Source organism: Homalodisca vitripennis, chromosome 4 (genome assembly GCF_021130785.1).
Source record: "Homalodisca vitripennis isolate AUS2020 chromosome 4, UT_GWSS_2.1, whole genome shotgun sequence".
Classification (NCBI taxonomy): domain Eukaryota; kingdom Metazoa; phylum Arthropoda; class Insecta; order Hemiptera; family Cicadellidae; genus Homalodisca; species Homalodisca vitripennis.
Window position 1 is genome coordinate 170,070,303 of NC_060210.1, and position 50,499 is coordinate 170,120,801.

The 50,499-nt window shown below is 35.0% G+C and overlaps 2 protein-coding genes across 2 annotated transcripts; both read left to right on the plus strand.

Moving 5' to 3' along the window:
* The first annotated feature begins 991 nt into the window (after positions 1–991).
* On the plus strand, positions 992–45,324 carry LOC124360595 (spectrin beta chain-like). The gene is made up of 16 exons (XM_046814341.1): positions 992–1,195; positions 13,878–14,045; positions 23,950–24,066; positions 24,319–24,427; positions 24,699–24,863; positions 25,932–26,044; positions 28,851–29,038; positions 30,409–30,634; positions 32,369–32,500; positions 32,608–32,829; positions 34,626–34,843; positions 38,860–39,037; positions 41,889–42,089; positions 44,243–44,455; positions 44,569–44,772; positions 45,119–45,324. The coding sequence occupies exons 1-16, from the start codon at positions 1,007–1,009 to the stop codon at positions 45,173–45,175; spliced, it is 2,700 nt and encodes an 899-aa protein (XP_046670297.1). The 5' UTR covers positions 992–1,006; the 3' UTR covers positions 45,176–45,324.
* Positions 45,294–49,449, plus strand: LOC124361292 (spectrin beta chain-like). The gene is given in 6 exon segments (XM_046815339.1): positions 45,294–45,338; positions 47,159–47,263; positions 48,337–48,396; positions 48,398–48,412; positions 48,414–48,491; positions 49,378–49,449. Coding segments are annotated over 6 exon segments (375 nt in total).
* Positions 49,450–50,499: the final 1,050 nt, after the last annotated feature.

Sequence of the window (50,499 nt, forward strand, 5' to 3'; positions counted from 1 at the left end):
TGTGCATATGTGCATTTAAACAAAATCAGAACTCTGAGGAAACTGGATTTTAAACAGTTGGACTGTAAGTTCGTTGTGTCCTGCTCAATCGGCCTTCGCCATATTTAGACATTTTCAGCAATGTTTATCAGGATTTTAGACATTTTCCATCGTTATAATATCTATAACACAACAGTATTATATATGTTATACATTTCTTGTACATTTTGTAATATATACCGATGGCAAATTACCTAATTCCTATTATCCTTTCAAACCTTCCATAATAAATAATAAACTTTGAACAGAGGAATGTTTCTTAATTGAAGTACGTCTCGTATATTCACGTAAAACAGGTTTAAAGCTCACCGTTATCTTTGCCTACGACCGATCATTGTATTTGTCAGTAACTCTATTAGCAGAAAGTCTTATCTCTTCTCATAATATAGTCTTCGCGTGACTTTGACGTCTGTTTTTTCTTTTGCCAAGGTTAAAAATGCTTTTAATGGTTTAAAATAATTAAAATGTTGCCCTGTTTGGAAATGTTCACTGACGCAAAAAATTAAAAACTAAGAGTACAATAAGTTACTTATAATAAAATCAGTTTCATTCTGCAGGAGACATTTTCCTTTTCTCGCGTAAAGGGTTCCTAACTTAGGTGCTTTGAACACGTACGTGCAGCAATTTTCTAACGTGCGATTTCCCGCGTTTATAGATTTCACGTATGACAGTACAGTTTTTGTAACACGTGTTTTACATACATAGGTTTATATGGAGATTATTTATATTATAATATTATAGGAGACAGTTGTTCAAACTAAACACATAATATTTTCAAAACATTTCTCATTAAAAAAACCCACAAATAACAAAAAAGTATCGATCTCTCACGCCCAAAAGGTGGATGTGATCCCTCATGTGTTAACACATGACACCCATGATGTACTGTACTTATATTTACAATATACACATACACAACTCTGTGGTTTTGGATTCATTGATCAATGATAAGCCTTATTTCTGTATAATGAGTGGTGCCAATCTGTTGTCGATGGTTTCAGAAACGCAGTATGAGCTACGCGGCTCCAGTGACGACATGACCCAGCGTGAAGATGTCCTCAAGTTCGAGCAAGGTCGTATTAAGGCGCTCCAGGAGGAGCGTCTTCACATACAGAAGAAGACTTTTACCAAATGGATGAATTCATTTTTACAAAAGGTAACAAAAAATACTCTTTAAATATTTTCTTAACTTTTACTATTTTAAAAGTGATAGTAATGAGTGGTTTGTGTAGTAGTTTTTCTTCTAGGCACATAAAACTTTGTATTTGAATTAAATGTTTTCTTCTATATCATATTTTCTATTCCAACAAAGGTCACTGCTATGGGATAAAATTTTAAGTAACTTTAGTATGAAAAGCTTTGGTTCAGGTGTTATTAAAATAAATTATGTGAAATCTTAGAAAATGCGTATGAACAGTTTTTAAGGAGAATTCATTCATTGATGATGAGGAGATAATTGCGGTGCAAATACTCGTACAGTAAAATTATATTTTTGCCATTTGTTTATTTACTCAAATAAGCAAAAACATCAATGTTGTTATTGGTTTACACATTCTTGAAATGTCTAATATTCTTTTTGTCAGTTTTTGCAGAAAATTATATAGCTTATTTAATTACGTTTAATTGTTTACTTACTTTTAATATAGAGATTTTCTTTCCTTTTTTTATTCCATATTAGGTTTTTAATAAGACAAAGTTCAAAGTAACAACCTTTGTAACTTAACTCTAAAAATGTATACATATGGAGGTTTTTTAATCGCCTTGTATAAGTTACATTGAAATAAAATAACTACAAACATGTTTAACCTATTACAACTAAACTTGATACGTAGGTTGTGCTTGTGTACTGTCTGATAAAGAGTACGCTGCACTATACAGTTTGATAAAATATTATTGACTCTTACGAGTATTGTACAGGAAGAGTGTTTACGAACTCTTCTTTCAAATTTAGGACTGCTCTTCAGTGAAAAAGAAAGTGAAACCAGAGCACATGTCAGTTTGTGGGTTTATCTTAAAGCGTCAGATTGTATAAGTAGTCTACGTTACAGCATCGGCACTTTGTTGAATGTTTGTCTGGTTAAGTCTTATAGTTATTGAATAAAGCATGCTTCCGTTTAAAAAATGGTAACCATTTTTATAATTAGTAATTTCGGTTTTGAAAAAAGAGCAAAAATAGTAAATTAATATGCTGGTACAAAAAAAGTTCACATTTATAATGATTATAATCATATTATTTAAGTAAATTTACATTGTTTGTCTATCTCAACAGGCAAAATGCATTAACGGTTAATTTTTTTCCGATTTTATGGGATAGATTGTATAATGTTTCCCTGGTTTTTGGAATTGTTATGTTTCGACATATGTTGTTGTTATGTTATTTATTGCATGTCATTTTATGTTAACACTTCACAGAGTTGATATTTTAAAACTATAATATATACTTGTATTTATTAATTTTTACCTTATTATTGTGCTCTAAGGAGACAAACTTTTAAGCAAAACCTCATGTTCCAGTTAATAATGTTTTAAGTGTACAGTGAATTGCTTCTGAATGAAGTGCCGAGGATCGACAGGAGCTAGCTGTGCTCTATTGTGAGCAAATGAATGGTATTTGTTTGTCGTGACTGTGGAATTTTCTTTCATAACTTCAGCTGGAAGTTTTGCTGCTAAGCCCACAGATAGTAGAACAAGCACGGTCGATAATAGAGAGGATTGAAGATAGTTTATCATAAGCCAACATAACTATCTTATCATGAGTGACTGGTGACTGTGATGGCAGGGCAGCTGACTGCTCAGTTTCAGTTATATTCACGTGGGAACCGGCATGCTGTGTTACAACGTACTTAACCCTTTGTCCAGTTACCCAGAGTTCGCTGGGGTCGTGGTCTCGAGTCCGAAGTAAATAAGTACTTAAAGACGTTGTATAGTTGTAACTGTGATGGCAGGGCAGCTGACTGCTCAGTTTCAGTTATATTCACGTGGGAACCGACATGTTGTGTTACAACGTACTTAACCCTTTGTCCAGTTACCCAGAGTTCGCTGGGGTCGTGGTCTCGAGTCCGAAGTAAATAAGTACTTAAAGACGTTGTATAGTTGTAACTGTGATGGCAGGGCAGCTGACTGCTCAGTTTCAGTTATATTCACGTGGGAACCGGCATGCTGTGTTACAACGTACTTAACCCTTTGTCCAGTTACCCAGAGTTCGCTGGGGTCGTGGTCTCGAGTCCGAAGTAAATAAGTACTTAAAGACGTTGTATAGTTGTAACTGGTTGTACATACAGTTGACAGTTTAAGAAACACTAAATAACGGTTATAATCGTTTTATGACCTGGTAAAAAAACTTCATAGACGGACATAATACAGCCGACATATAAATCATTCTTGCTCTAAGAAAAGTTCTTTGAAATGATTTTTATGTAGTTTTAAATGTGTCGTTTCAAATGAGGGAATTTTTAAAGGCTGCTAATTATTATTCAATCCTCGTAATATTTACACAAAACTGTAAAATAAAATAAACAACGGAATTGTTCTTATCTGCAAAACATGGAAACACGTGGCCTCTTTTTTATACCTCAATTTCAAGATTGAGCTGGTGTATAATCTTGCATTGTAGGTTTGGCGTAATTCACTACGGCTCGACTGTAAAGTTTTACATCGAAAGTAATATTTTATCCCCTTTATCGTTTTTACATAATTATGTTAAACTTTGAACAGTAATAGTAAGACGATCCGTTTGCAATATACCCATTTTTAATGGGTACGTGTGTAAGTGAATTAATTGTAGTTAACTGATCATTATAGGTAAATATATAATACATATGTATCCCTCTTAACGAACATTGGTATGGATATAGGCTACTATAGATGAGTGAAAAACTATAAAGTCAAGGTCACCGAGTATATCAACAGTACATCGTTTTATTGTACTAGACGTCTTGTGATTGTATGGATTACAGCTATGGAATATGTGTCAAATGTTAAACCAAAGCAGGCAGTGTTCTGGTAAAGTAAAGTAGACCCATTTATATTTAGAACTAGGGGTTGTATGTTGTGTAGGCTATTGAGCTAGCAGAGCAAGGGGAATTTTGACAATCAGAGCTTTCAAAAACACGTGAATGCAGATTCAAGGGGATCTTACATGGTTCAGAGATAGTTGTCAAGCGACTAGATGGTCGATCGCAAAGACGCCATGTAACGATCAGGGTCTCCAGAGACAAGGTGGTACTAGCGTGTGGAGACGTTTGTAAATACGATTAACACAGCTGGCAGTTGTTACCGTGGAAAATCCCAAAGCCCAGCTTGCTTCGTATGATGAATGGCCCTATAGATCTAATAGAATCGGATGTGGTTATTAAAGGCCATTTTGTCTTATAATCAAGTACAGGGTATAACTGGGTTGCATCTAGGAGCGGCTTCTAGACGTTACGTTGTCCTAGGCATGTGGAGGGGAGAGGAGGCTTTTAGGGTCGAAGTGGTTAGTTCTTCTGAACTTTTAACAACTTACTTAACCTAATAGTATTTTATGGATATTTCAATTGAGCATCGTCTTTAGCTTATTTGAAACTTTTGTTTGCTACACTAGCACTGTGTACATTTTTACTCATGTTTGAGTATTCATCTGCAGTTCTACTGCAAATGTTTGATAATCGTTCTCACACTAGTTCTACTAGTCCAACAGAATAACTCACCTGTAACCCTCCTAAAAATCTCAAAATATTCAGCTGTTATAACGTAAACTCATTAACTTTTACATCAGAAGGTGTAGGGAGGATGACTGAACCATCACATGAACCGGCGCCTCGTGTAACAGAGCGCGTCTGCAGGCGCCCAACACAGCACACTCATTATTCAGCGGTTGAATGTGTTATTTATTGTCCTTTTTAATTCTTTATATTGTTAGCTTCTTTTCTTTATCTTTCATTAAAACTTATATATTTAAGTTTATAAGTCATTTGAAGTGAAGCAACTTTGTTTACATTTTATTATAAAGTATAGGTATATAAATAGTTTTCATGTTTCTGTATTTAATTATTATAAAATTTACTGCATATGACACGAGGTTGAGTGGTAGAGAGGGCTTACAGCTCTAATTCCGCCTCTTTTGACATTTTTCATTTTATTTTATTTCATTACAAAAAGGGTTTATAAAAACTTATTTACTCCTTTAATTATTAACTCTCGATGTTTGGTTTGTCGTTCTTCAAGAGACATACAAAAAATGCTGTATAAGAATATTTTTGACTGTCATTAATTTTTAAATAATAATGAATTGGAGAAAACTTAAATATTAAAAAAAAAACTTTCTCCATATTTATGCTTATCACAATCTACAATAACAAACAAAATATCTTTTTACTCGAAAACATGGGTGAATACTACTCAATCAGTAAATTACTACTTCCGAGGTAATATAGGTATATGTGGTAGACATTTGAAGTGACATGTTTAGCATGTGAGAGGGTCGCCGGGACCCAGCTCCACCAGTGAAAAACAACTATCCAACCATCTTCTTTATAAAAACAAACTGTACACACTGCACAGTCACTAACCATTGCACGACATCCGACTGGTCCTTGACATCGAAAATAACCGCAAAAACCGACAAGCAAATGCCATAAGTCGTAGTCAACTTGTTACCTCATTAGCCTCATTACCTTGCGTGATATACAGTATACAAAATGATTACTGATAATGTTATGCGTCGTTCCCCTGCGGCCCAGGCCTAGTAGGCATATTTGTAAATCAATAACTTGTTACGTTATGCTTGTTCAATGCGTCCTTAGTACTTGGACACCAGAAAACGCGAATGACTGAATATATGATGGTTTAATAATAGTTTGGGGCTTTGACAATTGCTCGTCAACCACTGTGACTTTTGTGTAGTGTGGGTATGTTTTGTAATAGGACACAAAGAGCGAAAGACTATAGGAGGTGTGGGACGGGAACGTAAATGGTTCATTAATGAGGAGAGAAAGTTTTGGTTCCTATACTTGGATACTGTATAAGTACAGTTTATTTAACTCCTATATTGGTATTATGAATACACTTATTGCGTTCTTGGAGCATGAAGATCTGGAGGTTATCTCTTCATGTAGCTTTTTGTAAAGCGCTACCCATCATTTAATTCTTGATTAACTGAAGCAGCAGGAAATGAGTCACAGACCTTTCCAAAATGTCTATAAAGACTTCTTTAAATTCATATTGGGCTTTTCCCCATGTAGGTGAGTGGGACGCTTGCAATAAGTGCACTAGGGACGTACAAGGAGATAACCCGTAATGTACAGATAAGTTTTACTCGAGTGGGCAGTGGGTCTATTAGTCTTAGACTGATTCTATCAAATTATAACTCAAATCAAATTTCTTTTCAAGCAAGTGTAAGTGACTGTGGTAATCTCCGCTTTTGCCAAGAAAAATATTAGTTTTCCGTTTGTCATTTGGAAGAGAAAGGATGGTTCGCAATAAGTATCCTTGACATTTGCACTTTGGACATAATTGGTAGTTAGGTTACTGGTACATGTTTTTGTGAATGAAGTTGGAATGTTATATACTAACAAGACTGCCGTTTTGTATTTTTTTACTTAATTGTTTTTAGAATTTTATGATAATTATCATACATATGAAGTTCTATAGGCTCATGATGAGATTGTGGGTATCACTAGGTTTTCAACATCGAAGATCGATGATGTGCAGAAGTAGGCGGCTTGTAACATCTTGCTGGCCAATTGTCATACATATGAAGTTCTATAGGCTCATGATGAGATTGTGGGTATCACTAGGTTTTCAACATCGAAGATCGATGTGCAGACATAGGCGGCTTGTAATATCTCGCTGGCCAATTGCCATACATATGAAGTTCTATAGGCTCATGATGAGATTGTGGGTATCACTAGGTTTTCAACATCGAAGATCGATGTGCAGACATAGGCGGCTTGTAACATCTCGCTGGCCAATTGCCATACATATGAAGTTCTATAGGCTCATGATGAGATTGTGGGTATCACTAGGTTTTCAACATCGAAGATCGTTGATGTGCAGAAGTAGGCGGCTTGTAACATCTTGCTGGCCAATTGCCATACATATGAAGTTCTATAGGCTCATGATGAGATTGTGGGTAACACTAGGTTTTCAACATCAAAGATCGATGATGTGCAGAAGTAGGCGGCTTGTAACATCTTGCTGGCCAATTGTCATACATATGAAGTTCTATAGGCTCATGATGAGATTGTGGGTATCACTAGGTTTTCAACATTGAAGATCGATTATGTGCAGAAGTAGGCGGCTTGTAACATCTTTCTGGCCAATTGCTATACATATGAAGTTCTATAGGCTCATGTTGAGATTGTGGGTATCACTAGGTTTTCAACATCGAAGATCGATTATGTGCAGAAGTAGGCGGCTTGTAACATCTTGCTGGCCAATTGCCATACATATGAAGTTCTATAGGCTCATGATGAGATTGTGGGTATCACTAGGTTTTCAACATTGAAGATCGATTATGTGCAGAAGTAGGCGGCTTGTAACATCTCGTTGGCCCGCAGAGGAGCGGTTGTCCCCGCGAGTGGGAGAGTTGTTGATGTCATCCCATAGAATAACTTGGCTTGGCCTCGCTCTTCCAGCTGTTGGCCCACTATCTTATCTGTCTTCATTCACTCCCTTTCAAATAGTGTCCCAACCGATTTACTCCCAGTTTTACTCTGAGAACTATTCTGTTCAATAATATTCTACTCCAGCTAATATATAAGCTTGATTATAATTCTTAGTTGTTCATTTTACCGTGAATCCGTTCAATTTACGTTGTAATCATGAGTTTGTTCAACTATATCAAAAATCGTAGCAGCAATTAGTGCTTCTTTCATACTGTTCCTAAATACTTTACAGGAACTCGTGGTCCATACATTTCATTTAAACACAACACTAATATCAATTAAACATAATATGCGTAATGTTTATATCATCATCTCCTGTTCACACCAGCTGGTAATTTGAAATATATTACTGGTAAAAACCACTTTAGTAATGAAAGTTTATTTTGAAAATGTGACTAAATTCGGAATATTTATTTACCATTGCATTTCTTATGGAGATTTCTTCGACTTTACAGGCCACTGGGTTGGAGTCTTTTAAAATTAATTTTGTAAAGCACTCAAAAGCAACATAAAGCACTGTTATTTTCTTTGCAGCTATAGAAATTTTCTGTGGACCGATTCGCATACAAATAAATAATTCGAATATATTCGCATTAAATATATATACTCGAAATTCGACCCAGGAGCACTTAAAAATTTAAGAACGCGTTTTGAGCGTTGCTCTATAGGTGTTTTAGATTTGGTCAGTGTTCCATTGTATAGTTAGATTAACAACATAACTTATTCGTTAATAATGCATTACTACTCTAGAGCAGACCACACCAAAATACAGTGGTCCGATAGCGATTGTTGCTTTTTAACCCCCCCCCCCCACCACTACAACTCGCGCCCAACATTGAAGCCAGTTGTACGTGTCCGGTATAACAGTAGGTAACAACTTATTGTCAGCAGCGATATGGCAATAACGTCTCAAATGTCATAGGGCTATTTTTGTGCGGACTGCTTTAGTTGACCTTCATAATTATAAGTTGCTGGAATAATTACGTAGAAGACTAAACCATGTAGTAACTGTAAGCTGGAAGTCGAGAAGTCCTGGGTACGGGTCTGGCGCAGGGCGGCCTAACGTAAACACTGGGGACCCGACTGAGCCAGTTTTAATCACCTGTTTATTTATGCTCTTTTAACCGGCTGTTGACATTCTCAAGAAGCTCGCCTCCCGTGATATACGACAATAAAGAGGCTTGCCTTCTACTTCAGCGTTCAGCTCTCATTTAGCTATGTAATATTCCCACACCCAGCCCTTATATGCACCGATTAAAAATCCTTATAATCTTCTGAAACCTATAGAATCATTAAAATACCTTATACAGAAACTTTTTGGTCGTATGATGTTCAAGTGATAAATAATTGAATACAATTTACGAATTTTTTCATCTTAAAGTACTTGGTTCTTAATGTAATTTATATACAAGGTTGTCGTTTATCCGACGCTACTAAATCACAAAGTAAACAGAGCTTTACTTGCTCAAACATTACTTTCAAGCCTTTTGAATTTAAGAACGACTGACAAATGTATTGAGAAATACAGTTTTGTGCGTAGGCGCTCTGCCACAAAAGAGACGCAAAAAATTGTAAATTTTAAAAGATTGTTGTTGGATTGACCTTGCCGATCCAACAACATCCGGTGTTTAAGAGCATGTCGTTAAGTGATGCATTTGGTGTGTGTTCGGTTGGTTACATATGTAAAAATCACTTTTAGTCACAGACCTTTAAGATTACAGCCATTTTCTCCCATATATTTTGAAGGCGAGGGAAATAGAATAAAATATTTGGTCATACCTTAAGGAGTTTTAGGCATTTAAAGTAGTATTTTAGGACATCATGTAACCAGTCCAGAAGAAAAACAGTTGGATATAAGGATATGGAACGTTTAAACTATGAATGTAGAATATGAATGCATTAAATAACGTGTTATTATTTATAACAAAAACATCCTTGAGTAACGTAAACATTTTCATCAGCCTATATTATATTAACATGTTATTTTGCCTTCCGTCACAAACTGTTACAAAAACACGTCGCTTCCTAAAACTATATATAACTCATATACAAAAAAAACTAAAACTCACATATTTATTTCCAGCCGTTTTATTTAAGCCTAACCATAAAATTACACGAATTGTCTGATTTGTAGACCTTACAGAGTAATTTTGCAAAATGTATTTACATTTTTCTGTCTTAGGGGCGCCCAAGGAATGATATTGAAATATTTAAAAAAACCCAAACAAAAAACTACTTCACCACTTTAAATATAACATTTGATTGGTTGGTGCGAATGAAAGAAATCTCATGCAAACCAATTGAAAAACTGTATACGTTCATCAACGTGTGGATTAAAAGACGTAATAATGAAAATTGAAAACTTAAGTTAGCTATATCTTTAAAGTTCCCTTGGCTACGGCAATGTTAAGATCTGAAACATTCGCCAGCGGACGCTAGACGTACAGGATGGGATGGGACGGACATATGCCGGAAGGAGTTTCTCTAGAGGCTAATTAATTGACACGACTGGGTGCACGCGTCCTGTTGCCATTGTCTCCTGACTGTTCCGACAAGACAGCGGAACTTTACCGGCGACATCCCGAGCACTCTGCAATATCCACCAGACTGGGTGCACGCGTCCTGTTGCCATTGTCTCCTGACTGTTCCGACAAGACAGCGGAACTTTACCGGCGACATCCCGAGCACTCTGCAATATCCACCAGACTGGGTGCACGCGTCCTGTTGCCATTGTCTCCTGACTGTTCCGACAAGACAGCGGAACTTTACCGGCGACATCCCGAGCACTCTGCAATATCCACCAGACTGGGTGCACGCGTCCTGTTGCCATTGTCTCCTGACTGTTCCGACAAGACAGCGGAACTTTACCGGCGACATCCCGAGCACTCTGCAATATCCACCAGACTGGGTGCACGCGTCCTGTTGCCATTGTCTCCTGACTGTTCCGACAAGACAGCGGAACTTTACCGGCGACATCCCGAGCACTCTGCAATATCCACCAGACTGGGTGCACGCGTCCTGTTGCCATTGTCTCCTGACTGTTCCGACAAGACAGCGGAACTTTACCGGCGACATCCCGAGCACTCTGCAATATCCACCAGACTGGGTGCACGCGTCCTGTTGCCATTGTCTCCTGACTGTTCCGACAAGACAGCGGAACTTTACCGGCGACATCCCGAGCACTCTGCAATATCCACCAGACTGGGTGCACGCGTCCTGTTGCCATTGTCTCCTGACTGTTCCGACAAGACAGCGGAACTTTACCGGCGACATCCCGAGCACTCTGCAATATCCACCAGACTGGGTGCACGCGTCCTGTTGCCATTGTCTCCTGACTGTTCCGACAAGACAGCGGAACTTTACCGGCGACATCCCGAGCACTCTGCAATATCCACCAGACTGGGTGCACGCGTCCTGTTGCCATTGTCTCCTGACTGTTCCGACAAGACAGCGGAACTTTACCGGCGACATCCCGAGCACTCTGCAATATCCACCAGACTGGGTGCACGCGTCCTGTTGCCATTGTCTCCTGACTGTTCCGACAAGACAGCGGAACTTTACCGGCGACATCCCGAGCACTCTGCAATATCCACCAGACTGGGTGCACGCGTCCTGTTGCCATTGTCTCCTGACTGTTCCGACAAGACAGCGGAACTTTACCGGCGACTTCCCGAGCACTCTGCAATATCCACCAGACTGGGTGCACGCGTCCTGTTTCGATTGTCTCCTGAATGTCGCAACAACATAGCGGATCTTTATCGGTGTTAACCCGCGCACTCTGTAATGTCCACCAGACTTTGTGCACGGGTCCTGTTTCGATTGTCTTCTGAAAGTCCCAACAACATAGCGGATCTTTACATGTGTTAACTCGAGCACGGGAGCAACAGCTACTGTAAAACAATCAACCACTGGTTGGTTTAAATCACTGTTTAATGGCGAAAGAAGTGAATATTTTTATTTATCTTGTCACCAAGGAGAATGCAATACCACTCTGCTGAATTCCGAATTATAATGTTATATTTTGTAACCTATAACAAGGACAAATATCTGATATAATGTTTACTGTCCTTTCTTTAGTGATGTAATGATGCATGTGCAGAAGGTTATATTAATTGTCAATGTTTAGTAGTGAGTTAGCCCGTGTTGTAGCATTTTTAGCGAATTTGTAACGGCAACCAACGGATCAATAGCTGCTTCAGAATTGTAATTGTTTTATATGTTATGCAGAGCGGGTAAGATTGATACCTATTGTCACATAATAAAATAATAAAGATGAACTCCTTCTGTCAGGCAACTTATTTAATTAGGAAACATGTAGTCAAGCCAGCTTCGTTTATTCTGTGTTTTAAGATTGTACTGAATATTTTTTAAAAATTAAATAGAAGTACATAAAAGGGAATAAAGCTAAAAGAGTATTTCTCCACAATGGAACATGCTCCATGCTCTCATGAAAGAAAAGTGGTAACCCCTCGTAACTTTATACATAATAATTACATAAAAATAACTTATAAGTCTCACTGGAACACTATACATAGCGCGACCCGGCGGCCAGACCTAGGAACTGTTTGAGTTCTGAATCGAAACTAACGTTTGGTATTAAATTATATTTGATCAAAATACTGAAATTCTTTTCACCATTACATAAATTGGTAATTACAAACTTTTTATACTTCGTTAAACATTAATATTTCATAACAATTGTTGGAGTTTTAAAATATAATAAATTTTAATTACGTCATATACAATTAACAATTCAAAAGTGTATTTTGAAGTATGCGGATGTTACTTGAACAGTTCGAGTGTAAAGAAGCTGGAGAGGTTCTTCACACTGCATAGCTTTTAGCGTGCAGTACTGCTAGTGGGCAGTGGTGCAGCACGAGCTAAGAGCGCGATAATTAGCAGCTAAGGATATGTACAGTACAGCACAGAGGATCTGGGACGTGCTGTGATCACTGACCGCGAGTGTTAACTGCGGCTCTCCTCGCTTTTACTTCCGGCCTGATTCATCAAAACACAATAGCGATCGTTAACAGCTGCTGTGCTGCTGATAGATGCAAAACTCGACATATTATTTGACCAACGGCATTCCTTGGTGAAATTTAAAATTGCAGTCTTATTACCATTAACGCATGACTATGAACGAGTAAAGAATAAAAATAATCATAGAATTTCGAATGTTTACTTATATAATTGCAACTGCTGGCCAGCTTGGAGATGATTTCCAAGAATTCTCCTTCACATTATATTTCGGATGTAGGTAACCCGCATTGTTGGAGAAATCTCGGACGAGAAACTCGCAAACCCGACTGCAAGTAGTAGGCTAGTATTCGTCAATCGTGAGTGATGGTTGATGTTGACTGTTACAGGCCAAGCAGTGGAAGATCTTTTCGCCGACCTTGCTGACGACCGAAAACTCCTCAAAAACGATCGGAGATCATATACAGCGAGAAACCGGACAAGTCTAAAAAATTAAAATAGTGGTTTATTGGTACTGGTAGATGGCGGGGATGTTGACTGTTACAGATCAGGATGGAGTTGGAAGAGCTCTTCACTGACCTTGCTGACGGCTGAAACCTCCTCAACATGTTCGAAGATAATCTCAGGCGAGGAACTGAGCAGTCCAATAGAAGTAAGCTGTTGTTTAATTTGTACTTGTGAATCGTGAGTGACGGCGATGTTGACTTTTACAGGCCAGGATGGAGGTGGAAGATCTCTTCACTGGCCTTGCTGACGGCTGAAATCTCCACAAGATGTTAGGAGATAATCTCAGGCGAGGAACTGAGCAGTCCAATAGAAGTAAGCTGTGGTTTAATTTGTACTTGTGAATCGTGAGTGACGGCGATGTTGACTTTTACAGGCCAGGATGGAGGTGGAAGATCTCTTTCACTGGCCTTGCTGACGGCTGAAATCTCCACAAGATGTTAGGAGATAATCTCAGGCGAGGAACTGAGCAGTCCAATAGAAGTAAGCTGTGGTTTAATGTGTACTTGTGAATCGTGAGTGACGGCGATGTTGACTTTTACAGGCCAGGATGGAGGTGGAAGATCTCTTCACTGGCCTTGCTGACGGCTGAAATCTCCACAAGATGTTAGGAGATAATCTCAGGCGAGGAACTGAGCAGTCCAATAGAAGTAAGCTGTGGTTTAATGTGTACTTGTGAATCGTGAGTGACGGCGATGTTGACTTTTACAGGCCAGGATGGAGGTGGAAGATCTCTTCACTGACCTTGCTGACGGCCGAAAGCTTCTCAAATTGTTGGAAATAATCTCAGGCGAGAAACTTGGCAAGCCCAACAACGGCAAGATGCGGGTTCACAAAGTGGAGAACGTCAACAAGAGCCTGGCCTTTCTGCACACCAAGGTTAGTGGCATTCCGCTCTCACCACTGCCACCAGCAGTCCTGCCTCAGCATTCTTAAGCAAGACGTGTTAAAATACGTACAGTATATTTGGAATACGTAAAGAATCACGAGTTATTTGTCTTCTCAGATCTCAGAGATGAATTAAATTAAATCTTGGTGAAAATTAATTTTAGTTAAAAATTAGATAATGATTAAGTTAGTTAAAACAGATACCTTACACGACTTTATTGTACTGGCGTCTATATTAGCCATAATGTTACGAAGTAAATTTTGTCAGATATTGCACCTTGAAACCAGTCATTTTAAGCTACTACGTTGATATCATGGAATTCTGTGTTTGTTTGCATGGTATCTTTAATAAGCATGTGTGTGTGTGTTTTTTTTAATACAATTATGATATATTTGTATCGAAAGTGATAAAAATTTACACCACCAGGTAATCACGTAATGAGTGACAAACAAAATGTAGTATGAGAAAGGTGTGAATGGTACAGCATGTATTGTCTTGTACTTGGCAATAATTATATAAACACACGCCTCCAATTTGATCATAGTGAAATCTGTCAGAGTTTATTGGTTGCTTTGCTCTAGACTAGACTGAAGGATGTTTCCGAGTTCAAGTGGCATGATTCCGTGACCACTTCTTATCGATCGTGCTCGTTGAGCGATCGTTGGATGGCTAGATGTTATCTGCACCCTTGACTCTATTTTTTCTTGTGTTTTATAACAAAGTTGTTTACGATTTAAATCCTTATCTGGATAGTTTACTAATCCTGGACAACCTATTTACGTTTTACAGCAACATGAATCCTTCTTGGATTGGCTCAAAATCTACAAAAATATTCTAGTTTTCCTTTTAATCATTGATGCCTTTTTATTTAGATAATCCGATATCTCAGTTGGTGTATGATGTTGGACATGTTTCAATTACAGAATTTAGAATCTTACCTGTCTTGCTAAGGCTCTGTCAACTGTGTGCTCTTTTTGGCAGCTTCAATTCCCCAAATTTATTACTGTTTAAGGAGCGGTGGTTTGGGAAGGGGATAGGTGGAGACTGAAATGTGTACAGAAGAAAGACGTGTTGCAATTTCTTTGATTAAAAATGCCAAAATAAAATAAGAAATAAAAGATAGTAAAAGAATAATTTTTAACTTGAGGTCATTGAACCGATTGAAATGATACATTCATAATATGGAGGTATAGTATTATTATCTTCAATATAGAATATTAAACTGTTATGCTAACCCAGTCAATAGTCATGCGGACAATTAACCTAAGACTCACGTTAAAGACGTTTAATTATTTTTCATCTTATTCATAAATACAAAAGGTGAAATGTCCAGATTCTAAGGTATTTATATCTTAACTTGAATAGAGATTCAAATTTTTTGTTTCTGATGAGAATTGTTTAAACATGAGGAGTAATCAAGAAAGATTGTTCATCTATCAGTTAGCCTGAGACGTCCGTTTACAACTTTATGAAATCCATAAAGCCCTACTCCTAACAATGTATTTCTAAGGTTTTGGACAGTTACAAGTCAGTCTGAATAGATCTAAAGGAGAGTTGTCTTACGGAATAACAATGTAGCGTATTAATTAGGAAGCATTGTTCAGAGTGATGAAATTGTTTCTCGTTCAACCGGATTCTTGTCAGATTAATTCAAGAAAGTCTAGAGCGGAATGTGCCTCATGCTGACCTGCAATCAGTGACCTCAGACTTTGGTGCCTGTTTAGAACCCGAAACAATTGCCGAGAGATTGTGCGGAATTGTTCGATACATTCTAACCATTCTAGAAACGGAGCCTTTATCAGATTTTCACATGAAGGTCAAGATGTAGTCTGGAGTTGACCTTGAACGCGACACGGCTGGCTGTTCTACTGCACCACTACGACCGCGAGCCGGGCCTACATTACCATAACCTACTTACTGCACGTGTGTTCCATACATTCTAACCATTCTAGAAACGGAGCCTTTATCAGATTTTCACATGAAGGTCAAGATGTAGTCTGGAGTTGACCTTGAACGCGACACGGCTGGCTGTTCTACTGCACCACTACGACCGCGAGCCGGGCCTACATTACCATAACCTACTTACTGCACGTGTGTTCCATACATTCTAACCATTCTAGAAACGGAGCCTTTATCAGATTTTCACATGAAGGTCAAGATGTAGTCTGGAGTTGACCTTGAACGCGACACGGCTGGCTGTTCTACTGCACCACTACGACCGCGAGCCGGGCCTACATTACCATAACCTACTTACTGCACGTGTGTTCGCAGACAGCCTCGCCTTTCCTCTCAACAAGCTTTTCAAAATTAATAAAATTGGGATCAAAGTAGGTATTCCAATTATTTGGATTTAGAGAACTAAAGATTCAAAGTTTGTATTTTAAGTATATGCCCTTGGTTCAAAAAGGTTTTAACTTATTTTAACCTTGAGTGAAAGGTATATCTTTGCACGTACATGAAAACTAGAAGAAACTCAATTCACGAACTTGTTCAGACCAACTCGAAAAAAAAAAAACACTTAGCAAATGTATTAACAATAATTAGCACGTAGACTTAGTAAACTGGCACTAATACTGCCAGTTTTATGGAGTGTAAAATAGTTCGGTATCTCGGGGACCAAATAGCTATAAAAGTTTGATTATTGTTCATTGCTGAAACATCAGAGTTGGTGTCAATGTGAATACAAAGGTACAGTACATTACTACTGATTCTTAAAACACCCATAGTATTGTTTATGAAGTTCAATATTGGTAAACGTTTACAATATAATAAATCATTTTGTGTAACGATTTTTATTTTTTTATTTGTGTACAGTAAAAAGCACACACACCAACATGCGCTGGAGATATTTACTATTTGCCTGCCAAGTCGCCGTAACAGTGACCACGGAGAGACAGACTCATGGGTCCACATGTATGTGTGATAATCTCGGAGAACACGTCACCGGTTAGTTGTAAGGCACGAGAGCGCGCTCTGAGCGGAGTGTACATGACCTCACGTTAACATGTCTGAATAGAAGAAGGCTGTGAATCGGCCTCTGTCACTGGCCGATATGATTCCTGACAGATCCTGATAAATTTCTTTCATATGCGAACACTTAAATTCATCAGGGACAATACAAACAATAGTGTGATAGGATCAAGTAAAATATAATTTGGAAGGTAATCAAGTAAAATAAAACTGTTGTTAAAGGGATTCATTCCGATCTTCTGAAAGAAGGATGTCCTTGTATTGGCATTTCTCTTATAAATAACATGGTTAATGCTGGTCATTTTGTGCTAGGTATTATACAATTGGTTAGAAACGTAAAAAAAGTACATCAATAAATACGGGACTTAAGGTTATTTTACTAAAATGTCTTTGTGCAGCTGTTGCCCAGTGCAGTTCTCTGGATAATCCTTAAAGTTGTTTTCTGAAGACAGACATCCTGATAAACAGCGAGACAGTGCAGAATTTCTCAAAACTATAACATTTTACTTTTGACTTTAGAAATATAATTGATGAACCGTTTTCTCGTTGACGATAAGAGACAACTTAGGCGCTGATCCAGAATTGACAAACAGTCGACTATCATCGAGGTCAACACGTCTGACGATTTCAAAGCTTAAATATTATAATATCCATCTCAAAACAACAATTACAGGTTAAGAAATAAAAAAGTGAACTGTTTGCCGCGCCTTACACCGCACATAAAAATGGATCTCTAGATCAAGCCGTACGATAATCCTGTGCTCTTTGGCCTACCACTTCCACTCTACTCGTAGAGGCGTATCACGTATTCTCGAAGGCTACTGAGCTCTCTCATACCTGAGCCAAAACGTGAGCAATGACGAAAGTGCGCACAACGTCGAACTCTTCGTGATATTCGAAGACACGACGTGAAGTTGATACGATTTAGACCACTGATCCAAGATAAAAAAAATGACTACACTTGGGTCAAGAATTGTTGAAGCAACTTTATCCTGTGGTTCTCCTACAATACTGAACCGATATCTCATGGAGATGTATATGATTCATTGACATGATTCTGATAAAGTAAATTCCTAACTACTGATCATTATTAGACGTATTAACAATGAAAATTGTTCTTCTTACCAAATGACCCTCAAAGAGTTGGCTTGGGTTGCTTTGAACGGAATAAAGATGTAGAAATGTGTAGTGGACAAGGTAACACTACAAATCCCAGTTGTCAGATCTTTAGAAACAACGTCAGTACAGGTAGTTGGAGTACAGAATTACTGCACTTTTTGTCAAGGTTTAATATAATTTAGACTTTAAATAAGACTAATTTATATTTTTTTTAGATCTGGAAAACCGTTGGGAAAATATGAATTTTATAAAAGTAAAATTTCTTCGAGAAATATTATATAATTTAAACACGTTTTTGCTTATGTTGTCTCTCTGGGGATAACATTGTTTTGTACACATTTTTAGTTAATTTCAAAACAAAAACAAAAGATGTTTCACATGTTTTGGGTTGTTTCAATGAAGTATTTACTACACAAGTGATATCACGTATAGGTTACTGTACTTATTGTACCTGTTATAAAAATACATTTTGTACATACATTTGTAATTATGTTATTTTAGCAATTAAAGCAATTATTTAGCATATTAAAGGAAAGTAATAAACGTATTTAAAAAGATAATTACAACATAAAAATATATCTCTCGCATCACAGAGCACTCAGAATAAAACTAGGTTTAAAATGCATCTTTAAATCGAATTAATCATAAAAATATACAACTTCTACTAAAATATTCATTATAATATAGAAGTTTAGGCAAGTTAGAATATATAATACATGTTTTATTTTTTGGAGCGTTTTGTTGACATACAGCTAGCTACAAAACGAGTAGAATATTGGAGAAAATATCATTTTGAAATTTACTCATTATCTCATAAATCTAGTACGGATATTTTAAAGCTATAAAACTTCAAAACAACTCTGCAGCAGGCAAGAAACAAAATTTAGAAACGTGTACTGTCTGCATTTATATGTAATCATGACACTAATCATTTGACCAATTTTTAAATGTCAAATGGATAACATAACAATAGTCACATAATAATATTGTGTGGTTTCATCACTATTAGGCCACATCTAAGTAATACTAAAAGGTCCCAAAATGACATAACAAAAAATAAAAATTTAGGAAAAAGGTTTTATTTACTTACTTTTTAGCGATTCTTGACGTATTTTTCTAATAGCGACTGTTGGTGATGTATTTTTTATATTTTATGTTGAACGGGACAAATCATAATGTGGTTATAATGGGTAACCATTGTGAAGTCTAAATACTGAAGAAGTTAATTAATAGTTGGCTGTAATGTTTCGTAGTTTAAAAAGGATGTAAGGAATTTAGGAGAGGGAGTAGGGAGGTAGAAGAGAAATAGCACAAGTTTGGTTGAGACGTGACAGTACAGTGCGGCTCCTAGTGTGTAGAAAGTGTGTGGAATAAATTGAATGAAGGTGGGCAGCGTACGTTGACCCGCGCAGTACGGTACTTCGGCTGAGCAGCAGGCACAGTCTCTGCCGGCCCACCCTGACCTTTCTACCCGGCCTTAGGCCTGTCGTACCTCGCATATTAACACGCTAGCTAGTGTTAACTAGTATTACTCCCTGGCCTATCTTACCTGTACTTACTGCATTGCCACCCTGACATTCTACCCGGCCTTAGGCATTCTCGGTCGTACCTTGCATGTTAACACGCCAGCATCACTCCCTGGCCCATCTTACCTGTACTTACTGCTGAGCCACCCTGACATTTCAACCCGGCCTTAGGCCTTCTCGATCGTACCTTGCATGTTAACACGCTAGCTAGTATTACTCTCTGGCCTATCTTACCTGTACTTACTGCATTGCCACCCTGACAATCTACCCGGCCTTAGGCCTTCTCGGTCGTACCTTGCATGTTAAAACACGCTAGCTAGTAATACTCCCTGGCCCTATCTTACCTGTACTTACTGCATTGCCACCCTGACATTTCTACCCGGCCTTAGGCCTTCTCGATCGTACCTTGCATGTTAACACGCTAGCTACTTCCTGGCCCATCTTACCTGTACTTACTGCATTACCACCCTGACATTCTACCCGGCCTTAGGCTTTCTCGGTCGTACCTTGCATGTTAACACGCTAGCTACTTCCTGGCCCATCTTACCTGTACTTACTGCATTGCCACCCTGACATTCTACCCGGCCTTAGGCCTTCTCGGTCGTACCTTGCATGTTAACACGCTAGCTAGCTACTTCCTGGCCATCTTACCTGTACTTACTGCATTGCCACCCTGACATTCTACCCGGCCTTAGGCCTTCTCGGTTCGTACCTTGCATGTTAACACGCTGGCACCTCCCTGGCCCTATCTTACCTGTACTTACTGCATTGCCACCCTGACATTCTACCCGGCCTTAGGCCTTCTCGGTTGTACCTTGCATGTTAACACGCTAGCATCACTCCCCAGCCCATCGTACCTGTACTTACTGCATTGCCACCCGACATTCTACCCGGCCTTAGGCCTTCTCGGTCGTCCCTTGCATGTTAACACGCTGGCACCTCCCTGGCCCACCTTACCTGTACTTACTGCATTGCCACCCTGACATTCTACCCGGCCTTAGGCCTTCTCGGTCGTACCTTGCATGTTAACACGCTAGCATCACTCCCTAAGCCCATCTTACCTGTACTTACTGCCACCCTAACATTCTACCTAACCTTAGGCGTACCTTGCATGTTAACACGCTAGCATCACTCCCTAGCCCATCTTACCTGTACTTACTGCCACCCTAACATTCTACCTAACCTTACTCTGTCGTACCTTGCATGTTAACACGCTAGCATCACTCCCTAGCCCATCTTACCTGTACTTATTACCACCCTGACATTCTACCCGACCTTAGGCCTTCTCCGTCGTCCATTTACAAGGGTAATTAATTCAACAGCTACCGCATGCTGAAATACTTCCTCCAGACAGAGCTTAGTTTCTTCATATAAGCACTGACGAAAATGAGATAACAATATGTATAGATTTATTTATAATGTCCAATTAAGACACTGTTCTCTTTATTATCAGTGCAACTAACTTCACCATTACCGCAGTAACAAATATTAGCCAAACAAAAAAAATACATATTTATAAAAAAAACTTTGTAGTTTAAAAAATTGTACATGATTATATATAACATTATGAGTTCTGAAAATGTCACACCATTAAATATTTTTCACTTATTATTAACAAAACCTTAGTAGTATTATATTCAGAATGAAAACTTCTTCAGCCCTGATCAAAATATGATAAGTCCCTATAAATGAACAACTTCCACAAACCATTATGTCAGCCTCTCTTCTGTGCAAATTTCATACAAACAAAATATGGTATCTGGTGTAATTGTCCTATTAGTTTAATATAAAGGGCATTAAATGAATTGTCCAAATCAAGAAATAGAAGTTGTACAAAGTTTGTATCGCACATGCACTGTATTGACAACAATGATTGAATTATTAAATAGTAATCAATGTAAGACCAAAGTGAGATTCTGTTGTTAAAAATCACATAACTGAGTACAAGGAAGGCCAATGAAAGTGAAGAGCAAGTGGCTTGAGAAAGCTGCAGTGTTTAGTATTAGTGCAAACTGAGTTTCCCCGCTTTTGTATTCAGTTCCCACAGGTTCTTGCTTTCCCTCGTCCTTTCTCTACACAGTTACCCACCTCATGTCCCGCAAGCATCATACTTCCCTACATGCCAAGTTGTATTATGATACTAGGAATTCAGCTGAATAGATGGGCAAGGGTGCCACAAACTGGAGTATACTACCATGTTTGTGTGCTTAGGGCAGTTATGCTTCATCCTTTCTCTTCATGAATGTTCATCTTTGACGTGTTATCCTAAACGGTGTAAGTTATGGTATTGCAAATTTGTGTGAATATTTATCACGCTAAAACCTAATTTACTGCCAAAAAGTATCAAAAATCTTTATACTACTTTCAAAATGATGGTGTATAACATACAATCAAGAGTCTGGCTATCTCACCTATACAAAATGATAATATTTGAACCACGTCTGACAGATTACTTAATCTTACACAGCAGCCTAGCATCCAATAATGTAATTGTCCTGCACTGGACTCATAGTCATATACTATGACTATAGACACACACACATATATATATATATATATATATATATATATATATATATATATATATATATTCATGTTAATACTCACTAAAACTAATCTTCAACTTGTGAGATCATTGGTAATTACATTAAAAATTGAGATGGAATGAAACCTCTTTGTCATATTTTGTTAACTTGTGAGCTAAAAATAGTTTAAATATTGATGACATTCCAAATATCAGATGACTGAACTATATAATATTGAGAACAAAAAGATCTCAATACATCTATATATTCTATATTAATATATACTGTATTTTGGACATTTGTAATTTTGAGATGGTATATCATTGTTACTGTCCTCTGTTTGTATGAATATTGACACAATTACAATCATGAAGTTGTTTAAATTTACTGTGACTTTAAACTGTTTTAACACATTTACTATCAGAGCTTACTTAACTATCAATACATAGTAGGAAAGATATTTTTCCCTCATTATATCCCATCTTGCAGCACATGCCTTGTTACTAAAAACATATTGTTTGTAAGCTAACCGAATACAAAAGAAATAAATTATATGTTACAATTAATGAAGAGTTATAGTAGACTTTAGTCATACTGTACAAACATTAAATTTAACTTTATAAATTTTTATATTTTTAAGCTGTAATAGTGCCAATCAAGTTACATATTTTTGTATTAAATAAGATTTTATTTAAACACCTGTTACGTAACTTTTATTTATGAGTTGCTATTGTACCCAATTTTAATTTGAGAAATCTAATTTTAAATTAAATGATTTATATTGTTTATACCCTTTACCAAGTTATAAATAAAACTAATTATTGATATAATAAGAACTAACTTTAATTAAAACAATTTCCACATAAGAAATTAAATAATTAAAAATCAAACTTTAATATACTGATGTGATTTTATTTAATACTAGCAGTTACCTGTAGATTCATGTGCAGTTTCACTGGTTTTGTACTTGTATTAGCACTTCTGGTTCGAGTAAACTATATTTCCGATGCCAATGTTGAGTTTGCCTTCTTCCCACAATAAAACAAATTATATTAAAAATTGTAAAACATTATATTGTTAAAAAGTGCATATTTATGATCATTTTAACTTACTCTGGTCAAAGTCTTTTTTGTTCCAAAGCTGATTTTGCCTCTCTCCAAACAAGAAATTATATATATATATATATATATATAATTACTGCTTCAAAGGGAGTCTTCGGTGTAAAATTCTGATCAAATGCTTTTGGACATTTTGTAAGGTACATTTTTTATTTGGTAATTAGTACTTACCTAATCGCTGAAATCTAAAATGGCGTTAAAATTATGGTTACTTATTAGAAAAATTGACTCACTATAAATGTAAACAAATTGAAAATAATAAAAAAAGGTTTACACATAATAAACAGTTTATAACATTTTACAGGCTCATTCAATTAATATTACACAACTTTAGATTCCAAGATAGGATTTGTCGCTACTTTAAAGAGCAGTGAGGTGTAGCCCGGAAGGATTTTCAAAATAAGAATAGGCCTATATTCATCCCAGGAACCGCAATCATGTCCATGTAAAATTTCAGTACAATCAGTTGAGTTGTTTACAGATGAAAACAAAACAAAGGTACTTTTGAATTTATAATATTATTAAGTTAAAAGTATTTGAGTTCAAGTAAATGTTTTCTTTTTGTATTAAACAACTGGTTCAGAACTGTAATTGCTTTAGATCAATAACTTAATAGGGAAAATAATTTATTTTCAGGTGCGGTTGGAAAGCATTGGAGCTCAAGACATTGTAGATGGCAATCCTCGTCTCATTCTTGGTTTAATTTGGACAATCATTCTTAGGTTTCAAATTCAGGAAATTGAAATTGATGTGGTAAGTAAAACAGTATAATAATACTTAACAGTAAATATTATAACATTTTACATTTTTAAGAATTATGAGACATTTTGATAGTTACAAATTTTAAAATATTTATCTTCAAAACTGGTTTACAGATTGAGACAATAAGGAGCTTCTTAATACAAAGTATTAAGAAAGCTGACACACAAATTCAGATTAAGATAATAAGTAGTTGAGCTTGAAAAAATTGTCCATCCATAATGCAAGTTATGGTTTTGTTGACAGGATGAAGAAAATGAGAGCAGTGAGAAGAAATCAGCCAAAGATGCTCTACTGTTGTGGTGTCAACGCAAGACCACTGGATACCCTGGTGTCAGCATTCAAGACTTTACTGGTATGAATTTCACCTCAAATAATCTATTTGATGATATTGCAATTATTAATTTATATAATACAACATTAAACATTAGGAATATAAAGTATTACAATGCTAAATTAAAGTTAAAAAACATACCTTTTCCTTTGAGATGAATTCTTTAAGGAATAGTTTTACAACTGAAAATAGCATTTCATATTAGGTCTACAATCTAACATACAGATTATAATAAAATAGGATTAGTTATATAAAATTGAGTAATTTTAATGAGTTACAAATTGTGTTTCAGGTTCATGGAGAAGTGGACTCGGTTTCAACGCTCTGATCCACGCTCATCGACCAGATCTCATAGACTTCACTGAACTGCAGCCAGCTCGACACATTGAAAACCTTAATAATGCTTTTGACATTGCTAACAATGAACTGGGCATTCCAAGGCTATTAGATGCAGAAGGTACCTTTTCAAACTGACCTTTGTTTTATTTTTTCCAAAAGTGTATCGACTGTAACATTATTATGGTACAGAAAGTACAGAAAAGATGATGACATTTTACAGACTCGGATATTAACTGCAGCTAATATATTTAGTTAAAACCATTTACAGTTTAATTACGGTACTATGGATAGTAAGTAATACTTTTATATAAAAAAATTCAGTGCGCAATGTATTTGCTAATATGTGAATTTAATATTAAAACTTCCAAAATTGTGATTAGTGAATGAAGCAAACAGTGATTTCCTTTCCAATACATAATACTTAATTTCATACCTAATTATTGTCCATTAAATCCCAAAGCAGATTAAAAACAACATAAATACTAGAAACATTGTTTTTACACTGTCTTCTGGTACAAGAGAATATTTAGTAAGTGGAAATATAGAGGATATATTAATGATATATCCTCGTAATATTATTATATTATACTTGTTTAAAGAATAATGAGTTTGCAACCATTACGAAATGTATTTTTAGTTGTTAATCGAATTTGATTATTTATACTTTACATTATTAGCCACAAATATTAACAATACACACTGTGTACAGGAATGATTATATATGTATGTATTGTTTAGTTATCTTCTGCTCAATAAAGTTATAGACCTGTAATGATCGGATAAGAAATCTATTACTACATACAAGGTTTCCTAATTCCACATGTTATCTTGAATGGAGAACAAAATGAATAATGGTCACAGGATAGTATAAATATATGTTGTGTTGTCTTGCGGATGTTAAAAATAGTTGACTTGATGAGAAATATATCATCATGTATGTTACTTCGTACTACTACATGAATGGAGAATGAGATAAAGAGCTGTATCAGGATAGGATTAATTTTAGTTGTGTTGTATTGACACTAGTTAACTTGATTAGAAATCCATCATCACATATGTACTAATAATATCTAGTACATCCTAATTTATTAGTAAATGTCCTACTACTACATGTTAGCCCGAATATGTATAATGAGATGAATAGCTGTCTCAGGATAGCATTAACTTGTGTTGGGTTGTTTTGCAGATGTTGACACAAGCAGACCTGATGAGAAATCTATCATCACGTACGTCGCTTCCTACTACCATACGTTTGCCCGAATGAAGAATGAGATGAAGAGTGGTCGTAGGATAGCAAATGTAAGAAATTTTGTTTGCTGTCACATATATATATATATATATATATATATATATATATATATATATATATATATATATATATATATATATATATATGTATATGAATATATATATATATATATAAATCCACTAGATTAAAAAGTAGAATAAAATTAGATCAGTGTTATAAGAATAGAACCAATATACAACTACAGCTACTTTTAGCTGGAACTGTTTAAAAATAGTAACCCATTAAGCCCTGAGGATTACTTTAATGAGTCAGCCAGGAATCCTGCCACTGATACTGAAGGAAATGCCAGTCTGTCTGAGGCAATAATAAATAGGGAAAATATTGTAAACAAATTCATAATTTTGTTTATTTTTCACTAAAGTGGACTTTTAAATATGTTGCTGAGAATTGTTTATAAATTGTTTAAAACTTCACATGTTTATAAATTGTTTGTAAATGTACCTTTTATTATATCAAATCTGATAAAAATATTCTTTAAATGTTTAGGCATTATTGGGTTAGCACTTTCCAGAGTGGCATATTTAGTTTTGTACATAATAAATGTAGTTATTATTAATGATATAAATAGTTTAGTCTTGCATGTTTACCCAATTTTAAAATATAATAAAGTGTGATATTACACTAAGAAATATTTAAGGGGGAAAAAGATTATCAGTGTTGATCAAACATATGATACTCATAATTCTATTAGTAAACACTGACATATTTGTATCAATATCATTGGATAAGTTGCAGCTAATGTAGGTTACTTAACAAACTAACAACACCAGTTGACAAGTTCACTGTGATGGCTTATTTCCAGACTTTTATTTACCTTCAAATTTTTCAATAATAATGGCAAAAAAACCGTAATCTTTCTTTACGTTAAATGTCTTAAGTCTAATGAGAAAAGTATGTAAGCTTATATGATTTTTCAGTGTCTCTTCAAGTACCCCTAAGGGTATCTTAAAAGTTAATTTTCCTTAAAAATTAAGTAATTGTGTGGCCGACGGGGTACACAATAGTCTGTATTTAATTAAGTGCGGGATCAAATTTAACAAACCACCTAAAAAGGCAAACATTAAAAACGGAAAGGGAGATTCCATAGCAACGTGTACCCCATCGGGCGCACTATGTGCTTTATGAAAGCTCGGTGTGTAGCCAATCGGGTAAATAAACAACTTGCTTCATTATCCACTAAATGTTAATAAAGAAACATAGTTGTACATAGCAGAAGGTTTGAGCAATGATAAAAGAAAGATAAATAAATAGAGATGACATTTGTAATAAAAAGGAATAAAAGGAGTATTTTATAATCCTGAACAACTTTGTTTCAAGTATTATTGACGTCAGACAGTCTAAAAAACTGTAAAAATATAATTTCAGAAGTCTGACATATCAGACATTGGGCATTTTAACTATGTACTCCATATAATAAACATTATTTTAATTGATATTACTCATGTAAATTCGATTCTTTGAGATGTTCTGGAAAGTATTGGTTTCCCAGAAAGTTAATGCACTACATTACCCACAAATTTCCAACCAATGGAACGTCTAAATTTCTTAGTCTGGATCTATAGGAAGTGTAACTCCTGCAGGTCATATTTTGTACAGTTGAAAAAAATCTGCTTTATTTATATACAGAAAATTAAAATATTTAAATTTGTTAATATTTGTAATATGAAGTAAACTATGTTTGAGAGTGTAAGTTATATGAAAAACACTTTTTTCAATGACATTTTGTTTCTGTTCTTCTTTTGTACCAGTTTTTGTTCTATTGTGAAAAGCAACTTACTTTTCACAAACTTCAGTGTGGTGATAAAATGGTGATACAAATTTGGTCTTAAATCTTACCTCCACTTCACTCACTATAGATTCAATCGATTGTAAGTGACAAATATCTGTCTACTAGATAACTAACTGGAGACAAATAACATGGATGTTATTACAGAAGGTTAATTCATGTTTTCCAATGTTTCATACTCTTTTCTAAACTTAGTAAACCAATCGTACTCTTAGAGAATGTGCCATTCTCTAACTAATCTTCAGACTATAGTGTATTTGTCGTAAAGATTTTAAATTGAACAATGTAACGTACTGCATAATTAATTGTGAATGTAGGCTTGTAAACAGGGCTGTACTGGGAGGAAAACAGTCACTGAATTAATTTCTGAACCATTCCTACATAACTCCTACATAATACACCAGGCATAGAAAAAATTTGGTTTAAAATTAACCGAACCTCATATCTGTATGTTTTTATAAATCAGTAGCTGTACAATAATGAATTTTGTGTGATTTCACATTAAAACAGTTTGAATGAAACAATTGGTCTGCAAAGAATCATTTGAAGTACTTTTTGTAAAACATGTTTAATTGTTTTTAATTCAATAAATATTACAAAATTAAATTCAGTACGGACAATTTGTGTTCAGAATCTTAAAATTGAAGTTGCAGATAGCACATACCAACAAAATCTCTTGGTTTGTTTGAAGAGCTTCTTTATGTAGATAACCTAAAGCTCTAATCTGAACAATTTCACATTATTTGAGGCTGGGCTCTAATGATTAACTGTTAACATGTGATAATGCGATAGTTGGATTGGGGTTTAAAAGAGATTAAGACATTAATGACTTGGCTAAAAGGGATAACTTAGAAGTGCTTAGAAGTGAGACTTTCATTATATTTATATTTAACATTAAGTACTGTAGCAAATTTTTATTCTCTGGATCAATTTATTTCCTTTAGCATTCATTCTTCTAGGTGCATTTTTATTTTAAATATTTTTCACAATGACGATGATTATGTTGTCAGATTGTTGGTCAAATGATGGATGCTGACAAGATGAAGGTTCACTACGATCGTCTAACCACAAGATTGCTTGATTGGATTCGTGCTAAAATCATTGAGCTAGAAGACAGGAATTTCCCAAATTCTTTAGAAGGCATTCAGAAAGAACTTCTTAAATTCAAGCAATACCGCACCATTGAAAAACCACCAAAGTAAGTTACACGGTTAAAAAATATGTTATAATAATAACTTTATCAGGATGTGTTACATTGTAAGGCACTAGATGTTATTCTATTTTCTTATAGTACAATTCAATACGAACATTTTGATATATTTGTATACAAAATACAAATAAAAAATAAAAACGTTTAAAATATTTTGTCTGGAATCTAGTAGGATTTCTTTCAATTAATTTGTGTCTGGCATTTCTTATATGTGTCTAATAACATAAGTCAGGTGAAATACTTGTTATTCAAATTTTTGCCCCTGTGGCACATAGTGGGAAAATTCAGATAACATGTAGAGAGCCTTTCCTTATATAAACCTATCAATGTGATATGAAGTCTGGACAAGTTAAGTTAATACCACTTTTGTGTAATGTGTGATTGGTATTAGTTCTCCAAATGTTTATTTAGTATTAACACATCGGCTTCATTGTTAAATTTTATAATCTTTCTCATATTGCAATTTTAGTCATCAGTGACTTATAAAAATTTGAACTTTAGCAACTGATATTTTAGTGTGTCATTGCTAGAGCGCTCTAGGTGAAATTGGTGGAACTACCAGAATGTGTTCTATTAAGGAGCGCTACTTTGTACAGTGTTTATTATTCAACTGTCACGAGTCACCTGTGACTCATGCCCCAAACCGATTATATTCAATTAGATCAATACTGAATTATTGAAAAAACATGACAAATGTAAAGACCTATCCCATAACTTGGAGGCTGAAGCAATAGTGGAGCAGACAATAAGAGAAACTGTAATTGGTGTGAACAACAGAAACAACTGTGTACATCTGAGTCGCAGATAAACTGTGTAAGCAACTGGTTAATTAAAAATAACTGTGTAATAAATAATTATTAATACACTTTTCTCTATTTCAACCTCCAATTAAATCGATAAATGACTGTTAAAAATTTATATTCTGCAGATAAAGTAGATATGGTGTAATCCGGTAGGGTTTTCAACTAAAAGTATACTATGAGTCACCAGTGCAATTGAAATTTTTGAATATATTTATTATTAGAGGAACAAGTTGGATTTTGTTATCTAAATAACACGTTTTATAAAAATTGATGTTGTTCTCCTAATTCACAGAATACAGTTAATCATGTTTTGGTCATTGTTGTAAGATTTTCAGTTTTTCTGGTAGCTTGTGTTTAAAATATAGTCACTTTACTTTGAAAGTTAATATTAAATTTATTCACCTGGTGTTCTATGCGTGTTTTGGCATTCTCTTATGAGTGCTATGAATAGAATTATATTTTTGAATTTTAAAAACTAGAAATCAACCATATAGAATTTTACTACATTCAGAATCATGCTACTTCTAACTTCTAAGACATTCCAATCTCTTTCAGATATAAAGAAAGAAGTGAGATTGAAGCATTATATTTCCACATAAACACACAGCTGAAATCGTTAAACCAGCCAGCGTTTCAACCTCAAGATGGTCAGCTGATCCACGATCTGGAGCGCAACTGGCAGGAATTGGAGCGGTCTGAGCACCGCCGGGAGGTTGCTCTGCGGCAAGAGCTGCTGCGTCAAGAGCGCCTCGAGCAACTGAACTACAAGTTTGAAAGAAAGGTCTGTTGGAATTTTTATTTTTCTGAAGTATTTTTGATAACATTGTTAAGCCTCGGCCATAATATGAGCGGAAAGCGGTAAAGCAGCAAATCAGTTGAGCGGTTGAGGCTACGATACAAGTGATGTTTTTGTGTTTAGTCAGTCATCAAAATGGAGTCTTCAGAAAGTGTAAGACGTGTGATAGGTAGGTTGCACAGGTGGAAAATGTATGGTGTTCACCCAATAAACAGACTTAAAGTTCGGTTAAGTGAATATCATCATCTGTTTGCTAGTTTGGGAAAAGACACAATCTTTTTTTATAGTACATTAGAATATCAATTGGAAGTTTTACTACTTGATAAGATACCTTTTGGCGGCAGCAAGTTAAACTGAGAAACGGCTAGGCGAGTGTTTTGGGTCCGTCATGAATGCACAGCAATGACAGAATGAGCTGAGCGCTGAGGGGCAGGAGAAAATTTAATAATCTGTTGATGGCAACAAGCAGTGGATCAGTTTCACCATGTAGTACCATCCTACTGCTTATGTCTGTCGTGTCTAGTGTAGAGCATTCTCCATAAGTACAATAAAAACATTAAACAACAGTCACTGCTGGGTTGCTCTAACTAATCACCCATCCACCACTGGATGGCCGATGCCTTATAATATTAAATCTTTTAAATATGTTTCACGTGTTATCTCATTAATAATATTATTAAATATTATGATATTAAAAAACGTTTGTATCTTGTAGTTTTTTATTAGCGCAGTAGCAAAATAATGAATTTTGAATGTTAATATTTAATTAATAACAATATTAATATTACCTGGAATATTTGTGACTCTGGTCACTATTCATTATTCTTTTAATAAACTGTTAATAAATAACTACACTACAGAAAGCACTAAAAATAATAACATTCCAATGATGTTTGTTTATACACCTGTCAGAAGTGTAGAGTGTGGTAATAATTGAAGCAACCAAAAAGTTAGTTACATCTATTCCATATAGTTCCAGTCCAAAATAGTTTACCACGGTAGTGGCAGGCAGGTTTCATCGCATGACAGAATGCATACAAAAAACTCCCTGGTTATGCTTTTGGCTGATGGACATTGGCCGAAAAACCACCCAGAAGAGTTAAACCAATGTTTATATACTTATAGATTTGCAAGGTTTCAAATAAATTCATTGTTATGTATGTAGTAATTAGTTTAATTTTTCCTATCATGATTGATTCATTCAATAAAACAATAAAATTGTATATGCATTGTTCATGTAATTACTTGCCAAACTATTTACTCTAGACACGTTGCAAATACATACAATATCCTGAATGTGCAAAGGCTAGACAATTATAATGTTCCATTCATGTTATATCGTTTCAGCTGATATTTCAATCTGTATTAGCCTCTTTAAAAAAACATTTCTGTTCATTGCTTCAAATTGTAGTACAGTAGGTATAACTCGAAATTGCTGTCTTTTTAAGAAACAAACCATCAAGTGCACATGTATGTACAGAATACAAATTATTCATTTGGTTGCAAATGTGGGTTTAAAACTTCTCTGTTCAACTTGATGTTTGAGTAAAGCTAGGAGTTATCTGTCAGAGTACTATGGGAGCAGCACTAACCTTATGACTAATATTTCTGTTACAAACAGTTATATTTCTGTTTATGCAATTTTAACAATTTAATTAGAATAACAATGATAATTTATTTACAAACACATATATCTAATAGTCATTATTTTATGCATAGAGTGTTCTGCGAGAAGGGTACCTCAAAGAGATGATACAAGTGCTGTCTGATCCTCGCTATGGCAGCAGTCTGGCTCAGGTCGATGCCACAGTCAAGAAACACGAGGCTATCAGTGCAGACATATTGGCAAGGGTACGTAGATTTGTTGTACCGTACGTATTACTTTATTTCTTAGTAAATTTTGTAATTTTTATGCTCATGGCATTATATTAAATACTGAGAAACATATTTTACCATAGGAAGAACGTTTCCATGACCTGAAGAACATGTGTGAGGAGTTAGTGCGGGAGAACTACCATGGGTGTGAGCGAGTGCAGACTAAAGAACGGGAGGTGACCCAGCGCTGGCAGGACCTGCTCCAACTGTTGGACCGCCATCGTGTCAACCTTGGGATGCTTTGTACACTCATGTCAATGCTGCGAGAGATAGACACCGTTATGACCACCATCACAGATCTTGAGGTATATCATAGCCTCTGTAGTATTAACAATAGCTTTGAAGGATAATCAGCTCGGTCACTTGCATACTTTACTCATGAACAGATATTATAGTGTTACATGTGGATTCAAATTGACCTAATGGTTTTTAATGTTATAAAGATGTAAAGATTTTATTTTTTGTTTTCAGAAATTACCTAATATTTTTTAATAGCTAATAGTGATTTTTCCGTTATTTAAAACTATATGTATTAGCATTACACTTTTTATTTTCATACAAATTTTAATTATTACTTTTAAAATTTAATTTAATAGAATATATGTTTAGAACAATACTTTTGAAAAACCATGATTTTGTAGCCAAATAGCCATATGTTATATAAAATTTATAATTCAACTTAAATATATTACTTTATAGCTTAGCAATTGTGTTATAACTATTCTCAAACATTGTATTGTGTTGTTTTTAATTAATTGATAAATTTCACTAAGAAAACTGATTGTTTAGAACATCCTGCCAAGTACAGAAATTTTACTTTAAACCACAACTCCAACTAAACTCAAAATTCAACATTTATTCACCAGTATTGTTCTTACCACTCAAAGCAAATATTATTCTCTAACCATTTTACCTCCATTGACTCTATATAGTGCAGAAACTCGGATTTATATAACTTATTGGGGTTTTGATTGTAGGTATTTTAAAAAAAATCAAAAAAAAAAAAAAAATCAAAATTACATAAAGAAATTGAAACAGCATTAAATAATTAGGATATTATTCTTGTTAGTCTATTATTTAACCCATTACCAAGCTTTATGGAACCTTTCTGTGACAAGATTATTACACACATGAAATCCTCAACAGAAGCATAAGGGGAAGAATCGGGATAGCGAAATCGTGAGTTTTCTGCATATCTAAGAAATTAAATCAGGACGGTTGCATTGTCTAAAAGGATACTTTTGGATGTGGGAGTTGACCTTGGAGTCTCGGGTCTGATAGTGATTTTTGCGGTCTAGTGTACAGTTACAGAGTCACTGGTCTGTGGGGGGTTGATGGGAGTGCCCACCTTAAATTAATAGTGGTTTGATTGTACGGAAGTTGATGGGATCAGTGTATTCTTATTTGTCTTTCTTAAAAAAACCATTCAGTTTTTGTCATTTCATGTTTTGCAAGGCATTTATTATCAAATCATGATCATAACAATATTTTTTGAGACTAAAAAACCTTTTAAACCATACAGTACCAAGCCTTGAAAATCCTGTGCTAAAAATAGCATGTGAAAGGGTTAATTAGCAATCCCAACTGTGACCTCAAAATAATAACAAGCAGACAGCTAAAATGGTATTGTAGACCTATTACACGAGTAATTTATTGAGTAAAGAGGTTTGTATTATACAGTAATCATATTATACAGTGATCAATATTTGTGTTTTGAGTTCAAAATATGTTCAAGCAAGGATTATATATAAACATGTTTAATATTTATATATATATATATATATGTATATATCTAAAAGAAAAAAATCTACTTTGTAATTTGAAATCAACAACAATAAAATATTAATGATTAAAACAAATTTCATTAAATAATGTGGTTGTTTTTGCATGCATCATCAAAAAGTGGTGATGGTAAAGGGTTAATAAAAAAAAGTAATAAGGTTCTATATAGAACCATTCATTTTGAAACATTAATAATATTATGTGGTATTGTTATCAAATACAATAATTCCTTGATGTAGAATTTAGTGCCATTCTGTTAGAAGTTACCAATGGGATAAAAAGTTAACTGTTGAAAATAGACAGTGATGTTGTTTGGCAGGTGGACTTCCAGTCTGGTGATGTGGCAGGCTGTGGCCACCTGCTTGGAGTGGAGGAACTGCTACAGAAGCACAGTCTGTTGGAGCTGCAGGTGACTGTGGCGATGGGGGAGAGTGTGCGCAGACTGTCACGTCAAGGCCAGCAGTATGTGGCGGCTGGACACCGGGAGGCCCCGCTCTTAGAGACCCGCCTCCAGCAACTCAACACTGCTTACACCAAGTATTTACTTCTCATTGTCTAAATGTTTAATTTATTGTATAAATACTTTTTGGCTATTTACAGCAATTATTCTAATCAATGACCTAAACCGTTCTTACAATGAATTTGTTCTAAAGCCGGGTCCACACTGAACAAATGTTTGACAAACATGTTTGTTCAAACAGTTTGGCCAAATTTTATTATGTTTGACAAACAATGTTTGCCCGTGGCCAGTGTGGACGCGTCAAGAAACAAAATATTTCCAGGTAGGGGAGAACAGTTGCCGCCATCTTTGTTTGGACTCGATGTTTGCTCTCAGAGCGACAACTGGCAAACTGTGTGTCGTCAGTCTATGCGAGTTCCTAGTCAGAAACAGGTTCTATTGTGGTGTTTTCTGTTAGTGAGTGGCTGCTCTTTGTGTTTCCTATTCGATTGGTAAGTGAAGAACAATGAGTAAGGACTTTTGGACACAAGATAATGTAATTTCGTTAATACAGCTGTACGAATCGCATAGGTTACTTTGGGACACTAACGAACCAAACTATAAAAACAAATACAAGAGGAAAGATTCCTACTCTAGTATAGCTAAAGAGTTAGGTGTAAACAATACCGAAGAAGTTAAGAAAAAAATTGAAAGCCTTTTAGTGCAATTTAGAAGAGAGAAAAAGGCAGTAAGTAATACCAAAGTCAGGAATGGGAACTGCCAACAAGGAAAAAGGCTTGGTGGGGTTTACAATTTTTTCAGTTTTTTTAAGTGACAAAAATGTACCTAGACAAACAGTGTCAAGCAAGACACAGGATGAAGTTTCTGAAGATCTATTGAGTGAAAATGAAGATTTACTTTCATCTGCTGGCCCTTCAAGAACCAGCACACCTTTTTCGTCTGCTAGTCTTTTTTAGTGGCACTTCGAATAGTAGTGTCAGTAGTAAGCCTGTTGCCAAACGAGGAAATAAAAGAAAAACTAGTTGATGAAGCATTTAATATCATAACAACTTGTTTCAAACGAAATGCAAGCAAGAGCCAAAACCAACGAAAGATGAGCATACAGTTTTACGGGGAGTGCGTTGCCAACCGAATAAGAAAAATAAAAAAACCCCATGAGACTCTGCATTGTTAAAAACAAGATAGACAATATACTTTTTGAAGCTGAAATGGAAGAGTACAAGGACGTTTCTGAAAAACCTGAACAAAACAAAACATCTGAACAACCAGGAACTTTTGAGAAACCAGTGGAAGAGGAAGACATCGGAAATATTTCTTCATTGATAGCCTCATCAATGAATACAGTTTCTGGATACTTTGAGGACTTATAACATTTACACTTCTAATCAGTTGTTGCAGTTAATTTTTATTACATTTAATACAATTTAATGATGGTTAACAGTGTTGTATTCAGTATTTGTTAAGAGTGTTGTATTAAGTGTTTGTTCAAGAAAATACAAGTTTTTCAGGATACAATGTGAGTAATATTTATTTGATTTACCTTACAGTTTAGGTTAGATTACAGTTAGGTTTAGTTAAATTATAATTAGGTTATAGTTATGGATTAAGTTATGTATGATTTGTTATATATTTACCTACAGCCTTTTAAGGTAAATGTCCAAATTTCGAAGAACATCTAACTAACATCACTTCCAATTAAAAAAATTCAAACTTTATAAAATAAAAAAGTCAGCTGTAGTTGTTTTATGCCAAAGGAACCAGAGTTCATCCCACACTGCTCATGAGTAGTCATTTTGCCACGGTACACTACCAATGTTGGAGACGAAAAGTAGTTTTGCATATTCTTCTCTCACAGATTTCGCAAAACTCACTGTGTTTTCTTCCTATTCGAGGAAGTGGATAAAATGACTGCAATCCTTTGGTTGTCTTCTCTCCAATCTCCAGGAACAATACTCCCATCTGGAGCTAACGCTGTCTAGGGAACCAGGAGGTGTGTATACATTTGCTGATGATTTGCTTTGAAGCAAAAAGTTATGTAAATGGACACAAGCACATGTAACAAGAGTAGATTTTTCTGGGTCTAGGAGCATTGGCTTTCTCAGTACTCTAAAGACTGAACTGAGAATTCCAAAGGCATTTTCAGAACATCTGCGAGCTCGAGACAAGCGATAGTTGAATATCCTTTTTTGCTTCCCTTTTCCTTGGTGGCCTGGGAACGGTTTCGTTATGTGCTTATGTAAGGCGAATGCATCATCATCTGCCACAATCACATATGGGACAGCAAATAATCTTCCAGGTAAAGCTTCTTCCTCAGGTAGACTTGTTCCATTTTCCAAGATTCTCCACAAACTACAATTTTTAAAAACACCACCGTCAGATATTCGTCCTTTGGCATCCAATGTTCACATAGATAAACGAGTAATTAGAGTCTACAAGTGCCATTAACACAATGCTGTGGTAACTCTTGTAATTGAAAAAAGTAGAGCCACTGTTTTCTGGAGCTTGTATCACAATATGCTTGCCATCTAGAGCACCGATGCATTGGTCAAACTGCCAAGCTCGCTTAAAATCAGTTGCAATCGATTTCCACTCTTCTGGTTTGCTAGGGGTCTTTATACAGTCCTTCAACATACTAACAAGGGCAGAACACACTTCAGGAACGATTTGGGATATGCTTTGCTTTGATACTTTTAAATAAGTACATCAAAGAATGGTAAGAATCACCAGTTGCTAAAAATCGTAAAGTTATAGCCAAACGATCATTCACACTTATCACTTCTCGCCAGTTTGTAATATTTTCTTAGCAACCATGGGTCCTATCATGTTAGCAAGTATTTCAAAATCTGCATTTGACACTCGTGTAAAGTTAGTGAACAAACAGCCAGCTCTCAAGTCAGTATGCAAGTCCTCACCACTATACTCGTACCTCCTTTGCAACAGCTGCCTCTGCCACCATCTTCGAGGTCTAGGTGAGTTGATGAACACTAACGCCGCGGCTATACAAGCATGGCGACGACGACGGGTACAACAAAATTATCGTTCATGTCTGTTCCATTTGATAGCTCAGCACTGACTGTTTTTAGCAAACACTGAAATTTTTGGCCAAACAGTAATTTTTTGTTTGACAAACAATGTTTGACCAAACTTTTTAAAATGTTTGTCCCTGATCACCTCAACGAACATATTTGTAAAACATGTTTGTCAAACATTTGTTCAGTGTGGACCCGGCTTAAAGATCAAAGACGATTCAATCTCTGTGAAATATTAGAATGTCATATTACAATTTGCTCTCAAGGTTTGTTATTGTTCATTTTGGTTATATGGCTATTAAGATAGCAATGTGTTTTTGTATTAATTGTTGACATAATCGGCTTTGACATCACTTTTATTTTAACCTAGGGATCATTTTTAGATGTTTCTCTTGGATTTCAATATTTAAGTACATTAAAGTTTTCACTTCAAGAATTTTTCATTTTAGAGTATAAAATAAAATGTTTTGCTTTCAAACAGTGTGAAAGCACCTGGTTTTGGTGAGATCTGAGCTACTTAATATACTTATTATCTGTATGGCTATTCAAACCTATATTTAGTACTAAATCAATACCATGTACAATATCCTATAAATGTTTGAATCCAATTTTGATAATTTAAAACAAGCAGTAACTGCATCTTTTTCAATAATAAATAGTTCAATAATTTTTATCATAATTGATACTATGCAACACCCTTGGTGAAAGCCATATTACAGTGTGGTGTTATAAACACTTTTGTACTTATAGATTTTTTATTAACACCTAAAACAGTAAATAATTTGACTGAGTGGATGTAAAATATGAAGATTTTAGCATGATATAAAATTTGAGTAGCTGAAGTTTTAATGTATTCCGATTAAATTGGAATTCTAAACTATTTTAGTATCCAAATATTTTTGGATAGGTACTTTATCTTTTTAGGAACTGTATTTTAGTTTAGGAAATACATACATATTGGCTACCCAACATTTTTTATGTAGCTGAAAATGTGTTAATTAGTTTTACTTGATCTCTTATTATGTAGAAGAAATTAAATCCATACATTTGTTGATGTGGTGTAGGTTGGTGGAGAGTAGCAAGGAGCGGCGAGCCAGGCTGGAGGAGGCCCGCAAGTACTTCCAGTTTGTACAGGACCACGAGGATGAGGAGGGCTGGCTAGTGGAAAAGCAAAGAATCTGCAAGACTGGGATTTCTGCCAAAGATCTTCGAGCTGTTGTTAGTCTGCAGCAGAAACATAAGGTACACAACATTCACTTATGGTGTTAATGAATTCTCCTTAATTCAACTACAAATCTTTTTTCATATTGTTATATAAGATTCTAATTCATAATAAATTCCCTCCTCCCCCTCCCAAGGGCGTCATAATCTTTTTATAAGTATGTAGATGGCGATCACAGGGGTTACCTGAGTTAAGTATGGTGATACTTCCACTTACTTGCGATATGCTGCTTCCATGGGATACTCATTTTATTTCCTTTGGAAATGTGATTCCACTCTTTTTTCTATTTCTTGCCAATCTGGTTATCCTCTTCCATTGTTGATGCTGGAACTTTCCAGTAGTCTTTTTTTCTCTTTTCTTTACTTTTTCTTCTTTGTCTTGTTCAACTGTTCTAGTACATGACAAGCTGGGATTTCTTGAGACGGCACTGGTAGTAGTCTTATCTGGTATTGGATAAAGCTAACGTGGGCTGGATTCTGTCAATGTGTGTCATGTACTGGTTCAGAAGTCAGACACTTCGGACCCTGGTCGGGAAATGTTAAGTAGTCAGGGATATCAGAGACTTTGTTGTTGGAACGAGACCAAGTTGTGCGTGTACCCAGCACACTTTTTTCTGGTTTATACCTTCCAGTTGAACCCACACGGGGCACAGCAAAACCTGATGTGTCACTTCTGGGAAACCTTGTGAATGTCCAGGAGCAGCAAATCACTAATCTCAAATGTTGAGATTGAGTTGGCCCTTTTGCAACTAGTTTGTTATAAAAGATTTGAAATTAATTATTGATTAAATTTATCGTAATTTTTAATTTTAATTTTTGGTTTTATGAGTACACTATGTTGTATAATCTGACACCACTGAAAAACGAGTAAATGTCAGACCTTATCAAGGTCATTGCTAACGTAGTATTTTTTACTCATAAAAAAAACCAAACACTCTTGTTGGTAGGCCTATTAATTTAAAATTGGAAACTTAACCTAGGTCAGTTAAAGAAGTAAGCATTATACTTTTACCCACAATTAGCATTGCATGCTGTATACTCTGGCGCCTAAGAGCTCTTTCACACGATCCGGCGCACGCCGTGCGGCGCTCCCATGTTTTGACTGTTCAGTACATGCTCAACTATTGAAATGTTAATTTACTTTTATCAAATATTAAAATCAATTGAATCTCTTTCGAAATCCAAGGACAAGACACTTGATGCTGGAGTAACTGTAGCACGATGCGGGGTTGGTGTCCGTGATGGTGGCGTTGGCTGCTGGTTGCTTGCTTCTTGACTGGTTTGTTGGTTCATTGGATAGTACTGTTCACTGCTGGTTGAGGTATGTGGGAGAATCGGACGAATGTATGGGTTGATGTAGGTCTGGTTTGAAAAATTACGGAGCAAACTGCAGTTGTTGTTGAGGACAATACACGTTTTGAGGCTGACTCCCGGGATATGGGTAGTGGACTTGCTGGTATTGCGAAGTAGGGACCTGGCTGGTTCCACTGGCTCGACTGCCACTACCTCTTGTGTTTCACTCATTTTTACTTAAAAAAAAAAAAAAACAAAACAAAACACTTGAACAAAAACAATACCGAAGTATACGTACGTCTTCACTCTCCAGTGGCAAACCCAAGACTAGAGGTTGGGCCGTGCGGCGCGCGCCGGACCGTGTGAAACCCCCAATATGATACAATAGCCCTTCGCAGAGTAGTCCGGCGTGGACGCCGCGTGTCCGGCGTAGGGGAGTCCGGCGGGAATTTGTGCGCCGCGCGGCGTCTGCGCCGTGCGGCGAGCGCCTGATGTCGTGTGGAAAGACTCATCTCCTCCCATAGCCCAACGCCGCATCAGGCTCGCGCCGCACGGCGCGCGCCGGATCGTGTGAAAGAGCACTAAGTTGTGAGTCGTATCATTAACCTGAAGGCTATTGTGGTTAGAGAAATTAATGTCTAAATTAATTAACAGTAATGAGGTTATCCTCTCATGTGTTTTAGTCCATCAAATAATGAAATATGTAAAATGAGTATGTTGCAGTTTTAATTCTTATAATTAAAACTATAAATATGTTTCAATAAATATTATAATGTATTATAAACAAAAAAATTAAGAATATTTAAGTCACTTGTAACCTTGAATTAAAATTAAACTAGAGGTTTGGCTAGAAAGAAACCGCATTACTGTTGGTGTAGCCACAGAAGAAAATTAATAAGGTTGAATAAAGCACAGTCGGCCACATAACTCTCCTTCTGCCTTCCGCTCAAGTTTCATCTAGCTCCTGTAATCATTCCGCCCTTAGTTACAAGCATTTAATATTTTTTCTCTGTGTCAGAAGAATGTTGAGTGTCCAGAAAGAGTAGCCAGTTACCATCAAATTTCTTTTCAAACTTGGACAATCTGCAAGTGAAACATACAAGTGAGTTAACAAGAAACAACAAAAGTCCCAAAAATTAAAACATTTATATAACAGCCATCCATCTTGTTTGAAATACAGTGGTTGAATTTCTAATTTGATTTCATTTTAAATTTAGACATAATCAGATTTATTCCATACCCCGTGGTGTGCTCTTCAAACAGATTTATCCCCCCAAAGCCAAGTCCTAGTTATGCCATGACGGAAGTCATGAAAGGGCTTACTGAAAATGATCTGCAGCATTGCAATCATAATGGAAAATTTGCTAGAGACAGATGAGATGAATACATGATGTAGGTGATAACATCAAATTATAAATTTTACAAATACAGTTTTTCAATCTCGGTCTGGGTTTTTCTAGTCATACCTCGTAACTTCAGTTTTCTGAGTAGTTAGTACATTTGTTATGCTGTATTTAATTTTGGATATCGAATCAGAATATGGTCAACACTTTAAAAACACATATAATTATTTATACAGGTTCTAGTTGATGAAATGAAGGTGCGGAGGCCAAAGTGTGACAAGCTGTGCGAGGCTGGGAACTGTCTGGTTGCCGAGAATCACAACAAGTCAGATGACATCAAGACTCGCATCAATAGTCTCAAGGAGCAGTGGCAGATTCTCAACGATCTTGTTGCTTCAAGGAAAAAACAACTGGATGATGCTGCTGAAGCTTTCCAGGTATTAATAATTCACCATTGATGTTCCATTAAGGTTGTGAATATTTGAAAGAAAAGTAAATCAAATAAACTATTTCTTTTCCACAATTAAACCCTTTAAGGAGTGCATGTAAACTCTACATAATGAGTAAAGACGTCATATGACGTATATTGTTATAGTGGCCCAAAGGAGTACAGACGTCATATGACGTTTAGCCTCTGTATTTTTATATTATCGTAAATGCATTGCTATTACTGATTGTCTTTAGGTAGATTAGTCTGTAAAGTGGTTCAATCTATCGGCAACATACTTAACTTCCATGTTTGTGCTCGCATTCACTTGTAATCTGATTTTACCAACAGATCGCAGTAGATACCTGGTAGAAGCCACCGACTCAAGGTTGCGTCTCGCGGGCATCGCCTTGTTGTCAGAATATGCCACCACATTATAACTAGCCATTCCTTGTATACTGCATACTGTGGCCATATTTATTTTTTGAGAGTGACATATTTGTTGAGCAACCATCTAGTTTGTTACTGTTGTCCAAATGGCAGACAGTATTAGAATCTGCTGTAGTGAGGAAATAAGACATTTGATTTTGAAAAAGTACTGAAATATTGACTTGTAGAACACTTAGTCCTTTTTTATTAAGCTTTCAAATGTAAATACAAATTTTGAAAGAGATTTTAAAGATTTTTATTTTTAACTCCTTTTGGTAATTTTTTGGATTTTATCCATTACTCATTTTAGACTATCAAAGGAAGACATCATATAACGTCCATACTCCTTAAAGGGTTAAACTAGAAGTGTGCAAAGCCAGTTCCAGATACAGAGACAGTCAAGGAGCATTTCTGTCTAACAGCTCTGTTGCAACATAACGCCATGTTCATTTCATTATTTCTTGTTGCTTCATGTTTATCAAACTTCATGTTTAATTGCAACATGGCTAAGTTAAAAAAACGTACCAATCAATAATCAGTGATTAAAATTTTTGTAACAATTTAAAATTGAGAACATTTAAAATCTTAACATCTTTTTTAATTACTTGAAAATGAATTAATTTTATTACAATATTTCTTTATTTAGTGTTGTTTTGGTTCCATATTACAAACTACATTAAATATGGTTTACTAAAAATAATAAGATCCAAATTAAAGTTTCAGTTTCATTTGTAATGATCTACAAATGATTCTCTGATTCATTGTAATGGTAGTATTGTCGAAATAGTTCCATTTTGGAACTATTGATTGACCTCTAGTCGCGATGCTCTGATTCGTTGTCACATAGCTCTTGTTGGACCTTCCACTTTTTTGTTGTAACAGCTGGCACACGGAATATTTATTTAAAGGACCTAAAAATGTTTGAACTGTCAATGATTTTTAATTAATAAAGTTTGAATTACCCTCCCTTTGGAATAGAGGGGATTGTAATAGCTAACAGCACAAGTTTATTTCAGGAAAATTTTAAATTTAGTAATCAGCTATCTGAAAAAACATGCAAACACAAGTTTTTAGTTATATTACATACACTCCTCGTGTAATGAGAGTAAGAAGATTTCCAGTGGACAGTGAAAATACAACAAACACTTAAATTCTGTAAATGTTGTAAGTATCCTCTGAGAACTTAGTTACTCTACTCCATTTGGTGTAGGGCAGATTAACTAACAATGAACATTTTCTCTTGTATACAGTGTAACAGATTGATTATTTGGACAATACAGAAATGTGATAATCCTAGTTCTTCACATACAAAAATGTTATGTCTTAAAATTAAAAATCATACACAGTAAACATAAAACAAGCTAATATTTTTATTCTGAAATTTTGTATTTTTAATTTGGTTTACGTTAATATTTAATTTGTTTGAAATAGCATGAAACTGTAATATAGTCTAGTATTTCTATACCTATATAGAAATTGTATCGTATAGAAATTATATAAATGGGTTTTGTCAGTTGTAAACACAAAATACAACACACAATACAAAAACGTAGTGAATATACCTAGTGTAGACTACATAAAAAAAATCACTGGCTTAATACTATGCTAGTGTTATTTAAAATATTTAGAATATAAATAAATAAACACAATACTATTTTATAATGTGTTTTATTATAGTATAAACCAAATCATACAAGAGGTAAGAAAATTCTGACTTGATGTTATTCATTACAGTATTATACAGACGCCAATGAAGCAGAATCGTGGTTGAACGAGCGCATGGCTCTGCTGACGTCGAGTGACTATGGAGAGGATGAGCCGAGTGCACAGTCACTGCTGCAAAGACACCGAGACCTTCAGGGTGAGCTGCGAGCATATAGTGGAGACATACAGAGCCTCAACACTCAGGCTGAGACATTGATCAAGGCCGGAATATCAACACTGGAGGTATGTTAAAAGATCTTTTCTGGACTCTCTATTTAGGCGATAGGCGCAATTAGTCTCTTCGATGTTTTATCCAATGAAGAAATTAACCATTTCCATTTTGTTGTGTGTCTTAGTTGTCTCAAGAGCCGGAGGTGGTTGAAGAGCTGGAAACGAGAGAGGAGTGGGTGAAGGAAGCTCGTCTAGTGCCACAGGAGGTGTGGGAGGAAGAGCCGGTTGAGAGGATAGAATACCGAACTGTCATGGAGGAGAAGGCAGTACCACAAGTCAAGAGTCTTTACCCATTCAGTGGGCAGGGCATGGTGATGGCTAAGGGCGAGGTCAGTACCGAGTTGTCAATTAGAAATATGGATCATTATGGATCCAGGACTTAAAAACTGTTTAAAATGTATTGTGTATTTCTACAAAAATTTTAGTTTTGTAAAATTCAAGAGAATATGATACCAACTGGAAGTTATCGAGTTTTTTCATTTATAATTAATAATAATATAATTATATAAATAATAATAATAAATTAATTTGTCATTAACTCTTGTATAATTTCATTGATTTAGAATTTTGTGGCTTTCAGTTCTTAGTACATTGAATTATGTGTAAATAGATCAATATCAATTGTTCAGTTGATTAGGTTACATCTTACAATATTCAGTGATTGTGTCTAAACAGGTAATGTTCTTACTGAGCAAGACCAACCCAGACTGGTGGAGTGTAACGGAAAGCTAATGGTCAAGATGGCTTTGTTCCCGCAAATTATGTTCGTGAAATAGAACCCAAAATCATGCAAATTCCTGTGAGAAAGGCAGAAAAAGTACGAGGCGTTCAAAGAATTCAAAAGACTAAGATGGTTAAGCAAATGGTTCCTGTGAAGAAAACTATTCAAACTAAAGTAACAGGCAAGTGTAACCATTATTATTAAAATAATTTATAATAGATTCATACTATATATATTAACAAATTTAATCCCTCTTGATAAGCACTATAACGAAATGGTTTACTAAAGTAGATATACTAGACACAGCAATTACAAGGAGAGATTAAATAGAAGAGATCAGAACTTGTTATTTTTATTTTACCTAATTAATGTGAACTTACAATTGCTGAAACTGGATTTCTGTCTCTATATAAGAAGTGTGAGTACTCATTGATATAATAATTTTCAGAACTTTAGGTTTTCAGACAACGTTTCATACAGGACAGACCTAGACAATTGCGGAAATTCCTTGGAAAGAGTGGTTATTATTTTTTTAGTAATACTAGGGCATTCATTTACTGTTTCCTTTGTATAAAGATTGAAAAAATTAAAAATTGAAATGGTTTTTTCCAATAAAATATATTATTGAATGCGCACTAAATGGCTGTGTTAATCTATATATATATAAAAATGAATGTTTGTATGTTTGTCCTTTATGGAATTCGTGAACTATTGGACCGATCATGATGAAAATTTGTACGTATATGTATTTTTCCACGGGAGAAGGTTTATAAGCTATGCCCATCCCTTTCCCGATTCAGGATTCCGCCCCACTGGTTACAGAAAATACCCATAAGAAATGCATTGCAGCAAACATATGTTAACGTCTTTTCAAATTTTTAATCAGCTGTTCTTTGTAAACATATATTACACTTATAGTTTTAAAGCATAGAGTAAGCTTAAGAGAAACGACAAATTTTGTTTAAACTGTTTTTGCAATCACTGTTAAACATAGACTTTACTATCCAGATAATACAATTCAAATTTGACGTAAAAATTCACCTTTAACTGCAATATTTATTTAATATAAAACCATGCTCATGCTTGATCAGAAGAGTAATGCAGATATCATAATTACTATCTTACGTTGGCTACAAATATAAAGAATGTTATAAAATCAACCTTAGTTGTTTTTTTTGACAGAAGTATGGTTCTCAAAACTACCGTGTGTACATATTCTCTCGATCGAGACAACAAAGCAAGCTCAATCGTGGCATCGGAGATATAACTAATTTAATCTAAAATTTATTATAGTAAAAAAAAAAATTTACTAAGTAATATAAGGACTTCGGTTCTTAAGAATTTGCGTGCGAAGCCGTGGGTAACAGCTAGATAGAGGCAGGAATATGGTACATACCTTCATAATACGCCCAAGAGGCTCACGATGGAACGACTATCAATTATCTCAGCAATGTTTAGAATGTGATAGAAAAAGAATAAGTGAATATAGTGTACTGTTTTCAACGGGAAATTGCGTGCGAAGCCGCGGGCAACTTTTTGCAAAAAATTATTGAAATGCGCAGCAAAGCGCGCCGGGCCCGCTAGTTATATATATATAAAATATATATGTATATATATATATATGTATATACATATTATACATAATGCGTAATGTGTTGAGTAAAAAAGGAAAAATTTAAAAATATTTTTTTATTTTATTCAACTAGTTTCAAATATTGTTCATGATTAGCAAATATTTTTTCTAACAAAACACCTTAGAATGTACATAATGCATCCTAAAAATATTTATAATGAAGTATAAACTCCTTTCTACACTGGAAAAATTAACACAACAATATATTTCGAAAAGTAATAAAAAATCATTCATTATTAGCAATATTGCATGGTAATGTTTGATTGTACTAATATTTAGTGAGGATGATTTTTGTGTAATTATAAGTTGATGTTTTAAGGATATGTTATAGGCCTTATTATTTTTTTTGAAATGTTTTCAGGTAAACCTAACCAAAAGAAAGTCAGCTGAAGATGATAATCAGAATGTTGAAAAGAGACAGAAGAAAATAAACAACACATACACCCATCTTCTAGAACTAGCTGAGGTTAGAAGTTGTTTGTACAAGATGTTTATTTAGTAGATCACTGTTCAAGATAAAACTTGACATAAAAAACTAGTGAAAATCTTAGTGGTGAAATTGTTTTTTTTTTTTCTCTGAACAGTTCATTCTACAAAACAATTACAAAAACATAAGATACTTCTACTTAAGGCTTTCAATCTTTGAGTACTAAGATTTAAATTTAAATATTTTTTATAATAAAAATAGGCTAAGATATGTAACATTTGGTGTATCCCAGGCTGAGCTATGAAAAGTAGGCAATCTTGTAGTTATACTTAAAAAATTCACAAATAGATCAAACTATTACAGAATATACTGTAAGTCCAATTTTGTCTTTTATTTATAATAGTTTTCTCTGTAACATTATATATATATATATATATATATATATATATATATATATATATATATATATATATATATATATTTGATTCTGCTAAGCATCCAAGTATTAAGGTTTTAAAACAATTCTTGATATAGCAAATTTTTTCACTTGATTGCAATATAAATATTTTAAAAGTACTTTATTACAAAATAGTGAATAAAACCATAGAAGTGCATACAATACACTTGTGGATTCACAATTTCACATTAGTAATGTGTCAAAGCTAAATCTCAAAATTGTTAATAAGTCTATTCATGAACCAGTAGCTGATTTGTCAGTATGCAGATTACTACATTAAACTAAAACATGTTATTGTCATACTTTGCTGTATGAAAAAACATTGATAAATAATTATGTTATTCTAGAATTATTAAACATACAAAATATATTGTTAAAACATTGATCCATTTTCTTTATTGAAAAGATTTCACTTCCAGAACTTGTGAATAATTTATCCAGTTATACTTAATCTCTAACATACAATTATGCCATTTTAATTATAAAAAAGTAATGATCTACATGCCAAAACTTATATAATAAAACAATTAAGGTTTTTTTCAATAATAGCTTTATAATGAGTCCATATCAGTAAAGATCTCATGGGCTCTTGTTTTATAAAATTGCTCTTGTGCAAAACTAAATGCTAAATATGTTGTATTTTTGTGATCCTTAGCAAAGACATGCTCTGCTTGAAGATTCCATCAGGCTGTTTGGATTTTACCGTGAATGTGATTGATTTTGAAAAGTGGGATCAAAGACAAGGAGAAAATGCTGCGAACAGAAGATAGAGCAGATAGTGTTGAAACAGCAGCAAAGAGAAAATATGAGGTAAGTAATAACATTCGTAGTTTAACAAATACAGGGTGTCCCCCCCCCACCCCCCCCCCCCCCCACCCCCCCCCCCCCCCACCCCCCCCCCCCCCCACCCCCCCCCCCCCCCACCCCCCCCCCCCCCCACCCCCCCCCAAAAAATTAAAACACAATGTTTAGGAAACTAGTATGCTCTTTCCTTATGTTCAGGATCAAATCCTTAGTTAAAAATCAAAATTAAGAGTATAAAACCGTTAATAGACAAAATACAGGTTTGACAATGTGTTATGTTTCTTGTGATCGTAATATTTCAAATATTTTTTTATGTTCCAAGTTTTTTTTGAAAGAGTCACTAAGTTTGTTAAATTTATTACATGCTTCACCTTATACTTTAAGAATTTATACTTGAAGAAGAAATAAAACACCAGTTTCCAAAACATTGTTATTAAACTTTATGTAACATTCTTTCAAAGATAAGTGTCCGTAATCATTTAATCAAAACATGAATCATCAGTTTTAATGGTATAGAGGACTTTATAATCCTAACTTCACCACTCAATAAAGTCATTTTTCGTATTATTAATAATGAAGTTAAAAAGAAGAACTTATACTAATATTATACATTATACTACAATTATATTAGACATTTAATTAATAGTTATAGCCGGATTATATAGTAGAAGTCTGATTAACTAAGCTAAACAGAACTGGAGCTACCTTGATGGAAAATCTGGAATAATGTGGAGATTGTAATAAAATATCCTAATTGACAGAAAAACTCAATATTGAATAATAAAAATTGTTTATTTATACAATAAAATATGCGAATAACAACCCAAATGGAACCAATATACACGTTCTAACCCCATACTAATATTGCTTGATAGAGATCAATGGCCAGTAGAGCCAAGCAAACAGCAAGGTGCGGTACCACTGTGTTCTGCACCCTCCAACAGACCTGATAGCTTCAGCATAATGTTGAACACAATTCCTAAAGAGTTACAACTTTCAAAATACGGTCTTAGTCAATTCGATGGCTCAGATAATTGAACTTCTACTGATACTACTTTAATCTATAAATTACAGATTTTACACACTGGAAGAATTTATTGGTTATTGTTGTATATTCAGAAAGGTTTGTTATCATCTGAACTAGGTTTGTTTGATATCTGAACTAAAAATTTTATAAAAATCAGTGAATTGTGTCCTGAATTAATACTAATAGCCTTTGAGAGTTGTGGTCAGGTCTATTCACATATAAGACATGAATTCAACTGCAAAAGTAGAATTTTTTAAAATGGATGACGACTTCTATGCAAGAAGGCAATGAAAAGTTTTTAATGTAAATTTAGATTAAATTGCATAGCCTCAAGTTAAAAGATTTTTATGAGACAAGAACAGTGGTGTGTAAGGAATGAACATTGAATAATCTAGTTAAAATGGCAAAATACAAAGTTGTAATTTTTTAAACATATCAATATAAAGGAAATAAAAATTATAACCCACTAGTATTACCGGATAGTCATAATATATTTCGTAATTCATTAGAATTCAGACACCAAAAAAATTAAGTTCCAAAAGTTAGTTTTTGAATTTGACACGTTTTTATTTATAACACAATTTTAAACTTCAGCCCCATGTTATAAGCAGATTATCAGATGCACAGCCAGTAATGTGTGACCTCTTAATCAGGTGAAAACTGTTAGGCAAAAAAAAATTTTAAACGGGATATAATTAAAACCAAATTTAATTAAAACTTCAATTGATATCTGCACGATTTTGTAAAACAAAGTAAAGGTTTTGCTATAAAAACAATGAAGTGGTAAGTTGGCATTGTGAGTGGATAACAGATGTGTCTAATATGTGTTTACCAACAAACATTCTAGTTTTCAAGTTTTATTTAATAATAAAACCACATTCATACAGTTCTCTAACAACCAAGAGATAGCAGAACAAAATTATTATTAGATATAAAAATAAATTGGGAAGATAAGATATAATGAAACGTGTTTAGCTCTTCGGTAAT

Excerpts from the sequence above, each read along its gene's own strand:
- LOC124360595 (XM_046814341.1), top strand. The coding sequence starts at position 1,007 with ATGAGTGGTGCCAATCTGTTGTCGATGGTTTCAGAAACGCAGTATGAG. Across the intron at positions 1,196-13,877 it reads TGAATTCATTTTTACAAAAG|GCCAGGATGGAGGTGGAAGA; the intron begins GTAACAAAAAAT and ends TGACTTTTACAG. Across the intron at positions 34,844-38,859 it reads CTCAACACTGCTTACACCAA|GTTGGTGGAGAGTAGCAAGG; the intron begins GTATTTACTTCT and ends GATGTGGTGTAG.